This window comes from Musca domestica, unplaced genomic scaffold (assembly GCF_030504385.1).
Source record: "Musca domestica strain aabys unplaced genomic scaffold, Musca_domestica.polishedcontigs.V.1.1 85, whole genome shotgun sequence".
In the NCBI taxonomy this organism is placed as follows: Eukaryota; Metazoa; Arthropoda; class Insecta; order Diptera; family Muscidae; genus Musca; species Musca domestica.
Window position 1 is genome coordinate 2,945 of NW_026712418.1, and position 72,089 is coordinate 75,033.

The following is a 72,089-nucleotide window of genomic DNA, read 5'->3' on the forward strand; positions in this document are numbered from 1 at the left end:
AGAAAAGAATAATTGTGTAGCTGCGATTAGGTTAAGTTAGATTAGTTTTTGTAGCACTTAAGAAATATATTTATACCCCCACCATGGAAAGGAGGGTATATTAACTTTGGCATTCTGTTTGTAACATCCTTAAATATTCGTGGTAGACCCCGTAAGGTATATATATTCATAATCAGCATAAAATTCTAAGTCGATTTAACGATGTCCGTCTGTCTGTCTGTTGAAATTGATGATTTTTGCCACATCTTTTTACGGATTTGTCTAAAAATTGGTATTTGGTTCGACGGAGTCGAACTTTTAATACCACTTTAATACCATTTTCAAGGAACTTGAAAAATGTCCAAAAAAATCCGTCTATACGAAGACGTGGTTCTGCATAAGTAATTTGTCATCGGCTCTAGTACCCATTACAAATGTTAAACACGAAATTTGAAACAAATCCGGTGAATAAGTTTGCTATTATCATCAAAATACCGAATAAAGGGAGGTGTCGTTATATGTGGGCAATATGAAGAACTACATAGTCAATTTTCCGTCGTAGTCTCCTATTACGAACTTTAAATACGAAATTTGAAACAATTCCGGTGAGTAATATCCCAAAGATTCTGAATAAAGGAAGGTACCGTTGGGTGGATTTTCAGACAATTCCATGGAAAAAATTGGCTACAATCATCAAAATACCGAATATCGGTAGGTACAATTATATGGGGGCTATACTATACCGTGAACCTATACGGAAAATTCTCCTCCAGGGGGTGAAGTACTCAAAAGAAACTCCTTGGGTAGATTTTCAGACAATTTCGTTGAAAATTGTGACTACTATAACAAAATACCGAATATCGGGGGTACCGTTATATGGAGGCTATACGATATCGTGAACTGACATATCCCATCTTCGAACTTGTCCTGCCTACATACAAAAATTGATATGTTCACAATTTTAGTTTCCTATTTTAATTCGTGATTACAACAGACCAGCGGACGGGTGGACTTAATTGTCTTAGAATTTTACGCTGATCAAGAACATATATACATTGTTAGATCCAGATTATTATTTCGATGAATTACAAACGCAATGGCGAACCTAATATACCCTCCATACTATGTACGGTGGAGGGTAAAAAAGCTGAATACAAATGTAGACATTTTATGTTTCCTTTCACCAGCTAAATAAGATCCGACGACCATCAACATTTCTAGTTTCTAAACTGTAACTATAGGACGATCGATATACGAAAAGTCAGTTCTACCATAAAATTGTATTTAATAATACATATGTTTTTATATGTCCTGTAACATTTTAACAATTAACTAAAACAAGTATAAAAAAAACACTTACGCTCAATTAGCCATCCACTCAATAGAGTTGCACATATAACTGAAAACCAATTTAGTTGATGCAACGCATACTTATGTCCATTTACAATATTCGCTAATAATTATCTATCCATTCAGCCATTTTTATTTCTTCATACTTAGCATTATCGGAAAACTAACCACAAAGTACACGCTTCTTTTCATTTAAAACTCCCACAAACTTACATCTAGTCTAGTTTTATTTACTTTTCCAAAAGGCGACTAGCACCGTCTTAATACAATTTGTGAAATCAGAAAGTGAGAATAAAACGAAATCGCAGGAAATATCTTTAAGACTCATTTGCCAAAGGGATAAGAAAAAGTACGGGGAGCATGTAACAAAGTCGCAAAGTGTGAAGCATGAGAAATGAAAAATCATGGATTATGAAATTTGAGTGGACATTCATAGTATTTCGTGTCCATTACTTCCTTAACTCCTTCAATTGAAGCTCTTTGCTTCAATTTAATATTCGTAAAATAGGCATTGTGAGTTGTTTTTTTCACCCAAGCTAGAAAATTTCGAATTAGAAGATATTAAGGAAAAAATCTACTATAGTAAAAATCTCTGATATTTTCTAAAAACCAGTAAAGAAAGTCTTAAAGTCGGGCGGGGCCGACTTTATGATACCCTACACCACTTTGCTAATTTAGTAGAGCTCCACATATCAATTAAAAGTTTTATGGGAGAATTCAATCATACACCCTATGATTATAATTATAATTTAAAGTTGAAATGAGGAAATATGCCGAAGCATTTGTATCTCTTAAATTCGGACTTGTATTGCCCATTTGATATATATGAGAGCTATATCCAAATCTGAACCAACCTTGATAAAATTTGGCAAAGATATTTTTGAGCTGTATTTGATATATTTCGCAGAATATCTTTGTTACGGCTGTGGGTAACAAATATTACAAATCGGATGAACAATATATGTGGGAGCTATAGCTATATTTGAACCGATTTCGACAACTTTGACCACCTTGTGGTGTAGGGTATAATTACACAGAGGCGCATATTTTTATCCTAATTTTAGGAAAATACCTTGATATTTGTCCTTAAAGTCCGAGCTATACCCTACAGGAAGGAAACGAGATAGACCCATAGTTACTTTTGAGGATCTTCATAGTCGATTTATGCATGTCAGTCCGTCTGTCCGTCTGTCCGTCCGTCCATGTACTCTTGTGAACAAAATGCCGGTCGCATTTATTATCCGATTGAGATGAAATTTTGCAAATAAAATTTGTTTGGCCCAAGGACGAATCTTATTGAAATTTGTGGTAATTGGATCAGATTTAGATATAGCTCCCATATATATCTTCAACCGATTTCGAGTTAATTGTGCATCAAATGGCCAATATCTGTCAAAAATTCCTAAATTTTTCTATAATTCCCAAAATTCAGTCTAGAAGCAAGTACATCAAATTTGGAGAAAATCGGTTCAGATATAGCTATAGCTCCCATATATATGTTCCATCCGACTTGGGGTTTAAAGTCCCTCACACGCGTAATATGCACTCCACAACAATGATCTTTGGTGCCAGATATCAGATACAGCCCAGCAATACCTATTTCAATTTTTATCAAGATCGGTTGAGATTTGGATATAGTGTGCATACATATCTTCAGCCGATTTAAGGATTGTTATGCACCAGATTGTTAATATCAATCTAAATGGATTGAATTTTGGTACTTCCGACCGAATTCAGTCTAGGAGCTACTCTTCATATTTGATGCAAACTGGTTGAGGTATAGCTCCCATATATATGTTTCATTTACAACAATGATATTTGGTACCAGATATCTCATAGAGTTCGGAAATACTTTTGCCAAATTTTATCGAGATCGGTTCAGATTGAGATATAGCTTACATATATATCTTCTTTCGTTCAAATACGGTGTGTTTCGCCACATCTGACTAAATTCAGGCTAGAAACAGGTATATCCAATTTGGGAAAATCGGTTCAGATATAGCTATAGCTCGCATATATATGTTTTATCCGATTTGGTGTTTAAATACTCGCATTCCTAATATGCATTCTATAAAAATGATATTTGGTACCAGTTATCAGATACAGACCTGAAATATATCAAGATCGGTTCAGATTTAGATATAGCTTCAATATATATCTTCAACCGGTTTCGGGTTAAAAATATATTTGGTACCAGATATCTTATAGAGTTCGGAAATACATTTGCCTGAGTATATCGCGATCGGCTAAGATTTGCGTATAGCTCCCATATATCCTTTATCCGATTTCAGGTTTATTGTGCAAATAATAACTAATATCAACCCTAATGGAGTGAATTCCGGACGAACGCTTCCATTTGGCGAACTCGGCTCCGATGATATCGTGCACTCAATAGCAATGATATTTGGTATAAATGATAAAAATGTCTCCGACAGATTTATTGAAAATCTATTCAGAATTGGATAAGCCTCCCATATATTAGTTCCCTCTGAAACTAAACTATAACTGCTCTAAAGCCAAATGTTGATAGGTGGTATGATCTACCTCAAATAAATTCTAAATATGCATAGTGGTGTGGGATATCATACAGTCGGCCCGCTCGACTTTCGACTTTTCCTTGCTGGTTTCCCTTGTAATAGACAACATAGATGCAAATTGAAAGCAAATGATAATGTATATTCCAAAAGTCAAAAAGGGCCATAAAATATATATTGACCTTGTATTAACCGTTATAATTTTCACGTAAAAAATATGGAAGTAATCTTCACATATATTGCGATTAACAACTTGTCATTTTAACATCTTATCCACAAATCTGCCTTTCAGATTAACTTATTGCCAATCCATAAAAATGTTTCTTCTTCAGTAACTATATTTAAAGGTGAACAAAGTAAGAATACAGTTCAGAGCGGCGGAAGCGAATAACTTTTATTAAGCCATCCAAAATGATCCACATACAATTCTACGTCCGTACCTTATATACATACGAATATACATCTTTGGCTAAATTTTCAATTCATATAAGTCGTGGTCATACATTTAATACAATTGGCAAATACATACATCCTTTTAATTGTACCGCAAATTGTACATCTATCGACAATTTCCTTCCACTTCGATGACTTCTAAAACTAATGAAAACTTAACTAACCGAACATTGGATATTGGTGGTGCCGGCAACTAGGGTTCCTTGAGTAATTTTTCAATCAAGATTTATATGTAGACAAAACGAAGACGATTCGACGTAAAAACAAGTCACATAAGTTGCGATTTTGGTTCATGGCAAAACTTTACCTTTACCAACTCTTTTAAAAGATATGGATTTCTTAATGTTCTCTTGGGTTATGTTTTCCGCATTTTAAGTAATTCCAGCTAAACTTTTCAAAATATTAGCGATTTGCTTTCGAATGCCATGGAGAAAATGAAGTAAAGTAGCAAGAGAAAAATCTCAATAGTATAAGATTTAATGGTAGTTCGAATTAAACGGTGGCTAGGTTGAAAAAGTTGTCTGTTATCGTGAGTACACATACATTCAGATATAAATGCTAGATTTGAAGTATAAAACTAAATAAGATAAAAAGTATCGGTCGGGTTTGCCGACAGATGTATACCCTCTACCAATGTTCGATTATTGGAATATGTTTTAAATTTTGTTATGATTATTCAAATTGTTTACTCTGTAGGCAGTAGTTACCGAAGGAATGGGCCTTTATTGTCCATTTCGTATCGAAACTAAATATATATGATATCAATATTGCGATGTGCCTGGTCTGGACTACATCGACTACTTCCTTCACTTTATATGAGACATGTGAAAATTTCTGGAAAATGTCAAAATGTGCGCGAGGTACCAGATATAGTCGACCGAAGTAATCCATTTTCATACCTCATCTAAAACTGTTGGTATGTGCAAAATTACAAGAAAATCGAACATTCATATCCAATTTTATGCTAAATCATAAATTCAATATTCATCTCATGTTTCTGGTTGAGATAAATAATTAGATATAGGAAGTTGTAAAGAATCTCTGGCTTGTTTCGCAAGTTATGACAGATAGAAGTATTGAAAATGTTGACCCTTTGTGGGTGACGTACCAGAAGGGGTTCACAGATATACAGATAAGGTGTTACCAAAAATGTTTGTATGTATGAAATTTGGAGAAAGTTGGACGCTTATTTCGCTTTCATTGAATCTTGAACCCTATGTGGGGGAGGCACCGAAAGAAATGGTCCTATCTCCACCATCTTAACAGAACTGTCGTTGATGGAAATTTTGAGATTTACTAAGTCTGAATGGAATCGGATGTTTATGAGCTTCATGGATATTCAAAATTTGGCCCCTTCGGGGAAGGTACCAGAAGGAGTGGACCGATATATCCCATCTTCACCGATATATATACAGTTCTTTTGTTAGTAGAATTAATGGTATGTGTGGAGAAAGAAGAGAACCTGATGCTTATTTCGAATTTTATAATCGTTTTGGTTATTCAAAACTTTGACCCTTTGTGGGGGAGGTACTAGAAGGAATGGTCCAATCTCAACCATCTATATAACGGATCGCGTTGATAGAAATATTGAGATGTGCCAAGTATGAATGGAATCGGATGTTAATTCCATGGGTATTAAACATTTTGACCCTTTGTGGGGAGGTACAAGAAGGAGTAAACCGATGTATTCCATATTAACACCAGACCTTGGGTTAATAAAAAAATTGTTATGAATGAAAAAATTGTTTTGAACCTATATTGTCCATCTCCGAACTCGATCTAAGCTTGATAAAAATATTACGATGTACCAAGTTTGGACCAATTCGGATGCTCCCTTCGAGAGTTATCGTGCACACTCGAGCCATATGACTGAAGGTATAAAAAATAAATAACAAATTATAAAGTCAGATTTGCCGACTATTATATTTTCCTAGCCTATGGACGTCCAGTCGAATATTTCAATACACAAATATTGTGAGTTGAAAAAATTAAGTGATTTATTGAAATTCCTATTGTTTTTACATTTTCCCGGAATTGAATGGTCTATGTTTTCGATGTAACCTACATTATCAAAATGCTATTTTTGCTGGCAATATTTTGACCTTTGTAGGGAGGTACCAGAAGAATTAATTTCGCCTAAGACAGAAAATTGTCTGTACAGGTATATGTCTTGGTATAGCCCCCAAATAGCGGCACCTCCCGATATGCGATATTTTAATGATTTTAGCGACATTATTCACCGGAATTTTTTTCAAATTTGAAATTGTTTTAAATTTGGTATTTGATGTTCGTAACGGATACTACAGTCTATTACAGAAAATTATCTGTGCAGGTCCACGTCTCGGTATTTTGATGATTTTTCGTTTCGTGGAAAATTATTGGCTAACGGTATTTATTAACTTTGAGGGTTATATAAACCTAAAGCGAATCTAACAGAGAAAAATAAAACAAACTATAAACTTTATATGGAAATACTGGAGAGTTTCCCATTGTGTTGTAGAGCAGTGGAAAGTAATTTAATTGAATGCTCTCCTTTCGATGTTAGTGTGTTGGATTCAGTTGTATATAGAGACTGTTTCTATCCACTGAGAATCCAAATTTTAAATTTCACACTTCAGAATTAAATTCTTTAATCTTGTAAGAGAATTTTACCAATATTAGGCCTACGTTCAAAATATTCCAGTGGAAGGCCTAATATTCTCCAAGAACCAAATTACATATAGTTTGAATAGTAACTGAATCTGGGAAAACAATATTCTTAAGACCGGTTTGTACCATTATATAAGGCTACTAGCTGGCCCGGTCCGCGTTGCCGGCCCGTATTTTTAGTCTTTAATGCGTATTTTTTAAAGCATAATAAATCACAGATCTGACTTATGTAAGCGGCACAATTTTCATTATAAGTAATGACTAAATAGAAATTTATTTTTGTGTTAAATACCTTTATGATAAAGAACATCTATAACAGCCCAATGTAAAAATTCAGCTCAATTTTTATTGTTGTAAAAAGCTTAACATTTTCATTCAAATGATCTATAATTTCGAATTTGTATTTCCAACGTTTAAAATCCCGTACTGCTTGGTATTTAGTTTTGTTCACCTCATACTTGAAGGCAGAATGTTGTCAGAATAGCCAAAAAAATACTCTTTTGGGCATAAATTTTTGTCATTTAAATTGTACGATGGAGATCCAATAAAGATCACATTTTTCATCGTAGTGTAATTCAATGACGATTAAAGAAATGTTCGGTCTCGTGTTACTTTCTAATTTCGTATTTTTTTTTCATGTTTCTGCCACAATTTCCGACTGAATGAGTCCCAGATTGACATTTCAGAGTTTATTTCATATAGACGTACATCCCAAATCTACGTTCCCAACCAATATTCGCTTGGGGGTACACATTCAATAGAATACCAATTTTTTTTCTGACCACACATTGGTTGGGAAAGTGGACTTGGGGGTATACTAATGTGGGGACTATACTTAAATAAATGCCTATGTGGATAATTATCTGTAAGATGGTTTTCTACCTCAGGGTTTTTTACCCCAGGTAGCCTCAAGACTAAGATGCGTCCTTTTCCGAAAAATAAAAATTTTATAAGAAGAGGTTTTCTTCCCCCTTAGAAACAAAGATGTCAAATAAGGGCCAAAAAAATTAAAAAAGACCCCGAAAATACCTAAAATCATATGATGGTGATACCAAAACGTGATAATTTTTTGCAAAGATGGTTTCTTCTTAAATTATCAACATAAGCTAAAATTAGTACGAAAAATATGGTTAAAATATAGAATATACTTGAAATCGGGTTGGTCCGTTATCGGGGGTTATGTCCCATATCATGACCTGCCAAAGCGATTAAATGTATCTTGAATGTTTACGAAGAATTTCTATTTTGCGTCCTTTATATAGTCGGTATTTGACTGATTGTAGTCCCAAAGTATTTTGCATTTTGTGTTCTCATTTGACAATTTATTGTCATATGAAAGAAGCAGGTCCACTTTTTGAAATGAACCCTATAACGCTTTTTCGGTAATTTTTGTTTGTTTAAATATGTTCGCATTTTCCAGCTGAAGTACAATGTAGGTTCTGGAGTAGAAAGTATTTAACATCGTATTGCGCCCTCATTTCATTTTTAATATTATTCATTCAGATCAAAGCAATAAAAAAGTGTACACTTCAATATAGAAAAAAGAAAAAGAATCTTCAACTGGTTCGCTGATTTTTTGCGGCAATTTTTTTAAGGGTCCTTACGAAGTTTGTCGGTAGAATGTACTATTATTTTGAAATTCGATTCCATTGAAAAATTGTCGATTTTTCCCGATTTTAGAATTTAAATATAAAGCGAGAACGGATAAAACTGTTATTTATAGATTTTATGTATTTATTGGGTAATACGATTTTATATACATAAAATCTATAAATAACAGTTTTATCCGTTGTTTCTTTATACTACCCAAAAAAATTACACATCATATTAGAATTCCAAAAGAAAAAAAAAAACCGCTACATTATACTATTGTACATTTTTAAAGTCAAAATAAAAATGTTCAAATTTCACATGTTTACGCGATTTTTTTGGATTTTATTCTTTTCTGCCAAGAGGCAATTCCGAATTTGTCTGAAACGTTAAAATCAGATCGGCGGTTATAATGTTATAAGCGTAGTAACTAACACAACTTTCTTTTACATATAGAGAGATAGATTTAAAAGTAGGCGCGTTCCTCAGCCCCTAAATAAGTACTTAGGGTTGGATGGAAAGCCAACAGCATCTCGTGTAATAATTCCCAAACTGATATCTTCATTATTTTGGCAAATATAAGGATTTTAGATTAATCGAAATAGTGGGCGCAAAAGTAGTCGTGGTCAATATTTTTTTCTTTAAAAACCTAACTCGGGGTATGACGAATGTTTGTACAAAAAATTATTCAAATCGATCCACTCGTTCTCAATTGATCTTATTACCAACGAACAACAATTGATTTTTATATATATAGATATAGATAACACATAATGAAAATACATTTAGGTAAACATTTTAATATTGTGTCAATGAACGAACATGTGGCTTACCATATCCTCTTGGTTGTTTTTTGGTACCTTATATTTAGTTTTCCATTTTTGTACTTCCCAGATTGAAGTATGGTCAGCTGATATAGATAAATATTGTCTTAACTGGTCATCACCCTAAAATAGTAGCAAGTAAATCAGCAATGACAACACAACCGGAAATAGTAAATCAAAAGAATGCAGTGCCAAAACAAATGACTATTCCAAGATAAATTTGAATGAATGAATGCATCAATACCTTGGGAAATTATGGTCTCTGTCTTTTTGTGTTACTCTGGTTATTTATCCATTGTTTGCAATTGCGAATGACAACAGAGTAAGAAAACTGATGAAAAATATTCTTTTCTTTCCGAGCGACCTCAATAAATATTGAAACAATAAAAGTCACACTCAAATCACAAAGGGGATGGATATCGTTCTTTTATTTCTTGCAAAAATAATTCCAGCAGAATGATAATAATTCTTTTTGAGAGTAATTTGAAATCATTTGCTTTTTGCTTTACTTCTGCTTCATTTCAATTGTTTTCTTTTATGGTTATTCTATCTATATTTTGTGTGAAAATAGCCGATGACATTAAAATGAAATGAACAAGGAAGTGTTTTATGGACGTTTTAAAATACTCTACATAAAAACTTCGTTATGAATTGTTTTCTTAAGTTGGTCAGAAAAAACGTTGATTGCTTACAACGTAAAGTTCCGGGATCGGATTGAGTACTATTTTTCTGCAATAAGGCGTCTCTCTGATTATGACTGCATGGAAGGGTACTAGGAAATCTGGTATATCTTCAGTGTTCAAACTGGTAGGGTCATTTTAGGTACTAAGATAAAATAATAAGTTTTTATAAAAAAATATCAGAATTCAAATTTGTTCCACTTTGAACTACAAATACTAGTAAGACCGTTTGCTGTTAAACTTTCGAAAAAAAAAAAAAAAACACAAAGAGGGTTATGTCGTTATATGGGGCCCATACCACAAACGGGAACCTCTATAAAGAATTTTATACTTTAAGGATTATCATCTACCATATCTTTTTAACTACCAAAGTAATGTTGGGTATTGTTATATGTGCCCTATAGGAAAACGTGGACATAAATATTTAATGTTCTGCCACCGGATCTAGAACACATTAAGAACTACAAATGGCAATTTTGGACAAATCCGTGAAAAAATGTGGCAAAAATCATAAAAATATAGATTATTGGGAGGTACTGTTATATGGGGGCTATACTAAAACGTGAACCTATGCATACAATGTTTCGCCACAAGAACTAGAAACCATTATAACCTACAAACACCAATATTTAGAAAAATCCGTAAAAATGTGAAAAATCATAAAAATACTGAATATCGGAAGGTACCATTATAACGGAGCTAAAACCCATTATGACCTGCAAATACCAATTTTAGACAAATCTGTGAAAAATGTGGCAAAAATCATGAAAAACGTGCTTCCTCGAAATAGTGGTTTTAGTCTTTAGGAATCTTGCGACAAAATCCGTTTCAGGGCATATGGAGTCGAACTAGCGGCGACCGTACGTCCGTCTGTCTGGCTGGTGCGCACGATAACTCTCGAAGGGAGTACCCGATTTTAGCCAAACTTGGTATATCGTAATATTATTGTCAAACTAAGATCGAGTTCGGATATGGGCAATATCGGTTCACTGCTTCTGGTACCTCCCACAAAAATCTCAACATTTTCAAAATATAATATTTTACTGCACAGAAAGAGAACAGATAATCCAATTTTGCTCCAACTTTGCAAATCCTAATATTTGCATAAGTGCTAGGTCAGTTGCTTAAATGGACAATATATGGGTGATGGCATAGAGCTATTTGTTCAGTTGGTATCTGAGGTTAAGATATGGAGATTGTATGCCTCCTATAATTGTTCAAAACGTACCAAATGCTACTAGATTTGGTATTGGGTGAATGAGAAGAACTGAAATCCTACAATTTGATATGGATTTCACTGTTGGTATTTGAAAAATTGTGCACTTTGAGTACTAACAAGCAAAAAAGCAGTTAAGTGCGGCCGGGCCGAACCTTTAATACCCTGCATCATTTTGAAGGAATTTGAGAAGTGTTCAAAAAATTCCGTTGGAAAATACCTCTCAAAGTAAAATCCTTATGTGGAGGCTATACGAAGACGTGGTCCTGCTTTAGTAATTTTTTATCATAGGCTGTAGTACCCCTTACGAACTTTAAATGCGAAATTTGAAACGATTCCGGAAAAAAATATCATTATTATCATCAAAATACAGCATAAATAATGTCTGTAAAATTATTAAAATGCCGAATATCGGGAGGCATTGTTATATTGGGGCTTTACGAAAACGTCGACCTGCTTATCTAATTCTAACGGATTTTTTATACCCTCCACCATACTATGGAGGGTATATTAATTTTGTCATTCCGTTTGTAACTCCTCGAAATACTCATGTCAGACCCAACAAAGTATATATTCTGGATCAGCGTAAAATTCTAAGTCGATTTAGCGGTGTCCGTCTGTCTGTTGTAGCGTGATTACTTTCGAACGAATTAAGATAGAAGGCTAAAATTGTTTCGGTATTGTTTTGGTATTTGAAGTTCGAAATGGATACTACAGCCTAAGACAGAAAATTGTCTGTACAGGTCCACGTCTTCGTATAGCCCCCATATAACCGTACCTCCCGATATTCGGTATTTTGATGATTTTAGCGACATTATTAACCGGAATTGTTAAAAATTTAATATTTGAAGTTCGTAATGGATGCTACAGCCTATGAAATCTAAACATCTATGCTGGTCCAGGTCTTCGCACAGCTCCGATATAAAGGTACGTCCCTATTTACGATATTTTGATGATTATAGCTACATTATTCACAGTTTATTTCAAGTTCCGAATTTGAATTTGTAATGACTTATGACAAACAATGTCTGTGTGGGTCCACGTCGTATAGACACCAATATAACGGCTATATTCGGTATTTTTAAAATTTTAACAGAATTTTTTTTAAGGATTTTATTTCCAAATTCGTTCCAAATGGTGGAGGGTTTTCAAAGTTCGGCCCGGCCGAACTTACTGCTTTTTAACTTGTTTACATTTTGCATGGAGGATAATAGTTGCTTTTTGACTAGATTTAATGCACCCAATTCCCCACTGAGCTCCCAGGATTTTGATATTTAATTATCATATAACTCTACCCAAAAATCTTAAATGTTAACTCTCTTTAAAATAAATCGTGTTTAACAAATGCTATCGATCTAAATGTGAATGTGTGCACATATTTTTTGTTCTTCAATGTAAAAAAATTCTATTAACCCAGATAAGTATGAGAGTACAGCAAAACTTTTCTATTATTGATGTGATGCGATGTGACAGACATTTTTTTGGTACGATGTGCATTCAATGGAACAATGGTTACATGTTGTCATACATAATTCAATATACAGAATGTTTGAGTGATTTTTTTCGAAATTTATACGAATAGTGAAAGCAAGTTTCGTTTTCATTCCAAGGTCCCCAAAATACATTCACACACACACACACTCACACAATTTTTTTGTGTTGAGCATTGAAACCGTTTCAAATTCATGTAAATTTCTATAGAATTGTCAAAATGAATTGCCCATAGGTTTTTATACTAGCTTTGGATTTGCAAATGCAAAAAGATGTTTAATGCGTTTGAAGAATGGCTGGGCCTTAGGCATTTTTCGTTTTTTCCTTTTCCTTTAGAGACACACTTGTATGCAAATTTGTATGGAAATGCATTTGAGTGTGTGTGCTGTCTTGTAAATTTTGACAATACTCTGCTTAAATGATTTTTTTTGCCAACAAAAGATATGCTCATGTTATACCTTCTAAGTATACAAAAGGAAATACCCATTTCAAAGAGATGGGCTGCCAAGCATGATGTACTACCATTCATGTTCATGGACATATATTCCCTCATTCATTTCTCCTGTGATTATTTAGCTTAATTGCTTCTTTTGCAGTAAAAAAGAATGAAGAACAAGAAAACTCTACAGCATTCCATTAGGACATCTCCTGAAAAAACACATATTTAATGTTTGGGAGTGAGTGAAATGTGACACTAGATTTACATACTACTTCAGAATATAAATGAAACAGATTTTTTCGATGGATTTTAAAAGAACAAGATAAAAAGAATCAGCCGATTTTTCCTACAGATGTACGGGGTGAGATGAAAAAACTGCAAACAACTTCAGACTGCTGTAATTTCCACTCGTCCGACAGCTGTCAAAATTATTCCAGTGACAGCTCATTTTATTGTTTACAAGCGTATAAAAGCAATTTGGTTAGAATTTTCTAGAAAAAAAAAAGTTCTTCGTGATGGAGTTGAAGCGTGATAGTGTGATTTCTTTATATTTGGCTGGAAAACCACAAATGGCTATCGTTAGAGTACTCCAGAATTTAAATGTGAATAAATCTTTTGTGTCTCGTATCACCGCTCGTTACCGTGATACTGGTAGCGTAGCCCGACGTCAAGGAAGTGGACGGAAGAAAACAGCAAAATCAGCAGAAATGGTTCGAAAAGTAAAGAAGCGACTTGATCGAAACCCGCGTCGCAGTGGCCGCAAAATGGCTCGTGAGCTGAAAATAACGCAATATCCCATTCGGCAAATATTGAAAAATGAGTTCGGGGTAAAGCCATTGAAATTCCAAAAAGGGCAAGAACTTACACCGCAACTGAAAGAAAATAGACTTAAAAGAGCTAAAAAGTTGCTTCGCTTGGCCGAAAGTGCTGAACTGCCGAATTTGGTTTTCTCCGATGAGAAAACAATCGTCGTCTAGCAATTTGTAAACAACCAAAATTATCGTGTTTACTAGCCAAAGAATGGTTACAAAATGAGGTTCCTCGCTTCATTTCCAGTGCCCAATGGCCACCAAAATATCCGCATACCAATCCGTTGGACTATTTTGTCTGGAGTATTTTGGAAAGCAAGGTTGGCACTAAATGTGTCGATCACTTAATTAAACGCTTCGCCGGAAATGACCCAAAATACCGCAGATCAACATTCGGGCATCGTGTGACGGTTTCATTGGCCGTTTGAAGGCCATAATTCGTGGCAAAGGTGACAAATTCGAACAATTCTAAACTTATTCTATAAGTTGATGCAATTTCCGACATTTTTTGCTTTTATTCAAAGTGTAAAATTATGGCATATGACTTTGTTGCAGTTTTTTATCTCACCCTGTATAGTCTCAGCTTATGTCATTGTAGTAAAAATTAGTTTAATTTACATTATTATTATGCAAAATGCTGATCCTTTTTGTTGGAGATACCGAAGGAGTGGGCCAATGTTATACCCTTATCATCTGAACTAACCCTGATATAAATATTAAAACGTGTCCGATTTGGACTATATCGACTACTTCCTCAATTCCAACATATAAGATATGTGATTTTTCGAAGATGTTTCAATATGTGTGTTCCAGTTAAAGCGGACTGAAGTGCTCCACTTCATCTATAGCTGATAAAAAATACTGGGATGTGCAAAAATTAAAAAAAAAAAAACTTTTACCAATTTTATGGGAATAATTGTTAAATAAAATAGTAGCCTTTGGTGGGGGAGGTGCAATAGAGAGTGAGGAGATAAATTCCATATTCACATACGATCTCTGGTTGGTTTTAATAGAAGCACTGACTTGTGTAGCAAGTTATGTTATGTTAACTTGAATGCAATCGTGAAATCGAAAATCGCATCATGAAGGGATAGTCAGTTTTTTATACTCTCCATTATTTTATTGTCTGTGCAGGTTCACGTCTTCGTATAGCCCCCATATAATGGTACCTTCCGATATTCGGTACTTTGATGATTTTGTCTACATTATTCAGCGATTTTTTTCAAGTTTCGTTTTTTAATATTGTAATGGCTTATGACAAAAGTTGCCTATGCAGGTCAACGTCGTCGTATAGACCCTAATATACGGCTACATTCGGTATTTTTAAGATTTTAACAGCATGTTTAACGGATTTTAGAACAGTGTGGCTTGTTTGTTCGGGATACCGTGGTATTTTGTTGTTGCAAAATGGTCAGGCTTTATCCCTTTATTGTTGTTTTTATAAAAACAACGTTTGTTTATTAGTGGAGAACGATGGTAATGTTTACCAGGGGGTAAGGCAGGGAATACCTAGGTCTCGGAGAGAGCCACCGATCCTCATCAGTTCCCTTGTTTTTTGTCTGGGGCATTCTCCCCAGAAGTTATTTTAAAAATAATTTCTATGACAAAAAACATTTTTTATTTATTTATTTATTTATTATACCCTACACCACATAGTGGTAAGGGTATTATGTCTTTGTGCATTTGTTTGTAACATGGAGAAGGAAACGAGATAGACCCATAGTTACTTTTGAGAACCTTCATAGAATCACTTTCTGAGTCGATTTATGCATGTCAGTCCGTCTGTCCGTCCGTCTGTCCATGTATTCTTGTGAACAAAATGCAGGTCGCATTTAGTATCCGATTGAGATGAAATTTTCCAAACAATATTTTTTTGGCCCAAGGTCGAACCCTATTGAAATTGGTGAGAATCGGATCAAATTTAGATATAGCTCCCATATATATCTTCATCCGATTTCGGGTTAAATGTGCACCAAATATCCACTATCAGTCCAAATTACCTGAATTTTGGCACACCCAACCGAGTTCGGCCTAGAAGCAAGTATATCAAATTAGGAGAAAATCGGTTCAGATATAGCTATAGCTCCCATATATATCTTTCATCCGATTTGATCTTTAAGTCCCTCACATTCCTACTATGCACTCAACAACCGTGATATTTGGTACCAGGTATTAGATGGAGCACAGAAATAGCTGTTTTAAATTTTATCGAAATCGGTTCAGATTTGGATATAGCTCCCATATATATCTTCATCCGATTTCGGGTTAATTGACCACCAAATGGCCAATATCAGCCCAAATGGCCCGAATTTTGGCATATGTGACCAAGATTAGCCTTAAAGCAAATACAACAAATTTGGAGAAAATCGGTTCAGAGACAGCTATAGCTCCCATATATATGTTTTATCCGATTTGGATATTTGATGATATTTGGTACCAGGTATTATTTGGTACCAGGTATTAGATGGAGCACATGAATAGCTGTTTTAAATTTTACCGAAATCGGTTCAGATTTGGACATAGCTCCCATATATATCTTCATCCGATTTCGGGTTAAATGTACACTAAATGGTCAATATCAGCCCAATTCGTACATAAGACCGAATTCAGTCTAGAAGCTAATACGTCAAATTTGGAGAAACCCGGTTCACAGATAGTTATAGCTCGTAAAATGCACGATAGAATTAGATAGATTTTGATTTTGTACCAAATATCTCATAGAGCTCTGAAATGCCCTGTATAAACCTTTTTACGAGAGCTCTACTAAATATGCATAGTGGTGTAGGGTATCATATAGTCGGCCCCGCCCGACTTTTGAGCATTCCTTACTGGTTTATATTGAAAGAAAGTTAGTTTTATTATCAAAAGTAGGAAGCGGACGACTATGTCGGTCTCCTATTGGTGGATAGGGCGAGTGTGGATGATCGCATCTGTATATTTCTAAATAATGACACACCTGTAAGAGGAGATCGATTTTGGGCAAAAACTGATGTAATCACCTACTAAGAGAAAAATGGGGGATATATGATATCGTGAACATATATAGACAATTCTCTTCAAGGGGATAAATTACTTACAAGGAACTCCTTATGTAAATTTTCCGACAATTCCGTTGAAAAATGCGGCTAAAATCATCAAAATAACGAATATCGGCAGGTACCGTTATATGGGGGATATACGAGCTATAAAATAAAGACAATACTCTCTCAGGTGGTAAAGTATCCCCAAAGAACTCCTTGTGTAGAATTTCAGACAATTCCTTTGGAAAATGTGGCTAACATAATCAAAATACTGAATATCGACAGGTGAAGTTATATGGGGGATATACGATATCGTGGACCTATATAGGCAATTCTCTATCAGAACACAAAAAACTCCTTGTGTAGAATTTCAGAAAATTCTATTGGAAAATATGGCTAAAATCATTAAAATACCGTATATCGGGGGTATCGTTATGTGGGGCTATACGATTTGATGGATCTATATAGACAATTCTCTCTCTAAGGTGGCAAAATATCCCCAAAGAACTCCGTGTGTAGAAATTCAGACAATTCCTTTGGAAAAATAATCAAAATACCGAATATCGACAGGTGCCGTTATATGGGGGATACGATATCGTGGACCTACACAGGCAATTCTCTTTCAGGGGGTAAAGTACTAACAAAAAACTCCTTGTGTAGAATTTCAGAATATTCTATTGGAAAATGTGGCTAAAATCATTAAAATACCGAATATCGGGGGTACCGTTATATGGGGGCCATACGATATTTCGACGAACTTAATATACCCTCCATACTATGTATGGTGGAGGGTATAAAAATATCTCTTCTGACTAAAAAAATTGAGTATGGGGACGTTCCCCTAAACTAAAAATCATGATAGTAGAAGAAATATAACAAAAAAAGTAACAAGTTTGACCGGAACGAACTGTGGAATACCTTCCACAATTTGAAAGGAATCTGTATATTTTCAATAAAATTCCGCTGAAAGTGAATTGCTACCATCTTAAAATAACTAATATGCGGAGGTAGCGTTATATGGGGGCTATACGAACACGTCGACCTGCATGAGCAATTTTCCGTTATAGACTTAGTACTCATTTGTAACTTAAAATTCCATATTTGAAACATTTCCCGTGAAAAGTGTCTGTACCGAGGTACAGTTGTATGGGGACTATAGGAAAACTCAGACCTATATATGCACATTTCTATGCAAGGATGTTTTTTACATAATGGCAACACATACTGCAAAGTTACAGTTAAAATTGTGACCAAAACACCCAAAATATCTTAATTCTGTCGATACAGTTATACGGGGGATATACCAACCAACATGGACCCATATAGCTCATTTTCAATACCAAAAGTCCTGCAGACCAACCACATCTGAGTTAAATTTAACTACTTCATGTCGTTCGGAAGCTAAAGTCATTTCCACAGTCGGACAGGCGGACAGACAGACAGATCAATGAATCCGGGGTACTCATGTCTAAATTATCTTTACTGAGAATACCATTAAGATGATGCTTGGAAACCGGTTGCAGGGTACCAAAGTCCAATTGGTCGTTAATCTCTAGCAGACAAAAAAGCTCCCTTCTATCACTTAGTAGGTCTGATCGAAAAATCATGGTTGACATACTGACTGGCCACTGCAGTATCAGACATCTGACCTTAAGATGGGCTAACAGTGTTTCTGACTACATACTGTAGACCTTGTGAAGATGAATAGAGGTAGAGTCGTTTAAACACCTACTATGAAAATGTCCCATATTATCAAACAGCAGACAAAGCCAATTTGGCAGGTGAGACATAGAAACTCTAACGTTCTTTCCTGTCATAGTTCCCATCATCATTTACAAGTTCGCCTGAGGTATTACATAGCTTAAAAGATTTTTTTTCTAACTATACCTCTCTTTATAAACCCTTCTATGTTTCGTTCCTATAACACTCATATTCGCAACAACTTTATTTTTTCCCAGGATGGACACAATGGACCAAAGGTCTCCGAGTCAAGCAATTCCCATGTAGCTGCGCATCACCAAATCAAACCACACCAAATCTACATCTCTTTCTTTAAGTGTACCAACATGTTATGAAGTTATTAAGACTGCACGCAAAAAAGACAAACAAAAACATCTATTCAATACGAAAATCTTCATAAGACTGCAGTTAAAAAAAGGTGGAATGTAATTCATGTTAAATCAACATGACATCAATTGAAATTTTACATCCTTCTTTTTCTGGTACAAAATGCTGAACACTTACATGCGAACAGATGTTTTGATGAAAATCCTTCGTCCATTGTGATGAATGGTAGTTTTTTTTTTATTTCAAACATGATGAGATGTTCCGGCTTGCATATCAAAAGAGCATGTTGTTAGTATATAACTGCAATAGGCCCATATGTGTGTATAAATAAATTGCAAATGCGCATAGGAATAGATATGAATGTTCATCGGTCCTTTACATCAATTAAATGGAGTTGTTATGGACGATATAAAACGTAATAAGTAAAAAAGTAACCAAGTTCGGCAGGGTTGAACAATTAATATAACCCAACATTTGGAAGGAACTTGCAAAATTAAAAAAAAAACACATTCACACACATTTGGAACGATTTTGCAACTTTCAAAAAAATTAAATCCTTTAAAAATTCTGTTAAAATCTTAAAAATACCGACTGTAGTCGTTATATTAGGGTCTTTATTACGACGTGGACCTGAATAGGAATCTTTTGTCATAAACCATTATAATATTAAAAAGCGAAACTTGAAAAAAAATCGCTGAATAATAATAACGACCTCCCTATGTTCGTTATGTTGATGATTTTAGCGTTGTATGGGGGCTATACGAAGACGTAGATCTGCAAAGACAATTTTCTGTCCTAGTCTGTAGTACTCATTACGAACTTCAAATACCAAATTTGAAACAATTCCGATGAATAATGTCGCTAAAATCATCAAAGTACCGAATATCGGAAGGTAACGTTATATAGGGGATATACTACGACGTGGACCTGCGCAGACAATTTTCTGCAGTATCCGTTACGAACTTCAAATACCAAATTTTTCAAAAATTCTGGTGGATAATGTCGCTAAAATCATCAAAATACCGAATATCGGGAGGTACCGTTATATGGGAGCTATACGAAGACGTGAACCAGCTAAGACACTTTTTTGTCTTAGGCTGTAGTATCCATTACTAACTTCAAATATAAAATTTGAAACAATTTCGGGGAATAAATGAATAAAGTTGCTAAAATTAACGAAGTACCGAATATCGGGAGGTACCGGGGTCTATATGAAGACGTGGACCTGCACATACAATTTTATTTCATTGGCTGCAGTATCCTTTACGAACTTCAAATACCAATTTGAAACATAACCGGTGAATAATGTCGCTTAAAAACCCCAAAATACCGAAAAAATTTTTGATCAGCATAAAATAATATGCCGATTTAGCGATGAAGTAGGTTGATAAAATTTTAGTAAAATGGGAGCTATATCAAATCTGAACCGAGGTACTATATTCTTGGATAGAAAGTGATCAACTTTCGCCCATATGTTCGTATAGTCTTCATGGCTATCCCGATATTCGTTATTTTGATAATTTTGAAGTCATATTTTCAGATTTTTATACCCTCCACCATAGTATGGAGGGTATATTAAGTTTGTCATAAATTTTATTTTTTATTTTAGACCCCACACAAAAAAAAAAAAAAAAAAAATATATATATATATATATATATATATATATATATATATATATATACATATTTTTTTTTGTGGGGTCTAAAATAAAAAATAAAATTTATGACAAACTTAATATACCCTCCATACTATGGTGGAGGGTATAAAAATCTGAAAATATGACTTCAAAATTATCAAAATAACGAATATCGGGATAGCCATGAAGACTATACGAACATATGGGCGAATGTTGATCACTTTCTATCCAAGAATATAGCACCTCGTGAACGAATTAAATTCATTTTAGTACTCAAAACCTAAGATATGTTCATTATTTTTTTGGACAATATTTCCAAACAAGGTCATACATCGTATTAACTTTTCACCTGCACCAGTTTGATAACACTTTTATCAGATTCAAGTTTTTCCTACATCGAACAGGATAATGATTACATTTTGCACCTAAAAGTCTTTAAAATCCTTTGTTTTGAAGTTTACAGAAGAGCATATTAGTTAAACCATTGCCCACAGGCTGCACATCCAATTTTTCTGGCCAAAACAATTTCAACACCGATTTCAATATAATTTGAAAAAATTTACTAATTTGTAAAGTTTATTACTGTAACCAAATTCCGCACACGTTCTGTATTTGATTTGAATCGGACATAAATATCGTGTTTGGTGCGTAACATACGTGAAATCGGCCGAAAAGGTATAGCTCCCATACATATCCAAACCGATTTCAATATAATTTGACGAATTTATTTTCTGTTCAAATCCCGTCACACATTACAAATTTCATTGGAATCGAACATTCACGTCATGTTTGGTGTATCAAACAAAAGAAATCCGTCGAAAATATATATGGGAGCTATATCCAAATCTGAACCGATTTCAATATTATTTTTTAAATTTATTTTTGTTCCATATTCCGCATTCCAAACTTGGAGACTATATATGTAATCGATCAATAGATATTTATACCCTACAACACTATGTGTTGGGGGTATTATAAGTTTGATTGGGCCAGAATTTATGTAACACCTCGAAATATTGGTTTCCCATATAGGAAAGTATATATGGATCTTCCTAGCTCGCCGAGCTGAGTCGATCTAGCTATGTATGTCCGTCCGTCCGTCTGTCCGTCTGTCCGTCTGTCCGTCTGTCCGTCTGTCCATGTTAATTTGTAATCACTCTACAGGTCGCAATTATGGTCCGATCTTCACGAAATTTAAAATGAAGGTGGGGTTAGGGTCAGAATAGAACCCTATTTCTTTTGGAGATGATCGCCAAATGTTTAGGGGTTGAAATGGACCAAATACTGAAAAAATTTCGGATTTAGTAGTAGCTGTACAGGTCGCAATTATAGACCAATCGACGCGGAATTTCGCATGTAGCTAGAGTTTAGGCAGGGGAAGAAGCCTACCAATTTAGATGGTCATCGGATAATATTTAGCGGGTAAAATAGACTATATATTTTTTGTTGAAAAAATTCAACTTTTGCCATTAAACCGCGAATATTTTAAATCCCGGCGAAATCACAAAGCCATGACAAGGTTACTTGTGATCTTTACATTGATGTTAACATCCAACAAATCGGATATATAGCAAAATATGTGTGATATATATGTCTATCAAAGAAGATATGCTTGAAAAATCTCTTATATGTCGAGAACGGCTGAACTGATTTCGACAGTTCTCATTAATTCAGAATGGCCTCTTGGCAGGAAAGAGAAAAAGGCCAAAAAAATCGCATAAAAATATCTCTCTAAAGATGAAAATATGGATTTTGTAAAATTTTCTCATAATTTTTCAATTTTGGCATATTTTCATTTTGAATTAAACATTTGGTAATATTTCTACAGCTAACAAAACTAAGTAGTTAGGATATCAGGATATCATATACGGATCGCATTTATGGCCCGATCCTTACGAAATTTTGCATGGGGATAAGATGAGGTTCAGAATAGAAGCCTACTCTTTTTGGAGATGATCGCCATATATTTATGGGTTGAAATGGACCAAAAAACTGCAAAATTGTCTGCAGGTCGTAATTATCGCCCGATCCTCACGCACATTTGAATGGGAGTTACCGGACATTGCAAAAGCCAAGCAGTTTTGGATGGCCATCCAAAAATATTCAATGTGTGAAATAGTTTGCCAACTTTTGTAGACAAAATACGAAAATGTCCATTCCAGAGACTTTTTCGAGAATGCACAAATACAGGAAAGACGCACTTCTGACTATTTCGTTAACGCTGATTTCGTTGAAGAATATAGTCAAATGTCTGTATCTCATACAGATGCGTTTCAGTCAAAAACCAATAATAAATGTTATTCTTTTGCTACTTCTAAGAAATTATAGGTCTTTGGGAAATATTGGTTCCAGATCTAGGAAGACCATTTAAGTGCAACATCTACCAATAAATTGGAAATGAGCAAATTAGTTTAAGTTGCTATTATTCGAAAATTAGAGAACGAAACCTGATGGTTTTCTTTTATAATTTGTCACAATATCTTGTGGAATTCTTTCGAGTATCTCGCCTATATAAACTGTATCGTTTATTATAGTGTTGTAGGGTATTCAACGGTCGGCCCCGCTCGACTGTAGCCTTTGCTTACTTGTTTCAAATAAAATCTAAATTTTAGGAGGTACCTCAGACTGTGATGCTATATCTCCAGTTCCAAGTGGAATTTTAAAAATGTATATAGCCTATGTTACTTTCAGGCGATGCTGTAGTATACTTGAAAATTTTTAGGAGTCCACAAATTACAAACAAACATATAAACATTTTTCTCTTTTATGGATATAGATTCAGTACTTTTCATACAATTAGAGGGTGAGACGAAAATACTGCAACCAACTTCAGACCGCTGTTATTTGTAAGCCACTTTTCCGACATCAGTTAAAATTATTCCAGTGACAGCTCATTATATTGTTTACAAGAGTACAAAAGTATTTTAGTGTGAATTTTCCAGGAAAAAAAGTTATTAGTGATGGAATTCAAGCGTGATAGTGTGATTTCCTTATATTTGGCTGGAAAACCACAAGTGGCTACCGTTAGAGCACTCCAGCATTTAAATGTGAAAAAATCGTTTTTGTCTCGTAACATCGCTCGTTACCGTAATACTGGTAGCGTAGCCCGACGTCAAGAAAGTGGACGGAATGAAACAGCAACATCAGCAGAAATGGTTCGATATATCGCAATATTCCATTCGGCAAATATTGAAAAATGAGCTCGGGGTAAGCCATTGAAATTCCAAAAAAAAAAAAAAAATTACACCGCAAGTGAAAGAAAATAGGTTCAAAAGAGCTAAAGAGTTGCTTCGCTTGGCCGAAAGTGGTGAACTGCTGAATTTGGTTTTCTCCGATGAGAAAACATTTGTCGTCCAGCAGATTGTAAACAAACAAAATGATCGTGTTTACTTGCCATGGAGGTCAGCTGAAAATGTGCACCTTCGGTAGGCCACCAGAACTCAAGCGCCCGGCATGGTTATGGTGTGTTCCGCCATAACAGCCGATGGTCGCTCCCCGCTCGTTTTAATCGACCGTGGCATCAGAATAAAAGCCGATTATTATCGCGAAAATATTCTGGAGGGTGTATTAAAGCCTTGAGCACGCAAAAATTTTGCCCGCAGACCTTGGACATTCCAACAGGCACCAGACCTTGGACAGGACTCAGCACCATCGCACTTAACACGCGCCACCCAAGAATGGTTACAATTTTAGGGTTCCTCGCTTCATTTCCAGCGCACAATGGCCACCAAGTCTCCGGGTACCAATCCATTGGACTATTGTGTCTGGAGTATTTTGGAAAGCAAGGTTGGCACTAAAAAATACCAAAGTGTCGATCATCTCAAGCAAGCGCTTCGCCGGGAATGGGCCAAAATACCGCAGAGCAACATTCGGGCAGCGTGTGTAGGTTTCTATGCCCATTTAAAGGCCATAATTTGTGTCAAAGGTGACCATTTCGAAAAAAATCTAAGCTTATTTTAAAATTTGATGATTTTTCCGAAATTTTTTTGCTTTTATTCAATAAAATTAAAATATATATATCTATATATATAAAAGGAAGTTGTGTTAGTTACTACGCTTATAACTTAAGAACCGCTGGACAGATTTTAACGATTCAAACAAATTCGGAATTGTCTCTTTTCCGAAAAGGATAATATCCAAAAAAATCGCGTAAAAATGTGATATATTAACACTTTCATTTTGACTTTTGAATTGTACAATAGTAATGTTTTATTTTGCATGATTTTTTTCCATTTTGACTTACTTTTTTCTAATGTACATTTGTAGTGTTTTTTATATTTTATTTTTGAATTCGAATATTAATACCAATTTATTTAATTGACTTGATTTCTTGAGAACTGAAATTGATGGCGGGTTACATGGAAGTGTAGTACCGAATTATGCGGTGGCGAAACGGAATAGAGGATATCGAAATAATTAAACGCGGTCACACCAAAGTTAAAAGATAATTACTTTTTCAAAATCGCCAAAAACTCACGAAAAAGAGATCTCATTGCACAAATTCTGAAATCGGGAAAAAATCGAAAAAAAATTTTTTTTTCGATGGAATCGATTTTTAAAATAATAGTACATTCTATTGACAAACTTTGTAAGGACCTTTAAACATTTGCTGTAAAAAATCGGCTAACAAGTTGAATATTTTTACAATTTGTTATTCTTTTTTTGTCAATTTTTTTTTTCAATTTGCATTATCATATTGAATTCAATGATTTTTTGTAAACAAAATGAAGAATAATTTTTCACTATACAATTTTTCACCAAAATAAGTGCGAAATAGAATGTAAACTGACATCTACCTTTCAACTCCAGGGCCTATATCGTGGTTCAGCTGGAAGATGCGAACACATTTAAATAATCAAAATGACTGAAAAAGCCTAATGGGCCTCATCTCAAAGCGTGAACATGCCTTTTTTATGTGACAATAATCCGTCCAATGAGAGCTCAAAATGCAAATTCTTTGGGAGTACAATCAGGAAAATACCAAATATAAAAGGTGCAAAATAGTAGAGCGAATGGGACTTTTATTAAGAAAAGGATTTCTATCCTCCCAGAAATTCTTCCCAAACATTCAAGATACCTTAAATCGCTTTTGCAGGTCATGATATAGATCATAACTCACGGATAAGGGTACAACCCGATTTTATATTTATATAACCATCGTATGATTCAAGCTATTTTTGGGGTCTTAGTCCCTTTTTATTTTTTGGCCCTTATTAGGCATCTTTGTGTCTAAGGGGGTACAGAACCTCTTCGCATAAAATTTGAAATTTTCAGAGTAGGGCCCATATTGGTCTTGAACACATTCATCAATTGATTTGGCTAAAAAATTTTGTTATGCTACCCTGGGGAAGGGAACCATCATACAGATAATTGCCACATAGGAATTATTTAAGTAAAGTCTCCACATTGGAGTATCCCAAGTCCACTTTCACACCTAATGTGTGGTCAGAAAGGAAAATTTTGTATTCTATTGAATTTGTAACTCCCAAGAGAATATTGGTTGGGAACGTAGATTTGGAATGTACATCTATATGAAATAAATTGTGGGAACATGAACAAATTACAAATATAAGAAAGTAGTACGGGACCGAATATTTGTTGAATCGACATTGAATTATACTATGATGAAAAATATGGACTTTATGGGGTCTCCAATTTACAATTTAAATGGAAAATAAAAAAATTCCCATCTTACGGTAATGGGTGTGAAATACCTATAATTTTGAGTTGGCCTCTATTTGCCATATTGGATTATAAGGGGTAGAAGAAAGTTTTCAAAGTAGGTCGATGTTTCGGAGTAGTGCCCATATAAAGGTACCTCCTGATTTTACCATATTTCAAAGGATTTGGCTAAAAATGTGTATTCGGGGGGTGAAAATCTTACACAAAAATGTCAACATATTCACAAATTTTAGAATTTTCTCCATGCAATAGTATACCCTCAAGTCCACCTTTTGGCGGACAAACAGACCGACATGGTTAGGGGGACTTATGAGGACTCTAATGCACAATCTAAGGTGCTAATGGGTTTAAAAAAGTAATTAACTTTGCCTATTCTTAAATCATTCAGCCCTCAATTATGAGGTGTACAAAATACAATAAATTCCAAATTGCTTCTCATTTGACTGTAAAATTTTGCTACGATTTTTACCATACTAAAAATTAATTTGATCCCTTACATGGGGATAAGATTCATATATACTTTTTAATAGATTTGTATAGCACATCCACACATTTGAAGCACACGGTTTAAATATTGAAGTCCACGGCTTATAAATGGGTACAGATATTTTAAAACACTTTTAATCGACCAGTGCGCAACCCCTTACATCAGTCATATCTGTGAATAATTATGCTTTTAAAAATATGCATAATAAACAAAAACTACGGGCCGGCAACGCGGACCGGGCCAGCTAGTATATATATATATATAAATGGAGCTAAAACCATTTAAATGAATAGGGAGGTAGTACCTATGAAGAAGTTAAATACCAAATTGGAAACATTTCCGGTAAAAAGTGCGACACAATTCATAAGAATACTGAATATTTTGAGTTACGTCGGGACTATACCAAAACTTGGACCTATATAAACAGTTCTATGCAATGAGATTTAAAGGTTAAAAATTGTGACTAGAAATCCCAAAAAAAAAAAAAACACCTTAAATCTGCCGGTACAGTCATATGGTCACTGTACCAAAACGTGAACCTATATGGCCCATTTTCAATACCCGCGTATCTAAAATATATCTGATTAAAATTTTGTTATTTTTCTTCATTTTCATAAACTACAGTGATTTCCACAGACGTCCACGCAGACCGGCGGATATTACTAGAACGACATAGAATTTTATGCTGATGAAGAATATTCACACTTTGTTGGGTCTAATAAAATTAACATTTGGAGATGTTAGTAATTTCGAGATGTTAATAATATGACAATGTTAATATAACCTGCATCCTATGACGAAAGTTATAAAAGAGCATATTATAATAGTTTTCCAATTCTTACTATAAAAACCTAATTTTAATCAAAATTTTGACTGTACCCAATTTTAAACATTGAATTTTTCCTGGCACTTTATCTCTCTGTGACCTTTATACATGTGTTACGACTTTTTCATAGAGACGCCTACAGCTTTGAAATGTATTACCGGTGGCATTGTGTAACATTTCGTTATAACATGCGTAGCAGAAAAAATGGCTAGGATGCATTTATACGCGTGCAAGTCAACGTTGCATGAAATTTGCTTGTTGCAACAGTACAGCTAGGCTATATTGCCATTGATGATGGTGCAATTTACGTTTTTCCACCTGAAATGCGTCCAACAGTCACGATGTGTGATATTATGACTGATGTACATTTATAACACTCAGTATTGAAATATTAATACGAATTGGAATTTCTGGATCTAGAAGAGAATCAGTGAATTTGAGTAATGGCAATTGATCCATCCAATGACAAATTGTAAAATGCTTATATATTTCTTAAACCTATCTTAACAATTTCACGATTGAATACCGTATTACCCCAAAAAAATCGTATTGTTGTTATTGCCGCCTAGTGAAATAGATAAAATTACAATGGTTTCAATTTCCTATAGAATAAATAAAAAACCGGGGCTTACTTGAGGCTATTGTATACAGTACAAGCCCTTTGTCTATGTATACGTATCTACGTATATAATGTGTCTGCATATTTACGCAACAATACATTCTTACATGACACAAAACAATTTTCAGCTAAAGAAAATATCTACAATGAAATCTCTATGAATCCACGAGAGAAAATACATTGGTTGACATTTTTGCTCTAGAGGATATTTTAAATATACAGTGAAAACTTCATAATAGCCTTAGCCTTGAAGTCTCTTTCCTGGCCGTGAATCCACTTGTTTTCCTCTTGATTATTGTAGAATTTAAAATCGGTCAAGTTATATCGATGTAATCAAGCTTGAATCTAAAACAAGTAATGTTGTTATACCCTCTGGAAATCTTCAATTTTCGAGGATTATCATGAAGACTTTAATGAAAACAAGTTAAAAAGCAGTAAATTCGCCCGGGCCGAAATTTGCATACCTTCCAGCATTTAGAACGAATTTGGAAGTTTTCAGAAAAATAAAATCCGTTAAATATTCTGTAGGCAATTTTCTGTCACAGACTGTATAGTACCCACTACGAAGTGCAAATATTTAAAAAAATCTGGTGGATAACGTCGCTAAAATCAGCAAAATGCCGAATACAGGGTGCTACCGATATTTAAGGGTTATACGAAGACCTGGAACTGAATAAAAAATTTTCTATCATAGACTTAAGTTCGCATAAGGAACTTCAACAACGAAATTTGAAACAGATCCGGTGAATAATGTCACTAAAATCAATAAAATATCGAATATAGGGAGGTACAGTTATATGGGGGCTATACAAAGACCGGGAACTGCATATGCAATTTTCTTTAGTACACATTTCGAAGTTCAAATAAGAAATTTTTAGACAATTTTCTATCATAGACTGAAGTTCAAATTAGGAACTTCAAATACGAAATTTGAAACAATTCCGGTGAATAGTGTATCCAAAATCATCAAAGGGACTTATAGTTTCAGATGTAGCTATAGCTCAAATATATATTTTTCATCCGAGTTGATATTTTAGTCCCAAAAAGTCGTCACATGTTCGCCATAAAATATTATATTAAAGCTATTATATATAGCCTACCTCTGAAAATTTTATGAAAATCAAAAACAAAATCAAAATTTCAGACCCCACAAAGTATATATTTTCTTGATCAGCATACAATTCTATGTCGATTTAGCGATGTCCGTCCGTCTGTGGAAATCACTCTAGCTTCCGAACGAATTTAAGTAGATTGATAAAATTGTACTCAGGACTGCAGACAGAAAATTGTTTGTGCAGGTCCACCTCTTCGTACGGCCCCCAAATAACGGTACCTCTGGATATTTGGTATTTTGATGATTTTAGCGATATTGTTTACCGGAATTCTTTCAAATGTGGAATTTGGATACTACAGCCTAAGACAGAAACTTGTCTGTGAAGGTCCACGTCTTCGTAAAGCCCCCATATGATGGATTCTTCCGATATTCGGCATTTTGATGATTTTAGCTACATTATTCACCGATTTTTTTAAGTTTCGCCTTTGTATATTGTAATGGCCTTCGACAAAAGATACCTATGCAGTATTCGGTATTTTTAAGATTTTAACAGACTTTTTAACGGATTTTATTGTTTTTGAGAATTGTCAAATTCGTTCCAAATGGTGGAGGGTATTACAGCTTTTTTTTTTTAATTTTATTGAGTGAAAGCAAAACATGTCGGAAATAGCATCAAATTGTAGAATAAATTTAGATTTGTTCGAATTGGTCAACTTTGGCACGAATTATGGCTTTCAAACGGCGAATGAAACCGTCACATGTGCCCGAATGTTGCTCTGTGGTATTTTTGGCCCATTCCCAGCGAAGCGCTTGCTTGAGGTGATCGACACTTTGGTATTTTTTAGTGCCAATCATGCTTTCCAAAATACTCCAGACACAATAGTCCAACGGATTGGTGTCCGGAGATTTTGGTGGCCATTCTGCGCTGGAAATGAAGGGAGGAAATGAGTCCTGTTGGAATGTCTAAGGTCTGCGGCCAAATTGTTTGCGTTCCCCAGGCTTTAATACACCCTCCAGAATATTTTCGCGATAATATTCAGCATTTATTTTGATGCAACGGTCGGTTAATACAAGCGGAGAGTGATCATCGGCTGTTATGGCGGCCTACACCATCACCATGCCGGGCGCAACCGAAGGTGCACATTTTCAACTGACCTCTTTGGCAAGTACACAATCATTTTGTTTGTTTACAAACTGTTGGACAATGAATGTTTTTTTTTCACTGGAGAAAACAAAATTTGGCAGTTCACCACTTTCGGCCAAGCGAAGCAACTCTATAGCCCTTTTAAGTCTATTTTCTTTCTCTTGCAGTGTAAGTTCTTGTACATATTGGAATTTTAATGGCATTACCCCAAGCTCATTTTTCTATATTTGCCGAATGGAATATTGCGATATGTTCAGCTCACGAGCCATCTTTTGGCCACTGCGACGCGGATTTCGATCAAGTCGCTTTCTTATGTTTCGAACCATTTCTGCTAATGTTGCTTTTTTCTTCCGTCCACTTCCTCACGGTATCGAGCGATGGTACGAGACACAAAAGATTTATTTACATTTAAATGCTGGAGTGCTCTAACGTGGTTTCCAGCCAAACAGAAATCATCATGCTTGAATTCCATCACGAATAACTTTTTTTCTGGAAAATTCTCACTAAAATGCTTTTTACGCTTGTAAACAATATAATGAGCTGTGACTGGAATAATTTTAACAGCTGTCGGACGAGTGGCTTGGAAATGACAGTAGTCTGAATTTGGTTGCAGTTCTTTCATCTCACCCTGTATGGAATATATCAATGGAATTTAAATTAATCTAAGTTTTTATTAAATCAATATTAGTCAATATTAGAATTATTATTATATCTAACTCAACTTACAATGTGATTCTATATAGATCATTAACTGGAGGTACGTATTGGAGCTATGGACATCTCAAAGGTTGCGTGCCAACTTGCCATGCCAAAAATTGCCGGAATATGTTATGTAATGGAAAAGTTGGGCAGGAGTGCAGTGTCACTTAATCATCAGTGTCAGTTACGCATCCCTAAATATTCGTCGTAGACTCCATATTCATGATCAGCATAAAATTCTAAATCGATTTTAAGAAGTTCGTCTGTCGTTCTGTTGAAATTACAATACAGCCCACGTTATTTGACGTAGAGTTTTGGCAGAAAACATGTATTGTGTCTAGGATGGTTGCTATTGAAAATGAGATATATAGGTCTACGATTTGATATATCCGGCATATAACGGTACCTCCCGATATTAGGTATTTTGATGATTTCGCCAGGGATTTTGTCTAAAAATTGGTATTTGTAGTTCGTAATGATGTCTAGCGGCTCTTAATATATATGTTCACGTTTTGGTATAGCCCTCATATAACGGTACCTCCCGATATTTGGTGTCTTGATGATTTTCGTATTCGTATGGTATTTGTAGTTTATAAAGGGTACTGGCTCCTGTGGCGGAACTTGGTATGTATAGGTCCACGTTTTCGTATTGCGTTCATATAACGATACCCATCGATATTCGATATTTTGATAATCCTTGTCACATTTAAATTGTTTCAAATTTAAGAAGATTTGGTCGATGACAATTCTAGAATTATTAAATTGTCTATTGAGGTTCCTATTTGGGTATGGCCTCCATATAACGGCATCTCCCACACAATGGTTTTTTGAATAGTTTAACAACATTATCCAAACGGTATATTAAGCTTATCATTCCGTTTGTAACACCTCAGAATATACATTTAGGTACACGCCTTCGTATAGCCCCCATATAGCGGTATCTCCCGTTATTTGGTATTTTGATGATTTTAGCGACATTATTCACCGGAATTGCTTTAAATTTGGTATTTGAAGTTCGTAGTGGATACTACAGCCTATGACAGAAAATTGTCTGTGCAGGTACATGTCTTCATATAGCCACCATATAACGGTACCTCCCGATATTCGGTATTTTGGTGATTTTAGCGACAGTATTTACCGGAATTGCTTCAAATTTGGTATTTGAAGTTCGTAATGGATACTACAGCCTTTGACAGAAAATTGTCTGTGCAGGTACACGTTTTGGTATAGGCCCCATATAATAGAATTTCCCTATATTCGGCATTTTTGACGATGAAGGTCCACGTCGTCGTATAGACTCTAATATAACGGCTACATTCGGTATTTTAAGATTTTAACAAAATATTCAACGGATTTTATTTTTTCGAAAATTGCCAAATTTGTTCCAAATGGTGGAGGATATTCAAAGTTTGGCCCGGACGAACTTACAGTTTTTTTTCCTGTTATACATTGAAATTTAAAACACCTTGTCGACGATTTTAGTTATCACAGTGCACCATATCAAGTATTCACTGTGAATAGAAATACGACTACCTAATATCTATTTTAGGACTTTCCATTCAAATTGAAATGATAAATATTAAAATATATTGTAATGTCTGATATAAGAATGAATGACATTTTAATCGATCATTGGTATTATAAAATCATAAAATATTGCCCACAAAGACAAGTCAAGAAATGTGAGAATTGGCCCTAGGCATCGGATTGCTTGAATTTAATAAAGATGGGATGCGAAAAATTTTGCACTCAAACTCAACAAAAAAAAAAAAAAGAATTTTAACATTAAAAATCAAATGGTATTTCATCCATGTCCAAAAAATTCTAATATCCTCAGGACATTGAATAGGAAAAACTCAAATCCACATTTGTAAGCCCTACCTACCTATGTACCAACTTACCAATTGAATATGAACGGCTGTGCATGGTTGAGCATAAAGTTGTGGCATTTATGCGTATTCCTCATTTGTTTGTGCATGAATGGCTTGATTTCTTGAGGTTATGCTCTTGCCAAGGATTCAATAAACGCTCCGAAATCGACCCACGCCACACCACACAACTACCATTCGTCGTATTTACTCATATGCCTGGAAAACAAGGTTTGACAACATGCGAATGTGTATGTGTGGGTGTGTGTGAGTGTTTAGTTAGCCTTGCTTAGAATGAATGCTCCGGGTTCATGTATGACAGATTCAGTGTGCGGTGGTGGTTCAAAAATAACAAGATTTCCATTTGATTGTTTAACCTGAAATATGTTTCTGTGAAAACGTAATTTCGTTCGAAGCACAAATGAGTTGTTTACGAAATTTTAAATTGGTACCAGAGACCATCTGTGGTATTGAAGTATGACTTATTATTTTTTTCTTAGAAATAAATCAATTTTTGCATAAAAACACTTACATCTATACAGACTGTGATAATAGTCAAAACAGGGGAAAAAGCCTAGCCGAAGGCCATTTCATTCTTTTTTCTTCTTACATACTATGATATGTTTTGTAGAGGGTGAGATGAAAAAACTGCAAGCATCTTCAGACTGCTGTCATTACTAAGCCACTCGTCCGACCGCTGTTAAAATTATTCCAGTGACAGCTCATTATATTGTTTAAAAGCGTACAAAATATGTTATTCGTGATGGAATTCAAGCGTGATAGTGTGATTTCTTTATATTTGGCTGGAAACCACAAGTGGCTATCGTTAGCGACCTCCTGCATTTAAATATGAATAAATCTTTTGTGTCTCGTACCATCGCTCGTTACTGTGATACTGGTAGCGTAGCCTGATGTCAAGGAAGTGGACGGAAAAAAACAACAACATCAGCAGAAATGGTTCGAAAAGTAAAGAAGCGACTTGATCGAAACCCGCGTCGCAGAGGCCGAAAAATGGCTCGTGAGCTGAACATATCGCAATATTCCATTCAGCAATTATTGAAAAATGAGCTCGGGGTAAAGCCATTAAAATTCCAAAAAGTGCAAGAACTTACACCGTATCATTAAGATTGGCCGAAAGTGGAGAACTGCCGAATTTGGTTTACTCCGATGAGAAAACATTCGTTGTCAAGCAGTTTGTAAACAAACAAAGCGATCGTGTTTACTTGCCAAATAGGTCAGCTGAAAATGTGCACCTTCGGTTGGCCACCAGAACTCAAGCGCCGGCCATGGAGAGGGTGTGGGCCGCCATATTAGCCGATGGTCGCTCTCGGCTCGTATTAATCGACCGTAGCATCAGAATAAATGCCGAATATTACCGCGAAAATATTCATGAGGGTATATTAAAGCCTTGTCCACGCAAACATTTTGGCCATAGACCTTGGACATTCCAACAGGACTCAGCACCATCGCACTCAGCACGCGCAACCCAAGAACGGTTACAAAATGATGTTCCTTGCTTTATTTCCAGCGCACAATGGCCACCAAAATCTCCGGATACCAATCCGTTGGATTTTTGTGTCTGGAGTATTTTGGAAAGCAAGGTTGGCACTAAAAAATACCGAAGTGTCGATCACCTCAACCAAAATACCGCAGAGCAACATTCGGGCAGCGTGTGACGGTTTCATTCGCCGCTTGAAGGCCATAATTCGTGCCAAAGGTGACCAATCCGAACAAATCTAAACTTGTTTTAATATTTGATCTTATTTCCGACATTTTTTGCTTTCATTTAATAAAATGTAAAAATTATGGCGTTTGACTTTGTTGCATTTTTTTTATCTCACCCTGTATATTAGTGACCAGCATAGAAACCTGCCTGTCTGTCTGGATATGGATGACAACTTTTTACTCAATGCATTTTAGGGCGATAGAATTTTCGGTATTGAAAATGGATCATACAAGTATGCGTTTTGGCATCGCCACCTTTAAACGATTCCACCCCATGCCTACGGAATGGATTGTTTTAAATTGTTATTAAGCACAGAAAAATGTGTATTATAAATGTACGGGAGATGTAGATTGTTTTGGATATGTTTAATAAATGAAAGTTAACTTGGTATTGGGAAAGGTGAATAAAGCTGAAACCGTAATATTTTATATTCTAATAACTGTTGGTGTCTAGGATTGAGATATGGAACAGTTTTGCAAATGACTACCAAAATTACGTGAAAAGTACGAAATGTTCCCACTTTTAAGGTTTTATATATTATTCAAGTTGTTCCTTTTTCAAAATGAATAAGAGGAAAAGTCTTCAAAGTCTTCTAATTTGAAGTTTACCTAGGGGAATATTAGTAAAATCGTTGCACAATTTACCATTTACACCCAAGAACCCCCAATTCAATAGAAAAGGTCATCTCGGAGTAACATTTAGTACGCATATCAAAACAAAATCTACATCTATCCATTCTAGAAACCAACTGTAATCCAAATTTAGTATTTTTCGTATTTCTTCTATATCTATAAAAGAGGAAAATGTTTGAATGTTTGTTTGTGTGTTTGTTTGTAATTTATGGACTCGAAAACCGCTGAATAGATTTTCCTGAAAATTTCCATATATACTGCAACATCGCCTGAAAGTAACATAGGCTATATACATTTTTGAATTTCCACTTGGAACTGGAGATATAGCATCAGAATCGGAGGTACCTCCCAAAAATTTAGATTTTATATGCACATATCTGTTGATTGGTTGAAGATACAGTCTCCAAATTTGGAATACGTAACGGAATTTGGAACAAAAATAAGTTTGCCAAATTATATTGTAATCGGTTCAGATTTGGATATAGCTCCCATATATATTTTCGACCGATTTCGTTCATTTGATGCCTCAAACACAATATGAATGTTCGATTCCAATGAAATTTGGAATGTGTGACGGGATTTAATCCGAAAATAAATTTGTCAAATTATATTGAAATCGGTTCAGATTTGGATATAGCTCCTAATATATATTTTCGACCGATTTCATGTATTTGATGCACCAAACACGCTATGTATCTCTAATTTCAATGAAATTTGGAATGTGTAGCGGAAATTAAAACAAATATACATTTGTCAAATTATATTAAAATCGGTTCAGATTTGGATATAGCTCTCATATATATTTTCGACCGATTTCATGTATTTTATGCACCATACACGATATGTATGTTCGATTCCAAGAAATTTGGAATATGTAACGGGATTTTGATTAGAAAATAAATTAGTCAAATTATATTAAAATCGGTTCAGATTTGGATATAGCTCCCATATATATTTTCCGCCGATTTATATATATATATATATATATATATATATATATATATATATATATATATATATATATATATATTTCGGCCGATTTCATACATATTATGCACCAAACACGATATATATGACCGATTCCAATGAAATTCAGAATGTGTGGCGGAATTGGTTATAATAATAAATGTGATAAATTAATTGGAAATTAGTTAGGATTTGGATATAGCTCCCACATATATATTCTCGGCCGATTTCACATATTTTACGCACCAATTTCAATGAAATACGAAAGGTGTGGCGGAGTTTGGTGTAAAAGTATTTTTTTTTTTTAAATTATATTTAAATCGGATCAGATTGGGATATGATTTAATAAGAACCATTGACCCACAACGCCTTAGGCTAACACTAAAAAACAACACAACAATTTATTTGAAATATGCTTATTACGGCGAAGTATGTTGCTATCTCGAATTCACTAATTGCAATAGAAATGCTACTCTACTTAAAAAAATTGCAGTTTCCTGCACGCTTGGTATTTGCTATGAAATAAATAAATCCAAAGGACAAACCCTTCGTGTATGCATGTCATGTTACTGCTTTTGTAATGATTTTGTTTATTAACGCATTAAATTAGTGCAATATTTTTTTTTTTTTTTTTTAATTTTTAAATTTGTTTTTCTTTATCGAACATATATTCGTAAATAAAATTTTGAATGCATATAAAATCAAAAGGGGTAGCGAAGCGCACCGGGTTCAGCTAGTAATTATATATAACTGATATCCAAAACCAACTCCATATCTCAGTTCCAGATACCAACAGAGACCTTAATATAAAATTTGAGGATCCTTGCCCTATCCCTTTTTTCTAATACCAAAATTAGTATAATTTAGCACTTTTCGAACATTTATAGTACGCATAACCAAAAAAGACAAAAACCCAATATTACATTCCCTAGTAATTTTAATTTCAGAATTGCAGCTCCATCCGTTTCTCCAAATTCAAATTGTACTAAATTTAGTACCGTTTAGTACTTTTCGTATAGACAAGTACACGCCTCCAAAACTAACTCCTTTTATCGACTCTACATCTCAACCTTTCCATTCTAAATTTTAAGTTTTTATCTGTAACCGTTCTCATAATACGAAATGGTACCGAATGTAGTACATTTTAGTACTTTTTGTACACTTATATTGTGAATTTCCAAAAACCCTTTGGTTCTTCTATCATACACTCCATCAGTCATTCTAAACTTAAGAGTTCTATCTCTTCTGCTTCTTCAAACACAAAGGGAATCATATTTAGTACCCTTTAATACTATTCGTACCGTTCTAGCAAATAAATGCATATACACATACATTACATTACTGTAGAGCCAGTACATTTTACAAACTCCAAATACCAAATTAGAAAATCAAGTAAAAAATATCTGTCGGTTTTGCTAACAGATGTATACCCTCAGCCAATGTTCGATTAGTTAAATATATTTTACTTCTGTTATGATTATTCAAATTGTTGACCCTCTATGGAGTAGGTTCCGAAGGAATGGACCAATATTGTCCAATTCGTATCGGATCTAAATAAACATGATATAAATAATGCGACGTGCCAGGTTTGGGCTATATCGATTACTACCATCACATATCTCATACATGTGATAATTTATACAAAACGTTAAAATTTGCGTGAGGTACCAGATATAGTCGACAGAAGTGCAAAATCATAAATTCCATATCGGCCGAAAATATATATGGGAGCTATATACCAATCTGAACCGATTTTAATATAATTGGGCAAATGTATGTTCGTTTTAAATTCTGTCACACGTTCCAAATTTCATTGAAATGTGCCGTACAGTGTATTCAATGCATCAATTACATGAAATCGGCCGAAAATATATATGGGAGCTATATTCAAATAATTAGGCTAATTTATTTTTGTTCCAAATTTCGATACGCCTGCCAAATTTGGAGGCTTTATCTGTAATCGATCAATGGCCATATAAAATCTTCATTTGTGGGAGGTTTGGGAGGAGTGTGTGCAAGAAGGAGTGGACCCTCATTGCCCATCTCCGAACCCGATCTAAGTTTGATAATAAGATTTCGATGTACCAAGTTTGGACCAAATCGGATACTTCCTTTCCAGAGTTATTGTGCGCTTCACCAGCCAGACAGAATGACAAACAGGTGTCCAGAGCTAGGGGTCTTAAATCATTATTTCGATCGGTATCAAATGATATAAGCCCTCTCTTGCCATACCGGGTGAGATAAAAACCTGCAACAAAGTCAAACGCCATAATTTTAATTTTTTTTTTTAAATCTTATTGAATGAAAGCAAAAAATGTCGGAAATAATATCAAATGTTAGAATAAGTTTAGATTTTTTCGAATTGGTCACCTTTGGCAGGAATTATGGCCTTCAAATGGCCATTGAAACCGTAACACGCTGCCCGAATGTTACTTTGCGGTATTTTGGCCCATTCCGGCGATGCACTTGCTTGAGGTGATCGACACTTTGGTATTTATACCCTACACCACAAGGTGGTCAGGGTATTATGTCTTTGTGCATTTGTTTGTAACAGGCAGAAGGAAACGAGATAGACCCATAGTTCCTTTTGATGATCTGCATAGAATCACATTCTGAGTCGATTTATGCATGTCCGTCCGTCCGTCCGTCTGTCCGTCTGTCCATGTATTTTTGTAAACAAAGTACAGGTCGCATTTATTGCCCGATCCAGATGAAATTTTGCACAGATCATTTGTTTCGCTCAAGTACGAACCCTATTGAAATTGGAAATAATCGATCAAAATTTAGATATAGCTCCCATATATATATTCCTCCGATTTGCATTTTATTGTGCACCAAACGTGTAATATCAGCCCGAATTGTATGGAATTTTGCATATACACCCAAATTAGGTCTAGAAATATGTATGCCAAATTTGATCGAAATCGGTTCAGATATAGCTATAGCTCCCATATATATTGTTCATCCGATTTGCTATTTTTGTCCACCGCCGCCGTAATATGCACTCTGTAACAACAATATTTGGGGAAATATATCAAATGCAGCTCAGAAATACATTTGCTAAATTTTATCGAGATCGGTTCAGATTTGGATATAGCTCCCATATATAACTTCGTCCGATTTAGCTTTTATTGTGCACCAAACGTCTAATATTTGTCCAAATGGGATGGAATTTGGCACTTACGACCGAATTGGGTCTAGAAGCTAGTATGTCAAATTTAGTGAAGATCGGTTCAGATGTAGCTATAGCTCCCACAGCCGTAGTATGCACTCCGCAACAACGATATTCAGGTAAATATATCAAATACAGCTCAGAAATATCTTTGCCAAATTTTATCGAGATCGGTTCAGATTTTGATATAGCTCCCATATATATCTTTATCTGATTTCAAATTAATTGTGCACCAAATGGGCAATACAATTCCTAATTTAAGATAAGAGATACAAATGCTTCGGCATATTTAGTCCTTTGAACTTTAAGTTATAATTATAATCATAGCGTGTATGATTGAATTCTCCCATAAAAACTTTTATTGTTATGTGGAGCTCTACTAAATTAGCAAAGTGGTGTAGGGTATCATAAAGTCGGCCCCGCCCGACTTTAACTTTCTTTACTGGTTTTTGGTTGCAACCTTGCTTTCCAAAATAGTCCAGACACAATAGTCCAACGGATTGTTATCCGGAGATTTTGGTGGCTATTGTGCGCTGGAAATGAAGCGAGGAACCTCATTTTGTTGTAACCATTCTTGGGTGGCGCGATCTGAGGGCGATGGTGCTGAGTCCTGTTGGAATGTCCAAAGTCTGAGGCCAAAATTTCTGCGTGCCCAAGGCTTTAATACACCCTCCAGAATATTTTCGCGATAATATTCGTTATTTATTCTGATGCCACGGTCGATTAATCCGAGCGGAGAGCGACCATCGGCTGTTATGGCGGCCCACACCATCAACATGGCCGGCGCTTGAGTTCTGGTGGCCAACCGAAGGTGCACATTTTCATCTGACCTTTTTGGTCAGAACACGATCACTTTGTTTGTTTACAAACTGCTGGACAACGAATGTTTTTTCATCGGAGACAGAGAAAACCAAATTCGGCAGTTCACCACTTTCGGCCAAGCGAAGAGACTCTTTAGCCCTTTTGAGGCTATTTTTTTCTGTTGCGGTGTAAGTTCTTGTACTTTTTTGGAAATTCAATGACTTTACCGCGAGCTCATTTTTCAATATTTGCTGAATGGAATATTGCGATATGTTCAGCTCACGAGCCATCTTTCGACCACTGCGACGCGGGTTTCGATCAAGGCTTCTTTACTTTTCAAACCATTTCTGCTGATGATGATGTTTTCTTCCGTCCGCTTGCATGACGTTGGGCTACGCTACCAGTTTCACGGTAACGAGCGATGGTACGAGACACAAAAGATTTATTCACATTGAAATGCTGATATGCTCTAACGATAGCCGATTTCCAGCCAAATATAAAGAAATCACACTATCACGCTTGAATTCCATCACGAATATCTTTTTTTCTCAAAATTATCAACAAAATGCTTTTGTACGCTTATAAACCATATAATGAGCTTTCACTGGAATAATTTTAACAGTTGTCGGCGAGTGCTTTGGAAATGACAGCCGTCTGAAATTGGTTGCAGTTTTTTCATTTCATCCTGTATGGCTAAGGGTATAAGAAATGAAACGGACAAAGATAAACTTAATGTGTCCTCCTATGCTGGAAGGTAAAAGAATCTCTTGTTCTAGCTATCTTCTTGATACCGTTTTTATTCGGCTATTTTATAATCCAAATTTTGGCAATATTCCGATACATCTCGTTTGATAGTGAAACGCACACGAGTTATTATTTGACAAAAATCTTACTTTGCATATTTAAATTTCTATTCAAAGGCCATACATTATTATTCTGTTATCATGAGGAAACAAAACAAGTTAAATTCTGCCACGACCCACACAAACATACACACACTGTAACCTGTAATCCTGATTATCAATGTTAATTAGTGTTTGTTCTGTATTAGGCAAATGTTAGCCGCAGGGGTTGCCGATGTGTGAGTGAGTTAGGCTATTAGCGTTTTGATTATAATCGAAATTAATAATAATTTGTTTAGTTAAATTAATTGAGATTTACATGCTGAACTTTGATAGTTATTTATTATGCATTCACCATAATTATGCAGCCATAATCAGAGCACTCACGCACACAGACACCTACACACACGGACACGCACCCACAATGCAGCGTGTAAACAAATACAAACAAAGTTGACAGCAACAGCGATTATTAATTAATAACAATTTGTCCCACAATCGCTGATAAACTACAAAAGATTTTTGGCCGAATATTTAACATAAATCCGGTAATAAATTATTGTCAAATTAACTGGGGGGCAACAAAACATGAACAGCGCATTATTATTAATATTTATCGCAAATGGCCGGTCATGGTTCGATGATTTTTCACAACTATATTCATTTTTTCTTTGGTTTTGTTATTTTACCCTAAAAATAGCTGGGACATGACTCTAGTGGTGCATTGGCCACTCACCAGGCGATAATTTTGCATTAAGGCCACACCAACATCCTTGGCGTTCACCAAGTGAGTGAGTGAGCGAGCGAGCGGATGAGTGACGCAATGCTAATTGCTCCCCATGGGAAGAGGAAATTTCACTGCATCCGGTTGCTTACTTGGTTGCATATCTATGTTGGTACTCCACTTTTCATTTCTTTGGTAAATTAATTAAAGTTTGTTGTTGCTGCCCTGCCATTTTGTTAAACTATCCTACTAAGATTGTGGCATGCTGCAGTGCAGCTGAAAAAATTAAGATACCACCTGTAGTGTGACACTTTGTACAGCTCCCAGCTATACCCCTTTGCAAGACACAATGTAATTAGTAACACCGCATGTGGATCACAGTTATTCCAAAGGTGGTTCATATGGATGAATGCAGGGCATTTTTGAAGTGTGTGATACAAATAAATAATTGGATGTATGTATTGAATATTTTCTTTGGTTGCAACAAATGTGGTGAGGATAGTGTGGGAGCGGAATGCAGATGTGTATGATAAGCGAGTTTGTGTAATGACTATATTGAGGGTGGTTCAACATTTACTTAGAAGTCAAATTATTAAAAGATATGAATGAAAATGGATAAGATATTCGTATGTTTGCCACCAAAAACACCATTATTGTTGTAGGTAAATTACAGGGCCGGCATTGCAATTGGTTCAATTCTTTCTGATTCAGTCTTGGAGGCAAAGGTAAAGGTAAAGTAAGGAAAGTCTTAAAGTCGGGCGGGGCCGACTTTATGATACCCTACACCACTTCACATAACAAATAAAAGTTTTTATGGGGAGTTTGTGAGAATTAAATCATACCGACTATGATTATAGTAATAATTGAAAGTCCAAAGGAATTAATATATGGGAGGAATATCCTCCTCTGAGTCGATTTCTACTAAATTTGTCGAGGCATTTGCGCCTTTTCAATTCGGGCTTGTATTATCCATTTGGTGTACACTTAACATGAAATCTGATAGATATATATGAGAGCTATATCTAAATCTGAACCGATCTCGATACAATTTGGCAAAGGTATTTCTGAGCTGTATTTGATATATTTCCCCGAATATCGTTACTACGGGGTCCATATTACGACTATGCAGAGCAAATTTAACAAATCGTATGAAGAATATGTATGGGAGCTATAGCTATATTTGAACCGATTTCCACAAAATTTGACATACTGGTTTCTAGACTCAAAAATGCACCAAATTCCATTCCATTTGGACTAATATTACACGTTTGGTGTACAATAAAAGGCAAATGGTACGAAGATTTATATGACAGCTATATTCTGAGCTGTATTTAATATATATTCCCCAAAAAATCGTTGTTGCAGAGTGCATATTACGGCTGTGGAGGACAAAAATAACAAATCGGATGAACAATATATATGGGAGCTGTATCTATATCTGCACCGATTTCGATCAAATTTGGCATACTTATTTTTAGGTCCAATCTGGTAGTATGTGCAAAATTCCATACTATTTGGGCTGATATTACAAGTTTGGTGCACAATATAAGGCAAATTGGACGAAATATATATTGCACCTATGCCTAAATTTTGACCGATTATCTCCACTTTCAAACAAATTATTTGTGCAAAATTTCATCTGAATCGGGCAATAAATGCGACTTGTACTTTGTTTACAAAAATACGGACGGACGATTCAGAATGTGATTCTATGCAGATCATCAAAAGGAACTATGGGTCTATCTCGTTTCCTTTCGCCTGTTACAAACAAATGCACAGAGACATAATACCCTGACCACCTTGTGGTGTCATAGCATTTCAGAAATATATTTTTGAAAAAATGAAATATTGATTGTGAAATACATTTCTGATAAGAACAATACTTTGAGACTAATTGGCGCCATTCATCCAATGGAACAATATCTTTTGGAACTGTGTGACGTGAATTTTTCAAATCATTCATATCCTTGTCTGCAAAAAATGTATATTCTAAGCCAATTTTTCTAAAATATACTAAACACCCATTACGAAAAATATGCCATTAAAGTTGGTACTCGCACAAAGTAAAAATGTTGATGAATACCGCATTCTTTTTGTTCCATAAGCAGCAAACAGTTTTGGAACAACTCGTAATTAACAGGTACCAAAAGTATGTTTGCTGCCGTTTTTCATTATCACATTTTCGGTTCGATTTTAAAAGAAATGTTGAAGAAATTATTTTAAACAAGTAAGAAAGGAAGGAACTTGCAAAATGTTATGATAGTGTTGTCGAAAAATACCGTTTAATCGAAAACCGTTATATGGGGGCTATGCAAATTTTTTTCATAGGCTATAGGGCCCATTAGGGCTTTCAAATACGAAATATTACAGAATTCCGTTGAAAAATGTCGCTATCATCAACGAAATACCCCAAAAAGAGAAGTACCGTTATATGTGAGAAATACGAAGACGTGGACCTACATAGAAAATTTTCTGTCATAGATTGTAGTATTCATTACGAATTTCAAATACGAAATGTAAATCAATGCTGGTGAATAGTGACTTTAAAATCGTAACCAGAGAGTAAAAACCAAAAGTCGGGCGAGGCCCACTATATGGATATCACCACTATGCATATTTAGTACAGTTCCCGTAACAAAAGAATTTATTTGACGTAGATCATGCCACCTATCAACATTTGGCTTTAGAGCAGTTACAGTTTGTTTTCAGAGGGAAGTAATATATAGGAGGAATATCCAATTCTGAATCGATCAGGAAAGTTTTATTTTTTTTTGGTCAAAAATTTCGTGACCATTGTACGATAATTGCGATCTGTATATAATACCCTCAACTCATAGTGTTGCAGGGTGCAGAAAAACTTTAGAAAATGTACAATTCAAAAATTGTAATCAAATTAAAAAATCGCATGCAATAAAAAATATGTCAACAATTTAAAAAAATGAAATAAAGAACATTCACTTTTTAATTGTCATTTTTTTACGCGATTTTCTTAGATTTTATTTCTTTCTGGCAGGAGACCATTCCGAATTGATGAGAATTGTGTAAATCTGTCCAGCGGTTCTTGACTTATAAGCAAAATAACTAAGATCTATTTCTATTACATATATATTGTACCTAATTTGCTACATATCGGATATCCTGGCTATAAGCATAACTGTAATGGTCAGATGTGACCCACGGTTTAGTGGAAATGTTCGTAGTTTTTTACATAAAAGTTTTGGTTTATTTTACCCGCTAAATATTGTTCGATTACCATCCAGATTTGCTAGCTTCTGTCCAGCCTTGAACTCTAACTCCATGCAAATTTCCACGTAGATTGGTTCATAATTGTGGCCTATAGAGCAACTGAAAAATCAGGAAAATTTTCTGCTTTTGGTCCAGTTCAACACCTAAATACATATTGTGCGATTATCTGGCCTCCACCTCCATTTTTAATTTCATGAGAATCGGGCCACAATTGCGACATGTAGCGTGATTACAAATGAACACGGACATACATAGCTGGATCGACTCAGCTCGGAGAGATAGGAAGATCCATATAAAGTTTTCTATGTCGGATACCATTATTTCGAGGTGTTACATAATTTTTGGCCCAATGAAACTAAAATACCCCAACACATAGTGTTGTAGGGTGTTAATGTATGTCGAAGCCGAGTTCCGAAATTCACTCCACTTGGGCTGATATTAGCCACTTCGGCACAATAAAACTGAAATCGGATTAAGGATCTTTATGGGAACAATATCTATATCTTAGCCGAACTCGATAAAATTTGGCAACGGTATTTTCGAGCTATATAAAATATCTGGTACCAAATATAATTGTTGTCGAATGCATATTACGAATGTGAGCAACTTAAACACCAAATCGGATGAAACATATATATGGGAGCTATAGCTATATCTGAACCAATTTTCTCCAAATTTTATATACTTGCTTCTAGACTCGTTGAGACTTATTTTGGCCACTTGCTGCACAATTAACCTGAAATCGATTGAAGATGTGTATGGGAGTTATATCTAAATTTTAACCGATTCTCATCCATTTCAATACGCTTCGTCCTTGGGCCAAACAAATATTGGTTGAAAATTTCATTTCAATCGGACAATAAATGCGATCGGCATTTTGTTCACAAAAATACATTGACAGACGGATGGACGGACGGACATTGACATGCATAAATCGACTCAGAAAGTAATTCTATGAAGGTCCTCAAAAGTGACTATGGGTCTAGCACGCTTTCTTCTCCATGTTACAAACAAATACACAAATACATAATACCCTTACTTACTATGTGGTGTAAGGTATACAAATCTACTTATATCAACATATTTTTTTAGGCATGTTATAAAGGGTATAAAAGGTTTGTCAGCGTAAATTTCTAAGACGATTTAGCCCTGTACATCTGTTCGTCTGTCCGCCTTCTGTAATTTCTCAAGCATCAAAACGAATTAAGATAGGAACCTTAAATTTTGCACAGATCAGTCTTTTGCCCGCATTCAGGTCAAGTTCGAAGATGGACTATATCGGTCTACGATATCGTATTTCCCCATATAATGGTACACCGATATTCGGTATTTTTGTGATTTCAACCACATTTCTTATACCCTACAACACTTTGCGTTTTAGTTTTGGAACTCCTCGTAATTAACAGGTACCAGGTTGGGGGCATTATAATTTTGATTGGGCCAAAAATTACGTAACGCCTCAAAATATTGGTTTCCCATATGGGCAAGTTTATATGGATCTTCCTATCTCGCAGAGCTGAGCCGATCTAGCTGTGTATGTCCGTCCGACCGTCTGTCCATGTTAATTTGTGATCACGCTACAGGTCGCAATTATGAGGGTCAGAATAGAACCCTATATTTTTTTGGAGATGATGGCATAATATTTAGTGGTTGAAATGGACCAAAAACTGAAAATTTTCCTGATTTTACAGTTGCTCTACAGGTCACACATATGGACCAATCGAAGCCGAAGTTAGCATGGGGCTAGAGCTGGGCTGGGCAGAAGTCTCCCAAATTTGATGGTCATCGGGTAATATTTAGTGGGTGAATTGGACCATAACATTTGTGTTAAATAAAAGTCAAATTTTCTATTAAACCGCGAATATTTTTAATCCCGGCGAAATCACAAATAGACGAACAGGTCAATTCTAACCGTTACGTAGATGCCGATAGTAAATATATCGGATATATATAGCGAAATATATAAAATGTGTATATTCAAAGGAAGGGGATGTTAGCTAGAATGGCTGGACCGATTTTGTCAATTCAGAATGCCCTCTTGACATAAAAGAATAAAATCTAAAAAATCGCATAAAACGATGCCAATAATGATGTTAACATAGATTTTGTAGTATTTTGTGACATATTTTTATTTTTTCGTGTTTTTATCGCATGCGATTTTTTCAGTTTGACTTATAATATTGAAGTGCATATTTTATAATATTTTTTCACCTTACAACACAGGTTGGGGATATTATATACAGATTGCAATTATCATCCGATCCTCGCGAAAATTTTCACAAGGGTAGGGTTAGGCTTAGAAGGGATAGGCCTATTGTTTTCAAAGATGTCCGCAATATATTTAGGGGTTGAAATGGACCAACTACTAAAAATGTTCCTGATTTTGCAGTTGTTACAAAGGTCACAAATAAAATCTTAAGGACACGAAATCTCGCATGAATTTAGAGTTTAGTACAGCGAGTAGAATTGACAACTACTTGACAACAACTACATTACTTACGTTGGTATTTTTTCACACAGTGATATCCGAACAAGTAAGCAATGGCTACAGTCGAGCGGGGCCGACCTTTGAATACCCTACAACACTATAATAAACGACACAGTTTATATAGGCGAGATAGTCGAAAGAATTCCACAAGATATTGTGACAAATAATAAAAGAATAATAGCAACTTAAACGAATTTGCTCATTTCCAATTTATTGGTAGATTTTGCACGTAAATGGTCTTCCTAGATCTGGAACCAATATTTCCCAAAGACCTATAATCTCTCAGAAGTGGCAAAAGATTAACATTTATTATTGGTTTTTGACTGAAACGCATCTATATGAGATACAGACATTTGACTATATTCTTCAACGAAAGCAGCGTTAACGAAAGAGTCAGAAGTGCGTCTTTCCTGTATTTGTGAACTCTTCAAAAAGTCACTGGAATGGTAATTTTCGTATTTTGTCTACAAAAGTTGGCAAACTATTTCGCACATTGAATATTTTTGGATGGCCATTCAAAACTGCTTGGCTTTTGCAATGCCCGGTAACCCCCATTCAAATGTGCGTGAGGATCGGGCAATAATTACGACCTGCTGACAATTTTGCAGTTTTTTTGGTCCATTTCAACCCCTAAATATATGGCGATCATCTCCAAAAAGAGTAGGCTTCTATTCTGACCCTCATCTGATCCCCATGCAAAATTTCGTTAAGATCGGGCCATAAATGCGATCTGTATATGATATCCTGACATCCTAACTACTTAGTTTTGTTAGCTGTAGAAATATTACCAAATGTTTAATTCAAAATGAAAATATGCCAAAAATGTGACAAAATATAAAAAAAATGAGAAAATTTTACAAAATCAATATTTTCATCTTTAGAGAGATATTTTTATGCGATTTTTTAGACGTTGTTTCTTTCCTGCCCAGAGACCATTCTGAATTAATGAGAACTGTCGAAATCAGTTCAGCCGTTCTCGACATATAAGAGATCTTTCAAGCATATCTTCTTTGATAGACATATATATCGCACATATTTTGCTATATTTCCGTTTTGTTGGATGTTAACATCAATGTAAAGGTCAGAAGTAACCTTGTCATGGCTTTGTGATTTTGCCGGGATTAAAAATATTCGCGGTTTAATGAAAAATGTTTAATTTTTTCAACACAAAAGATATGGTCTATTTTACCCGCTAAATATTATCCGATGACCCCCCAAATTGGTAGGCTTCTTCCCCGCCCTAAATTCTAGCTACATGCGAAGTTCCACGTCGAATGGTCTATAATTGCGACCTGTATAGCTACTGAAAAATCCGACATTTTTTCAGTTTTTGGTCCATTTCGACCCCTAAATATTATGCGATCATCTCCAAAAGAAATAGGGTTCTATTCTGACCCTAGCCCCACCTCCATTCTAAATTTCATGAAGATCGGGCTATAATTGCGACCTATAGATTGATTACAAATTAACATGGACAGACGGACAGACGGACGGACGGACATACATAGCTAGATCGACTCAACTCGGCGAGATAGGAAGATCCATATATACTTTCCTATGTGGGAAATCAATATTTCGAGGTGTTACATAATTTTTGGCCCAATCAAACTTATAATACCCCCAACACATAGTGTTGTAGGGTATAAATATTTCGTTGACGAATATAGCAAAATATCGTAGACAAGCAAATCATATAGACGTGTCGAAATTCGCAGATACAGAGGGGCCTTTTGCATTTAGAGATGATCGCAAAATGTTTAGGGGTTCAAATGAACCAAAAACAAAAACATTTTCATCATCACACAGTTGAAACCAATCGACACGGAATTTTGTTTGAGAAGAGAGTTAAGGACAGGGAAGAAGTCTAGCATTTTGGATGACCATTGAATTATATTTAACTGTAAATGGACAACAACTTGCAGAACGACGGAGTGCGTAAATATTGGGCAAATGTCCCTGTTCAAAGAGCTAAGGGTAATATCTGGTTAGGGCTCTATGACGTAACTTCAAAAGCGAAATCTCCCAAAATAGATTTGGACGTATTTAACGATACCCGCAATATTCGGTATTTTGATGATTTTAGCCACATTTTCAATGGAATTGTTTGAAAATCCACACAAGGAATTCTTTGTGAGTACTTTACCCCTGAAAGAGGCTTGTCTATATAGGTCTACGATATCGTATATTTCCCATATAACAGTACCTCCCGATATTCGGCATTTTAAAACCCACACAAGGGGTTTCTTCTGGGTACTTTACCTCCTAAAAGAGAATTGTCTATATTCTCACGATATCGTATAGCCCCTATATAACGGTACCTTCCGATATTAAGTATTTGGGTAATTTTAGCGACATTATTGACCAGAATTGTTTGTAGCGGGTACATCAGTTTATGGCAGAAATTTGTCTATGAGGGTCCAGGTTTTCGTATAGCCCAAATATATCGGTACCACCCTATATTCAGCAAAATTATCCAGGTCTTCATATAGCCCCCATATTTACCGTTCTCCCTATATTCAGTATTTTAATGATTTTGGTGATATTATCCACCGGAATTGTTTTAAATTTCGAATTTAAAATTTTTTAGCATAATTTTGTTACGGATATTATATAGTCGGTCCCTGCCCGTTTCATTCTGGTTTAGTTTTGCTTTACGTATGTATGATTGTTTTCCTTTAGCTTTAATGTCACTTGACACCACAAAGTAAAATATTCTTAATATTTTGACCGTGAATCGCTATATTTAAATCCCTGAAAATTATTAATTTTTTCAAAATGCAACATTGTAGCACATGAAAAGCTACCTAATAATGCCTTTCAGAATATGCCTTCCACTTTTTCCAACGTGCTTCTTTTATGTTAAAAAAATATAGGGGATAGGTCAACAAAGGATATATTAGAAAGGATATGGTAATGTAAATAAATGGAATAGCAACCTGTTTTCTTGTTTGCACAACTTTAAAGCTTTCCAGAACAACCCTATGCGGGAGTAAAATATTGGGATAGGTTAAGCTTTAGCTGGCTGAATACGTGAAGCATTCTCTTTACTTTTTTGCAGGATATTAAAGAGAAAATAAAGCTTTCATGGCAAAGAGATACTCATAGAGCTTTTAAAAGTTCAATTTATGTGGAGAGAAAATTTCCCTTTTGTACTTGCATGCAGTATTTAACCAAAAAGCTTTACTACGTTTTTGGCTAGGTAGAGTCCACAGCTGAGCTTGCTGTGCGACCAAGAGAGCGGCAAATCAGGGATGTTAGAATGCCGCCAACGCCAATGTATATTTCCTGTACTGGGGAATTTTTGCGAGTTTTTCGCAACAACGACCTAGCGACCAACCATCCGACCAACCGACCGACCGACCCGACCATCGACAACAACATGTGAGTGAAGTGCAAAAAGATGCGATGACTGGTGATGTTTTTGTTATTGTTTTTGCTGGCTTTTCTCCATCGTAGGTAGATGCTGATGAACGGTAAAAACTTCTGGGAAAATTTTTGTAGTTCAGTTAAGCTCCAGCATCCATAAGGAGCACGAGGATATTACGGTCGCATCGATAACGTTTGTAAGCTCTGTGGCACTAGAATCTGCATTTTTAGCATTTTTTGTGAAGCAAAAAAAAAAATGAAACAAAAATCCTGAATTTGGCAGGAATAAAAATTGGAAATTTTTCAAAAATTCGTATGGCCAATCTGTAGGTTTTGAAAAAAAAAGAAAAGAAAAAACGGGCATTGAAGACCACCGGTTAGTCGAACGGTCAGTCGGTCGGTAGGTGGTTTGTGTGGTCAGACGTTGTTTGGTTTTTTTTTCGGTTATCTTTGGTGGTGTTGAATGAATTGCATATATGTGTATATTGATGCCAACAACAACAACAACAAAACAAACAAAGGCAGCAACGAAAGCGACAGCTTCAACAGTTTGAAATAAAATAAGAAGAAGAAGAAGAAGCAGTCGCAGCAGCTTCATATTAAGACGACATCAGGTGTACTAACTGATGGTCAAAGTGTTTCCATGAATTTTTATCGGTATTTGTGATGCTGTTGCCGATGCACTTTAGCTTTCTAGTGCCAGTAAACGTAAAGTAGGATTCGAGTACGGTTCGTAGTTAGCGCGTGACGACGTAACAATTTTACCGGGCTATTTTGGTTGGCAGCGAATGCGTAAAAATACTTATGTACTAAAGAAAATAAAAACTTGAATTTGCAAATCAAGGAAAAATCTAAAAAAATTAAAGGTGATTTAAATATTCAAAAAAAAAAAAAAAAATTAATAAATAAATAAAATAAATTAAATTATATAAATTTAAAAACATAGGTTTTTTCTCTCCCCTTTCTTGTGAGAAAGTAATTTGCTTAAGAAAACAAAAAAGTTTCGTAACATAGCAACTAAAAAAAAGGAAAAATGGTCATGCAAAGAAAACAAAACTTATCTCAAATCGAAATAGAAAGTGATATAAAGTGCAAAAAAGGCCAAGGAGGCCATAACTTCCGTTTTTATTTTTGTTTGTTTAGATAAAAGTGATGGCAAAGGATTTCATTTCAAATAAATAAAAACGAAAAGGCAATCAAACTTAGCTAAAGGTGAACATTTTTAAATGAAAATAAAACCTTCCGCTCACACAAATATCAAAAGAGTGTCCTTTGGATTCGTGTTTTATATTCCGCCTTCGTTGCGCTAACTAACAACACCCAATGTGGAATGATGTGACCCATAAATTGCACAATAATAGAAAAATTCTGAAATAAAAAAGAGAAACAGCTGTCACTCAAAACACACAAATTCTATGTCTGGTTCTAAAACGGAAATTAAAGAAAAGCTCGTTTTTTATTTCCTTAGTAAGCAAATAAACATTGGTAAAACTCGGAAAACCGGCAAACCAGAAACAGCTTTAAAAGAGCCCATTTAATACGATGAAAGGAAATAAATCGATTTTTGAAAAAACAAAAATAAATTCTACGGGAAATGTTGAATTGTGCCTATCACATAAAAAGGATATAGAAAGGCACATTAAGGATAGAAAGGCACATTAAAGAATGTCCTTCAAAGAATTAATAAATACAAATAAAAACTATTACGATATATTTTGAGGGAAATATACGTGTAAGAAAAATGGAAATCCACTTTTAAGGGATATTTCCTATTGCAATTCGAGATTCCATAGATCCCGACTTAACTGGAAATGTAAAAATACAATGGATATATCTTAAACTGCGATTTTCCTTTCAAAAAATTCAAAATTGATCCTAATATTGGACTAGAATGACAATATTTTCGATGTCACATTTTTTGTCAACCATTATAATAATCTTTTATATTTGGAATTTATGTGCAGTAGAGCAGTTATAATTGAGAATCAGAAAGAAAAAATATATGGGAGGTATATCCAACTCTGAATCGATTTTCACTAAATTTGACGAAGGCATTTGTACCTCTCATAACAAAATATGCTTGCTATAGAGTGCATGATCTCACTTCCATCAAATGGAAAAATTCGGGTGAATGTGAACAAATCTGCCCAATTTGGGCTGATATATATGGTGAGCAGTAACTGTGAAACCGGATAAAGATATATATGGGAGCTATATCCAAATCTGAGCCAATCTCCATAAACTTTGGCAAAGATATTGCTGAGCTGCATTTGATATGTTTCCCTGAAAATCCTTGTTACGTAGTGCATACTACAGCTGTGGAGAACAAATATAACAAATCGGATGAGAAATATATATGAGAGCTATAGCTATATCTGAACCGATTTTCACCAAAATTTGACATACTTATTTCTAGACCTAATTTGGTCGTAAGTGCCAAATTCCATTCCATTTGGGCTAATATTACACGTTTGGTATAAAATAAAAGGCAAATCGAACGAATATATACATGGGAGCTGTATTTAAATCTGAACCAATCTTGATTAAATTTAGCAAAGGTATTTCTGAACTGTATATGTTTCCCCAAATATTGTTGTCATAGAGTGCATATTACGGCTGCGAAGGACAAAAATAACAAATTGGATGAATATTATATATGCGAACTATAGCTATATCTGAACCGATTTTCACCAACTTTAATGCTTTTAGACTGAATTCAGTCGGATCTGCCAAAATTCAGGTCATTTGGATTGATATTAGCCATTTGGTGCACAATTAATGTGAGGGACTTAAACACGAATGTCAGGGACTTAAACACCAAATCGGATGAAACATATATTTGGGAGCTATAGCTATATCTGATTTTCACCAAATTCGATGTACTTACTGAAGTCGTTCAGATATGCCAAAATTTACCATTTGGTGCAAAATTAAACCGAAATCGGTTGAAGATGTATATGGGAGCTATATCCAATGCCCTGAACCGATCTTGATACAATTTGGCAGAGGTATTTCTGGGCTGTATCTGATATCTGTTATATTTGGTATCAGTGGTGTGCATACTACGAATGTTGGGACTTGAACACCAAATCGGATAAAACCTATATATGGGAGTTATAGCTATATGTGAACCGATTTTCATCAAATTTGATGTACTGCTTCTAGACTGAAATCTGTTGGAAGTAGCAAAATTCAGGGCATTTGGACTGATATTGGCAATTTGGTGCACAATTAACCCGAAGTCGGTTGAAGAAATAAATGGGAGCAATATATAAATTTGATCCGATTATCAATTCTACGGGGTTCGTCCTTCGGACAAAAAAAATATTGTTTGGATAATGTCATCTCAATCGGATAATAAATGCGACCTGCATTTTGTTAACAAGAATACATGGACATACTGACGGACTGACATGCATAAATCGACTCAGAAATTGATTCTATGAATATCCTCAAAAGTAACTATGGGACTATCTGGCTTCCTTCTCCATGTTACAAACAAATGCACAAAGACATAATACCCTTACCACTATTTGGTGTAGGGTATAAAAAATGTCATTACCTGTAACGAAGGACAACAATGACAACTGCTTTTGAAGGAATATTCTTTCCAACCAGAATCAATTGTCCAAATTTTTTACTCACTATATGTGTATGGGTATATACCGTTTGATACGGCCAAAAAGTTGCTCATTGAAATAACGATTTAGACCCTGGGCTCTTTGTACGAAATCCGGTTTAGAAAAATTTGAGTTGATCTAGTCTTGTCCTTCTGTCCATCTGTATATCTTCTAATCGCACTTTTTTTGCATTTTTACCTAACTTAAATTGAGTTCGACAATGGATAATATTTGTCTACCTCTTCTAGTACCTCAACCACAAAAATCAAACTTGTTGAAAAATAATAACTCTCAATTTTCTTCAATAAGTGTGAAAATTGAATCAATTGGTCAACTACCCCACAAAAATTCAACACTTCTGAAAGAAAAACTAGTAAAAAAGAAGCTAGGCTTGAGCGGACCAAGTTAATGCATCACTGCAAACTCCAAATTCCGAATTTGAAATAATTCTGGTAAAAAGTGTGGCCATAATTGTCAAAATACTGAAAATACCGATATATAGTTATATGGGGGTTACACGAAGATGTGGATCTGTATAGGCAAATTTTCTGTCATAGAAGGTAGTACCTATATTACAAACTCTAAATACCAAAATTGAAACAATTTCGGTGAAAATAGCGAATATCTGGCGGTACTGTTATATGGAGCGTATACGTAAGGCTGTGCCGTTTACGAACTCAAAACACCAAGTTGAAGATAATTCCGTTGACAAGTGTAGCTATACTCATCAAAATACCAAATATTGGGAGGTACCGCTATGTGAGGGGCTACACGAAGACGTGTGTTTGTGCAGGAAATATTCTGTCATATGAAATCGAAATTCCGAATGTGAAATAATTCTGGTGAAAGATGAAAATCGTCCAAAAAACTGAATAGCTCGAGGTACAGTTCTACGGGGCCTATACTAAAACGTGAACCTCTACAGCCAATTATCAGCCAGAGAAGGTTATGCCTATTACGAACTCCAAATACTAAGTTTCAGATAATTCTGTTAAATATCGAATATTTGGAGGTACAACAATATAGGACTACACGAAACTGTGGACTTCTACAGCCAATTTTCAGACAGAGAAGGCGGTGCTATTACGAACTTCAAATAACAAATTTGAAACAATTCCGGTGAGAACTGTGACACAAATCAACAAAATGCCGAATATATGGTTATTTAGGATCTATACAAAAACATGGCCCTAATGTACAGTTCTCTGCAAAGGAACTGGGAACACTTATTTCTAATTTACAGATTCTGTTCGAAATTTATAAATTCTGTTCGAAATTGTGACTAAAACACACAAAAAACTTTTAATCTCTTTATGTAGAGTAATATGGGGCCTATGCCAAAATGTGGAGCTATACAGCTCATATTTATATTACACGAAAATGCCTGCAAACCAAAAACACTGCTGAGTAGAATTTTATCAACCTATTTAATTTCGTGATCTCCACAGATGGACATACGGACGGTTATGGTTTAATCAACATAGAATTTTGTGCTGATCAAGAACATATATACTTTGTGCGGTTTTAAATGTATATTTCGAGGTGTTACATACGGTGTGACAAACTTAATTTAACCTCCATGCTATAATGGAGGGTTAAAAAACAAATACCTCATATAGAGCAAAGTGAGCACCTGATGTACTTCTAAGTTGATATACCGTAAAATTAAGACCTAGGCTGGAATCTAGATGGACAATATTGGTAGGCTCATTTCTACACCTTTATAGAGTTTTCACATTCCAATATTTCACTAGACCCATTATAAATAAAATTTAATTCAACTTATTCAAATAACTTCAAATTTGGAACTTTTACAAATCACAAACTTATATACGGCGGCGTAAAAATTTTAATAACATTTCCATTTAGAAAACATAAAATATGTCAGTATATATATGTCGGTATATCCTCAACCGACTATGGGATGTACATATCCTAAATCTATATCATACAATTGTCGTTAATGGGTATCCTAAATCTAGAGGCATACATATGGGGCAATTAACCAAATCTTTGTTTATAGAATTTTCTCATTTAGGACAATTCTTGGTATGAATGCCAATTACTTAAAGCAAGTCAGCAATGGCTATAGTCGGGCTTGTTGAATATGAAAAAATCTATTCAATTTGGGCTGATATTACATATATTGTGAGCAATAACCGTAAAATCGGATGTAGATGTATATCGAAGCTATATAAAATTCTATTCCGATCTCGATAAAATTTGGCAGAGTTATTTTCGAACTGTATCTAATGTGAGATTTAGTGTCTATTCTATTCTAGTCTATTCTATTCAATTTGGGCTGATATTACATATATTGTGAGCAATAACCGTAAAATCGGATGTAGATGTATATCGAAGCTATATAAAATTCTATTCCGATCTCGATAAAATTTGGCAGAGTTATTTTCGAACGGTATCTAATATGAGATTTAGTGTCCTTTGGTTTCCATTTCAGCTGCAAAATCAGGAACATTTTGAGTTGCTGGTCCATTTCAACCCCTAATATATTGCGGACATCTTTGAAAACTATAGGCTTAGCCCTTCTGAGCCTAACCCTACCTTTGTCAAAAATTTCGTGAGGATCGATCGATAATTGCAATCTGTATATAAATAATAACCCCAACCTGTGTTATAAAGTGAAAACATATTACAAAATATACACTTCAATATTATAAGTCAAATTGAAAAAATCGCATGCGATAAAAAAATGAAAAAATAAAAATATGTCACAAAATACTACAAAATCTATACGAACATCATTATTGGCATCTTTTTATGCGATTTTTTTGATTTTATACTTTTATGCCAAAAGGGCATTCTAAATTGACAAAATTGGTAAAAATCGCTCCAGCCATTCTGGAGATATAAGCATTCTAACTAACATCCCCTTCCTTTGTATATACATATTGTATATATTTCGCTATATATATCCTATATTTTTACTATCAGCATCTACGTAACGGTCAGAATTGACCTGTTCGTCTATTTGTTATTTCGCCGGCATTAAAATATTCGCGGTTTAATGGAAAATTTGACTTTTATTTATCGCAAATGGTGGTCTATTTCAACCACTAAATATTACCTGATGACCATCAAAATTGGAAGGCTTCTGTTCAGCCCAAAACTCTAGCCCCATGCTAACTTTCGCTTCGATTGGTCAATAATTGTGACCTGTAGAGCAACTGCAAAATTATGAAATTTTTCAGTTTTTGGTCCATATCAACCCCTAAATATGATGCGATCATCTCCAAATGAAATAGGGTTCTATTTTGACTTTAACCCCACCTACATTCTAAATTTCGTGAAGATCGGACCATAATTGCGACTTGTAGACTGATTACAAATTAACATGGACAGACGGACGGACGGACATACATAGCTAGATCGACTGAACTCGGCGAGCTAGGAAGATCCATATATACTTTGCTATGTGGGAAACCAATATTTCGAGGTGTTACATAATTTTTGACCCAATCAAACTTATAATACCCCCAACACATAGTGTTGTAGGGTTTAACTAGTAAGCAAGGCAATAGTTGGGTTGTTTGCGGTAGAGTCCTGCAGATCTGAACCTTTTTGAATAGAATGCATGAATCTCTCAAGATATTGACATACATAGTAGGACTACTTAACAAGTCAAATAGTATCAGTCTGTTTAGCCGACATATGTACACCCTCAGCCTTGCGTTATGATTATTCAAACGCTTGACCATTTATGGGAAAGATTCTGAAGCAATGGACCAATATTGTCCATTTCGTATATGAACTAAGTCTGATATAAATATTACAACCCGCATATTTAGACAATATCGACTACTTCCTTTACTTTATTTGAGATATGTGATATTTTTTGAAGATGTAGAAATATGCGTGAGATACCGGATATAGTCGACCAAAGTAATCCATTTTCACACTCCATCTAATAAATTTGGTATGGGCAAAATTACAAGAAATAATTCATGCGAAATCATAAATTCCATATTCATTTTATGTTTCTGGTTGAAAGAAATATTTAGATATAGCAAGTTGTAAAAAATTGCTGACTTGTTCCGAAAGTTATGGCAGATAAAAATAGAAAATTGTGACCCTTTGTTGGTGAGGTACCCAAAGCGGTTGGCGGATAAATATCGTCTTAACAACAGATATTGTGTTAGAAAAATAGTTTGTATGTTTGAAATTTGAAGAGAGTTGGATGCTTATTTCGCTTTCTTTGAGCGTTTTGTTTTTCAAAATCTTGAACCCTATGTGGGGGAGGTACTAGAAGAAATATTCCGATCTCTACCATCTTTATAACAGATCTTGTGTTGATGAAAATATTAAAATGTACCATGTGTGAATTGAATCGAATGTTAATTTCGCGTTTTATGAGCTACATGAATATTCAACATTTCAACTCTTTGTGGTGGAGGTACCAGAAGAAGTGAACCGATATATTCCATCTTCACAGCAGATCTTGTGGAAGGTACCAGAAGGAATGGTCCGATATCTAACATATTTATAACAGATCTTGTGTTGATGGAAATATTGAGATGTTCCTAATGTCAGGTGTACCAATGGAATCGGCTATTATTTTCGCATTTTATGAGCTTCATGGACTATCAAAGTTTTGACCCTTTGTTGTGGAGGTAGCAGAAGGAGTGGAGCTATATATTTCATCTTCACAGCAGATCTTGTTATTGTGGTAATAATGGGATGTGTGAAATATGAAGAGAACCTGATGCTTATTTCGGATTTTATAATCATTTTGGTTATTCAAAATTTTGACACTTTGTGGGGAAGTATCAGAAGGAATGGTCCGATCTCTACCATATTCATAACAGATCTTGTGTTGATGGAAATATTGAGATGTACCAAGTTTGAATGGAATCGGATCTTAATTTTGCATTTTATGAGCTTCATGTATATTCAAAATATTGACCCTTCAAAGCAGATCTTGTGTTAGTGAAATTAATGGGATGTGCGAAGTATGAAGAGAACTGGATGCTTATTTCTTTTCTTATAATCCTTTTGGTTATTCAAAACACTGACCTTTTGTGGGGGAGGTACCAGAACAAATGTTCCGATCTCTATATAACAGAACTTGTGTTAATGGAAATATTGAGATGTACCTATTCTGAATGGAATCGGATGTTAATTTCACTTTTTATGAATCTCACGGGTATTCACAATTTTGATGCTTTGTGGGGGAGGTGCCAGAAGGAGTAGACCGATATATTGCACCTTCACAGCAGACCTCGTGTAATAAGAATTTTGTGATGTGTGTAATTAGAAGACAATCGGGCTCTAACATTACATTTTTATACCCTCTACCCTGTATTACAAACGAAATATCTCTAAATATTCGTCATAGACTCCATAAATATATATTCGTAATTAGCATAAAATTCTAAATCGATTTGGCGATGTCCATATCTTTGTCTCTCTGTCTGTCTGTTGAAATCACGATACAGCCCACATTATTTGACGTAGAGCATCAAATTTCAGCAGAACAATTTGTATTGTGGATGGGATGATTGGTATTGAAAATGATATTATATCGCTCCATGTTTCGGTATAGTCCCCATATAACGGTACATCCCGATATTGGGTATTTTGATGATTTTTGCCACATGTTTTCACGGATTTTTCTAAAAATTGGTATTGTTGTATTTGTAGTGGGTTCTAGCGAAAACTTGAATGTATAGGTCCACGGTTTGGTATAGGCCCCATATAACGGTACCTGCCTTTTGTGGGGGAAGTTCCAGAAAGAGTGAACCAATATTGCCATTCCCCGAACACGATCTAAGTTTGATAATAATATTACGTTGTACCAAGTTTGGACGAAATCGGATACTCCCTTCGCGAGTTACCGGGCGCACAAGTTAGCCCGACATATAGACGGACGGACAGATATTGCTAGATTGACTCCAAGTGTCCTGAGCGGGATTTGGTCCAAAGAGACCTAGGGTTTTAAACCGTTATTTCGCCGTATGATGTATATTCTCTCTAGCCATATGGCTGATGGTATAAAAATTGTACATCCTGAGGCATTACAATAAATACTAAAAAGAGTATTTATATAGATTCTTGAATTGTTATTTAAAAACTACAAAATATTCGTATATAAAATTTTCAACGAATGTAAAATCAAAGTTTTATGGGGAATCTGTAGTCTGCCAACCCGATTTTTGTTCCCTCTTTCTTTCACTTAACTCATTTTGGCTTTAGTTATGCTATTCATTAATTACAAATATATTACGGTTCCAAAATAACACCAAATTAGTTAGAATAGAACAGAATTTGCTTAAAATTATTCGAATGAAGGAAAATCGATTATTTTCATACCCAAACCATCATGAACATCAAAACATAAATGTAATATTTTTGTTGTGTGATAAAAAAAATATTTGTGATATATCCCACAGAAACAGGAAACAGTTTAAAAGCTAAAAAATAAGCAGAAAAAGTGTATCAAACACAAATTTGTGTTTTTCATCGACAACCAAAGTTCAAATATTCGGAGTGTTGCAAAGTAAACGCTTCTCTAAATACATTAAAGTGATTTTATTTCTAAAACGGAAATTGAAAATGTGTGATACATGTGGGTTGGTTTTGTTTAGCGAAGAATATACAAACCACGAGCTGATGACATTATTACATTTGCATTTATAACGAGTAAGGAAAGGATGTATGTCAGATGAGCCGACTATATGAAGTGATTTATTTTTCCATGAAAATGTGAAACATAAACTTGTATAAAGGAAATGAACGTTTAATGCAATTTGTCATAAAAAATATATTTCATTTCATAAAAGAAGAATCTAGCCTGATATAGCCCTCAATAGCAAAACAACCCCATATTCAGTATTTTTACACTACACCACAAGGTGGTCAGGGTATGCAACAGGCAAAAGTAAACGAGTTGGATCTATAGTTATTTTTGATGATCTGCATAGAATCACATTCTGAGTCGATTTATGCTTGTCTGTCCGTCTGTCCCTGTTTTTTGTAAACAAAGTACAAGTCGCATTTATTGTCCGACCCAAATAAAATTTTGCACAAGTCATTTGTTTGGCCCAAGGACGAACCTATTGAAATTGGAGATAATCGGTCAAAATTTAGATATAGCTCCCATATATATCTTCCTCCGATTTGAGTTTTATTGTGCATCAAGCCCAAATGGTATGGAATTTTGCACATACGACCAAATTAAGCCTGGAAATAAGTATACCAAATTTTCATCGAAATCGGTTCAGATATAGCTATGGCTCCCATATATATATAGTTCATCTGATTTGATATGTTTGTCCTTTACAGCCGTAATATGCACTCTGTAACAACGACAACATACAGCACAGAAATACCTTTCCCAAATTGTATCGAGATCGATTCAAATTTGGATATAGCTCCCATATATATCTTCGTCCGATTTGCTTTTTATTGTGTTCCAAACGTGTAATATTAGTCCAAATGGGATGGAATTTGGCACTTACTAGAAAATTGAGCATAGAAACAAGTATGCCAAATTTGGTTGAAATCGGTACAGATATAGCTAAAGCTCCCATATATGAAAGATATTTGGTACAAGATCGGCTGAGATAAGGATGTAGCTCATATATATGTCTTTATCCGATTTCAGGTTTATTGTACACTAAATGGCTAATATCCGTCCGAATGGACTGGGTTTTGGCAATTATGACTGAATTCATCCTAGAAGCTAGCACTTCAAACTTGGTGTAAATCGGTTCAGATATAGCTATAGCTTCCACATATATGTTTTATCTGATTTGGTGTTATAGCCCGTCACATCCGTAATATGCACTCTACAGCATTAATATTTGGTAACAGATAAAAGATACTGCTCAGAAATAAGTGTTTAAAATTCTGTCAATATCGGTTAATATTTGGATATAGCACCCATATACATCTCCATCCGCTTTCAGGTTTATTGAACACTAAATGGCTAACATCAGCCCAAATGGACTGAATTTGGTACCTCCGATGGAATTCAGCACAAGTGCTTCAAATTTTGGTGAGATGAAAAAACAGCAACCAACTTCAGACTGCTGTAATTTCCAAGCCACTCGTCCGACAGCTGTTAAAGTTATTCCAGTGACAGCTCTTTATATTTTTTACAAGCGTACAAAAGCATTTTGGTGAGAATTTTCCAGAAAAACAGTTATATTTGGCTCAAGAACCACAAGTGGCTATCGTGAACTGCCGAATTTGGTTTTCTCCGATGAAAAAACATTCGTTGTCCAGCGGTTTGTAAACAAACAAAATGATCGTGTTTACTTGCCAAAGAGGTCAGCTGAAAATGTGCACCTGCGGTTGGCCACCAGAACTCAGGCGATGGTGTGGGTGTGGACCATAACAGCAGATGGTCACTCTCCGTTCGTATTAATCGACAGTGGTATCAGAATAAATTCTGCAGGGTATATTAAAACCTTGGGCACGCAAACATTTTGGCCGCAGACCTTTGACATTCCAACAGAACTCGGGTAGCGTGTGACAGTTTCATTGGCCGTTTGAACGCCATAATTCGTGTCAAAGATGACCAATTCTAACAAATCTGAACTTATTCTAACATTTAATGCTATTTCCGACATTTTTTGCTTTCATTCAATAAAATTCAAAAAAAAGATGTAACAAATATTTCCTTTATCTTTGTTGCAGTTTTTTTTTATCTCACCCTATAGGGGCTGTGCCTTAACGTGAACTATTATTGACCATATTGCGGCAAGGAATCATTTTATTCACTCGAAATTCAAAAAAATAGATCTTTGGTCACATCATTTTACTGCTACTATTTTGACCTGGACCTCTTCAACGTATCTTCTTTCTTTGAGATATTTAAGCTGTGAGAAAAAAAAAACTTGTTTTTGTACTTTTACTTGTTACCTATTCTTACTGGAAATAATTCCATTTTTATTGAAAATGATTTAAGAGCTATGCTAAGCTATTGATGTCAAAACCTTTTCAATTCACTGGAATTTTAATGTATATATGTGTATCTACAAATTTGTGTATTTAAAATATTATTCACATTTACCAAATAAAAATATTGTATTTCTAAAATTTAATAGTTAATTTCTTTATTGTTTATTTTTTTTTGCAGGAAATACTCAGTTTCCGTTCGCCAGACTGCCAATAATAATAAAAAACATTAAAATTCTTTAATAACATTAAAGTGTTTGAATAAGTGTTGAAGAAATTTAAAACAAAAAAATTCTAAAAATAAATAACCAATGAATTTGTGTGAATGTAATTGAATATTGTGTAGAAATTTGATTCTTTTGTGAATAAAAATTAAATAAATAATTCTCTAACATAAATTAAATTATGTGAAATATTTGAAAAATACACCAGATATGCAATTAAACAATTAAAAAAAAAATAAATAAATAAAAAACAACAAAGAAGTGAGTGAATTTTAATATGGATTATCAGTGCCAAAGCAAAACGAAGCCATATCCATTTATACAAAAAATAAAAATCTGCCAACAAATAAAGCAAAAAAAATATTTGTGACCAGATTCTCTTTGTGCCATAACAGCGAACGCTGAAGTGAATAACCATTTCAATTTTGGTCTCTCCGATACCGTCATCAAAGGACACTACAATTCATCTTTTGTTTTGTTTTCGTTTTTTTTTCCTCCTTCTTTGTGAGTGTGAATCTCAATTTGGTGTTAACTCAAGTGTTGCCCCATCACCATAAACCACGACAAGAACAATAAACCCAGATTTCGTTGCCATCGTCCCCGCAAAGAGCGCGAGAAGTGCCTGCGTTTTAACACTCAACAAATATTTGGGTTTATGGCACGTCAGACGATTTCGTTGTGGTGACCATTGTTGGCGACGTCCTAGCCATGCTGATGGGTTTCCTAAAGCTAAGGTATTAATAAAAAAAGATAAAGTCTAATTATTGCTATTAATAAACGAATATTTACCAAACAAAAACAAACACACACACACACATAAATAAATCGGTGAAAGTGTGCTTTTGAAAGTAAAGTTATTAACCAAACAGAAAACAAGTAAAACATCCTTATAACTGTGTTAAAAATAGAAAAATGTGTTTGTGAGTGTCAGTGTCTTTGTGTGTGTATGTGTGCTAATCATAAATCCATTTAAAGCTCATGGCTAATAGCCCGTCTGAAAGTATCCAAAGTGTTTATATACTCGACATATTAACTCTGGTCATCTGTTCGCTTTTGGTCAAGTGATAAGACCCCCAAAAACAGCAACACCAGCAGTGGACACCAACACCAATTCACTTAGACATTAAAAAGTTGACAATCGCCATCTCAACATCTTTCGGAGCATAGCGCGTTCTTTATTACCATTATCACCATCAGTTGCCGCTACGACCGCCACTGCTGTTGTTTTATCTCCGGCTCATCTGGTTGGCTTTTCATTTGATGTCAGAGTATTTATATTGCCATGAAGAGATTAAATTGTTTATAACAACAAAAACAACATCAGCAGCAACCCGAGTGCCTGGTAAAGCAGAGAAATTTTCTGGCAACAGGTTAGTATTGTTTTTTCGTGGTTCCTTCCATACCAACACAACCTTCTTTCTCCTTTTCGTCAGACAACTGCATATTGTCTTCTCCTTGTTTGTTGTTGATGCAACCTACTCCAGCTAGTTTTGATAACGATTTGTCGTCCAAGGACATTGGTATGTTTTTAAGTGATTTTTATACCCTACAACACACAGTGGTAAAGGTATTATATCTTTTCTGCATTTGTTTGTAACAGGCAAAAGGAAACGAGATAGACCCATAGTTCCTTTTGATGATCTGCATAGAATCACATTCTGAGTCGATTTATGCATGTCCGTCCGTCCGTCTGTCCATGTATTTTTGTAAACAAAGTACAGTTCGCATTTATTGCCCTATACAGATGAAATTTTGCCCAAATCATTTGTTTGGCCCAAGGACGAACCCTATGGAAATTGGAGATAATCGGTCAAAATTTAGATATAGCTCCCATATATATCTTCGTCCGATTTGCTTATTATTGTGCACCAAACGTGTTATATCGGTCCGAATAGTATGGAATTATGCACGTACGATCAGATTGGACCTGAAAATAAGTATGCCAAATTTGATCGACATCGGTTCAGATATAGCTATAGCTCCCATATATATTGTTCATCCGATTTGTTATTTTTGTCCTCCGCAGCCGTAATATGCACTCTGTAACAACAATATTTGGGGAAATATATCAAATGCAGCTCAGAAATACATTTTCTAAATTTTATCGAGATCGGTTCAGATTTGGATATAGCTCCCATATATAACTTCGTCCGATTTACATTTAATTGTGCACCAAACGTCTAATATTTACCCAAATTGGATGAAATTTGGCACTTACAACTGAATTGAGTCTGGAAGCTCCCATATATACTGTTTATCCGATTTGTTATATTTGTTACCCACAGCCGTAATATGCACTCCGTAACAACGGTACTCAGGGAAATATATCAAATACAGCTCAGAAATATCTTTGCCAAATTTTATCGAGATCGGTTCCGATTTGGATATAGCTCCCATATATACTTTTATCCGATTTCAAATGAATTGTGCACTAAATGGGCAATACAAGTCCGAATTTAAAAGATACAAATGCTTCGGCATATTTAGTCCTTTGAATTTTAAATTATAATTATAATCATAGCGTGTATGATTGAATTCTCCCATAAAAACTTTTAATTATTAAGTGGAGCTCAACTAAATTAGCAAAGTGGTGTAGGGCCCCGCCCGACTTTAGGACTTTCTTTACTGGTTTTAATATAATCCCTTTCGAAGTAATACCGTACACTCTATAGCAATGTTATTTGGTGTAAAAGCTTAAAATGGCTCCTTTTAATTTAGTGAAAATCGATTCAGAATTGGATATGCCTTCCATATATTTGTTCCCTCTGGAACCAAGCTATAACTGTTCAAAAGCGAAATGTTGATAGGAGGTATGATCTACTTAAAATAATTTTATAATTTATGGGAAATTAGTAGATTGCATATTGGATATGCATGTTGGTGTAGGGTATCATATAGGCGGCCCCGCCCTACTTTTTACTTTTCCTTACTGTTTTTTCTTTTTTTTTTTTTTGTTTCGTTGGAGCTCCCCATCTGGTGGTCACTGCGACTTTTGTTGTTGCCTGTTTTCATTGTCTTCTTTCCAGCATCTTTTAATCTCATCAAAAAGTAGATAAAAATTTACTGCTGTAAAAATTGTCTGTGACCATTGGGATGACAATTTTTATTATACCCTCTCTCCAGCATCTAACTGTTTGTAACTGGACGAGTATAGCCATTTTTAAAGGTCATCATTTTCCAATGGGCGTTTCGTAAAAACTCATTAAGCTAAATTTAAAGAGTGGATATTTTGTCCTAATAATTGCCGCGAAGTGCAACAATGTGTGTTGGAGGTTGTAGTTAGGATTAAATAAATAATTAAAGCGTTAAGGCCCTTGGTGTCGTACTTCTTATACCCTCCATCATACATAATATGGAGGGTATATTAAGTTCGTCATTCCGTTTGTAACTCATCGAAATAATCATTTTCGACATAACAAAGTATATATACATATATTCTTGATCAGCGTAAAATTCTAAGACTATTTAGCTCTGTCCGTCCGTCTGTTCGTCTGTTGTAATAACCCTAGAGTCAAAACGAATAAGGATAGAAAACAGGCAGGTCAAGCAGGGTTATCGGTCCACGATATCATATAGCCGTCATATAACTGTACCCCCCGTTATTCGGTATTTTCATGATTTTAGCCACATTTTCCAATGGCCAACAAGAAGCTCTTTTTAAGGTCTTTACCCTCTGGAAGAATACTGTTTATATAGTTTTAATATATTGTATAGCTCCCATGCAACTGTACCACCCGCTATTCGGTATTTTGATGATTTTGGCCACATTTTTTAATGGAATTGTCTAAAAGTCCACACAAGAAGTATTTTACCCTCTGGAAGAGAATGGTTTATGTAGGTTCACGATATCGTAAAGCCCCCATAGAACGGTACCCCCGATATTCGGTATTTTGATAATTGTAGCCAAAATTTTCAATGAAATTGTCTGAAAATCCACAAGAGGATTTCTTTTTGAGTACTTTACGCCCTGGAAGATTATTGTCTATATAGGTCCACGATATTGTACATCCCGCCAAATAATGGTACCTCCCTATATTCGGCATTTTGATGATTTTAGCTACATTTTTCAGTGGATTGTCTTTAAACCCATACTAGAAGTTCTTTTCAAGCACTTTACTCCCTGGAAGAGAAATGTCTATATAGGTACACGATATCGTGTAGCCCACATATAAGGGTACCCCCCGATATACATATTTTTTTACGATTTAAGGGACATTTTTCACCGGAGTTGTTTCAAATTTCGTACTTAGAATTCGTAATGGATACTATAGCTTTTGACAGAAAATTACGTACGCAGGCCCACGCCCTCGTATATCCTCTATATAACGGTACGTCCCAATATTTGGTATTTTGATGATTTTAGCGAAATTATTCGCCGGAGTTGTTTCAAATATCGTAATTAGAGTTTGTACTGAGAACTAGAGTCTATGACAGAAAATTGTCTATGCAGGTCCAGGCCTTCGTATAGGTCCAATATGTCACTATTTCCTTATATTCGGTATTTTGGTGATTTTAGCTACATTATTCACCGGGTTTTTTAAGTTTAGTATTTGAATGTTGTAATGGCTTATGACAAAATTTACCTATCTTCGTATAGATCTCAATACGGCTATATTCAATATTTTTAAGATTTTAACAAAAATTTTAGGGGATGTTATTCGCTTTGAAAATTTTAAAATTCTTTACAAAAGGTGGAGAGTGTTCATAGTTCGGCCCGGCCGTACTGCTTTTTATACCCTACAACACTATGTGTTGGGGGTATTATAAGTTTGATTGGGCCAAAAATTATGTTACACCTCGAAATATTGATTTCCCACATAGGAAAGTATATATGGATCTTCCTATCTCGCCGAGGTGAGTCGATTTAGCTATGTATGTATGTCCGTCCGTCCGTCTCTCCGTTTGTCCATGTTAATTTGTAATCAAGCTACAGGTCGCAATTATGAACCGATCCCCTCGAAATTTAAAATGGAGGTGGGGTTATGATCATTTATTGTTTTTGTAGATGATCGCATAATATTTAGGACTTGAAATAGGCCAAAAACAGAAAAAAATCCTGATTTTGCAGTTGCTCTATAATTCCAGCCAAATCACAAATACATTAAAAGAACACTTCTGATCACTAGTGTGATGTTAATATCTAAGAAATCGGATATATAGCAAAATAGGTACAATATATATGTAAAAGAATTGATCTTATTTATTCTGCCTGTAAATCAAGAAAAGCTGGGCCGATTTTCACAACTCCTATCAATTCGGAATGGTCTCTTGCCAGAAAACGATAAAATCGTAGAAAATCGCGGATAAGTATACCAATAAAAAAGTGATTATCTTTTGTTCCATTTTTTTCAATTTTTTTTTGTAATATTTTTTATCGCATGCGATTTTTTCAATTTGACTTACAATTTTGAATTGTAAATTTTCTAAATTTTTATACCCCCCAACACTACGTTTTGAGGTTATTTTATGTATGTCGCAATTATCGTCCGATCCTCACGAAATTTTGCATGGGAGTAGGGTACCCGTTTGTCACACCTCGAAATATTCATTTCAGACACATATATATATTCTTGATCACAATGAAATTCTATGTCGATTTTACCATGTCCCTCCGTCCGCCTGTTCGTCTGTGGAAATCACTCAGGGAGGTACCGCTATAGCCCCCATGTAACGGTACCTCCCTATATTCAGTATTTTGACGATTTTAACGATATTATCCACTGGATTTGTTTCAAATTCCGTATTTGAAATTCATAATAGGTATTATAGCCCGTTGACAGAAAACTGCTAATGCAGATCCACCTCTTGGTATAGCCCCATATAACCCCATATAGCCCCTGTACCTCGCTACATTCGTTATTTTGATGATTTTAGTGACATTATTCACCGGAATTGTTTCAAATTTCGTATTTCTAGTTGGTTATGGGTTCTCCAGTCTATGCCAGAGAATTGACTGCGAGTCTACTTTTCGTATAGCCCTCATATAACGGTAACAAGGTGGTCAGGGTATTATGTCTTTGTGCATTTGTTTGTAACAGGCAAAAGGAAACGAGATAGACCCATAGTTCCTTTTGATGATCTGCATAGAATCACATTCTGAGTCGATTTATGCATATCCGTCCGTCCGTCCGTCCGTCTGTCCATGTATTTTTGTAAACAAAGTACACTTCGCAATTATTGCCCGATTCAGATGAAATTTTGCACAAATCATTTGTTTGGCCTAAGGACGAACCCTATTGAAATTGGAGATAATCGGTCAAAATTTAGATATAGCTCCCATATATATCTTCGTCCGATTCAAATACAGCTCAGAAATACACTTGCCAAATTTTATCGAGATCGGTTCAGATTTGGATATAACTCCCATAAATAACTTCGTACGATTTACCATTGATTGTGCACCAAACGTCTAATATTTGCCCAAATTGGATGAAATTTGGCACATACGACCGAACTGAGTCTAAAAGCTAGTATGTCAAATTTGGTGAAGATCGGTTCAGATATAGCTATAGATCCCATATATACTGTTCATCCGATTTGTCATATTTGTTACCCACAGCCGTAATATGCACTCCGTAACAACGATATTCAGGGAAATATATGAAATACAGCTCAGAAATATCTTTGCCAAAATTTATCGAGATCGGTTTCGATTTGGATATAGCTCCCATATATATTTTTATCCGATTTCAAATTAATTGTGCACCAATTGGGCAAAACAAGTCCGAATTTAAAAGATACAAATGCATCGGCATATTTAGTCCTTTGAACTTTAAATTATAATTATAATCATAGCGTGTATGATTGAATTCTCCTATAAAAACTTTTAATTGTTATGCGGAGCTCTACTAAATCAGCAAAGTGGTGTAGGGTATCATAAAGTCGGCGCAGCCCGACTTTAAGACTTTCTTTACTGGTTTTTGTTAAGTTTCGCATTTGAATATTGTAATGGCTTATGAGAAAAGTTACCTATGAAAGTCCATGTCGTCGTATAGACCCTAATATAACAGCTACATTCGGTATTTTTAAGATTTTAACAGAATTTTTAACATATTTTATTGTTTTTGAGAATTGCCAAATTAGTTCCAAATTTTGGAGGGTTCGGCCCGGCCGAACTTACAGCTTTTTTACTTGTATCATTTTAACCACTCCCTGTATGTGGTCGCTTTTTTTTATTATTGTCCATTTTCATACCAACAAAAAAGCGAAATTTCCCAGACGATTCTTGGTATTTGTGTACATATTTAAAGTTAAGTGCTATTAAAACGGAAACGAGAGAATAGTCCTGACAATTGTTGCCATTGTTGTTACTGCTGTTAACATTAACTAAAGAATTGTCAACAGCTTTTTTTAATGTTAAAGCAAATTCATGGGGAAGTAGATAATTGTCATATAAAAGTAAATAATAAAAGTTTAATGTTCGTTGGCTATCTACAAGTGGTCGAACAGGGGAAGTTTCGGCAAAAGAATAGAAGAGCCGAGAGGGTGGGCTAACATGAGTGCCCTTAAATCTGGCTTTATGTCAAATTAAGAAATTACAGTGAAAAATATATTCATGGCGTTTCACATGTGATGTCTTTCTTCCTTCATTGCAGAGTTGAAATAAACGACTCTATTTTATGATGTAAATTAAGGATAATTTGGGGTAATATACTTTTTATGAATGTAATGATGAGAAGTAAAAAAATATGTGTTTAAAACATTCAATAAAAATGAGGCCACAAACATTTTTTTGTTGAAACGGAGGGTAAGGGAAAATTTAATAAAAAAAAGCTATAATTTGATGTAGAAAAAATTTCTGGTTGGTCTTTAAAAATAAGAATAAAATATTTTATATTTCAACTAAAAACAATCTCTAATTCTCTCTCTCCTTCCCTCTCTCCTTGCATGATGTATTACTCACACTACCACCGTACTATAATTGAATTAACCACTGTAAAATGTATTGCAGTATCGCACTTTCCAAATTACACTAAATTTGTTTAATTTAAAAAGAGCACCACTCTAAATTGTGGTGTTAATTATCAATCAGTCCCCCTGAATTAGTTGCCCGGGAGGTTTTTGGCCAGAACCACAGAATAATTCCATGGTTAGCAACAAGATAGGCGTTTCGAAATATTTTTGGCCATGTTATCATGTAAATTTAATAAAACAAAATTACATTTGAGGTTAGGAGTCAAATGAGTGGCCGCAAAAATGTTATACAACCGTCATTCATTATAATTTACGAATTAAATTTTAATTTA